This window comes from Zingiber officinale, chromosome 11A (genome assembly GCF_018446385.1).
Source record: "Zingiber officinale cultivar Zhangliang chromosome 11A, Zo_v1.1, whole genome shotgun sequence".
Classification (NCBI taxonomy): Eukaryota; Viridiplantae; Streptophyta; class Magnoliopsida; order Zingiberales; family Zingiberaceae; genus Zingiber; species Zingiber officinale.
Window position 1 is genome coordinate 35,753,648 of NC_056006.1, and position 72,089 is coordinate 35,825,736.

Genomic DNA, 72,089 nt, shown 5'->3' on the forward strand with positions numbered 1-72,089 from the left:
AGAAAACTAAGAATGTGCCTAATAGACTAGGATTTTCAAAATTTCAAAAATATTTTCAAAAATGAGTGTTCTCAAATTATAGGTTAAACATGTTTCATTTTCAAAACTTTCCCATTTTTAGATTTTTTAAAAAATACTTTTAGCCGTAGACTAGTTCAAAATCCTTAGAAAGCATGTACCCCTAGGATTAGTTTTTGAGCATCTCACCAAAACCCTAGGCTTACCTTGCTTGTGTTTGACAAACATAAAAAGGGGTGAGATGCATAGGCCACTTGCCTAAGACTTAAGATGCTTATTTCAGTGCATCGATATAAGTCTGGGTGTTAAATACAAAATATACATTAATCAAGTTAAGGTTGAACTTAACATGACTAACCAAGTGAAAGCTGCTATCTTCTGATAAGTCAGTCAGTAACTAACTGGTTAGACATTTAATTTAATGTTAGGTTCAGGGGGAGAAATAAAACTATTTCAGTTTTTCAAATTGAATTTTAAACTTAATTTTGAAAATCAAAGTTTAAAAATCAATCTTCAAAATCAACTTTTTTAAAATTATGAAAATTTTTTAAAATCAACTCAAAATTGTTTGTGTTAAATCATAAATTTTTTTATCCTTTTTACTTAGTCTTTGAAAACTGAACTTTTCAAGTATTTTAAACCAAGGTTTTGAAACTAGTACTTTTGAACTTTGAAAAGTTGATTTTGGAAAAAGAATTTGACAAAATTATTTTGAAAACTCCTTCATTTTAAAAATTATTTTACTTTACCAAAATTAGTTTTACCAAACTCCTTTGAAAACTAAAAGTAAAGTTCAAAATCATTTTTTAATGTTTAAATTTAATTTAACTTCACTTTGAAAATTATCCTGAATCCAGTTCTGAAAAATTAGGTTTAACTTAATTTTGATTTGCAAAAACTTAGTATTGAAAATTACCTTTTTGAAAGTAATGTTTGCAAACTTAAAATTTTTTTTACTAAGTTATAAGTCAGCTATTTTTCAAGACTTAGTTTTTTTTAAGGATTTAAGAAGTAAAGATAACCCTATCTTTTAATTTTAAACTCCCCTAGGTTAACTTGACATTATTTTGTCTGAAGTCTGTATTTATGCTTACTTGACATTAGTTCTTTTGATGAATGACAAAGGGCGAGGGTTAGGTGGTTAAATTAGCTAAACCAAACTGAAAATACAAACTAACTTAAAAACCATTTACTTGTTTTTTCTTGTTTTTTTCTTGCATCTGTTTCACTAACTTAACCAGGTTGTTATTCCATCAAAAAGGGGGAGATTGTTGGTGCGGGTAGTACTAACGGTCTAACTCAGGTTTTGATAAATGACAAATTAGGTTAAGTTAGTTTGTTGTTGTCTAACACTTTGATCGAGTGTGCAGGAGAAGTCCAGACAGGTCAACGGGCTGACCAGATGTCTGGCACGAAGCCCAGCTAAGTCGACGGGCTGACCGGATAGCTGGCACGAAGTCCAAGCAGGTGGACGGGTTGACCGGACGCTTAGGCATGAAGTCCAGCTAGGTCGACGGGCTGACCGGATAGCTGGCACGAAGTCCAGACGGGTCGACGGGCTGACCGAACGTCTGGCAGGTAAGTGAGGTAAGTCACTAGAGGGGAATGACTGCGAGGACGCGTTCCCGGGAAGGGAACATTAGGCGTCGATCCGGCTTAGATCCATTTCGGATATCTAAGTCGAGATCGTGACTAGATTCCGGTCTCGGAAAGATGAAATCTAAGTCATACTCTTTTTGCTAAATTCATACTCACTTTGCTTTTCTATAAAACTGTGCGAACAATCTGTGTTGCAGAGTATATTTACCTCGGACTAACCTTTTCTTGCAGGAGAAGGACTTTCTGGAGAAGAGGGGTCCGGGCGCCCGGAGGGGATCCGGGCACCCGGAGGTCCGGGCGCCCGGAAGGGATCCGGGAGCCCGGAGGTAAGTTTTATCTAAGCCGAGTCGTCGCCATGTGGAGTTCACTGATTAGACTTGTCATGTCGCACCAGGGCGCCCGGAAGGGATCCAGGCGCCTGGAGCAGCATATAAAAGAAGCCCCAGGGGTGGAGCTTCAAGATGAACTGAGAATCTACTGCTTGCTCTGCTGCCCTACGCTCCTGTGATGCCGCGAGGCTATTCTGACAAAGCGCTTTCTTAAGTCTAATTCTTCTTCTCTTGTCGGTATTTTATTTCTGTCAATTCTTGTACTTAATTATCTTGTAATCATCATTCGAATTGATAGTGATTGCCCAACGAAAGTACTCACAGAGTACGGGCCTTTGAGTAGGAGTCGTCACAGGCTCCGAACGAAGTAAAATCATGTGTTCTTTTATTTTCCGCTGCGTAACTTTTTCACGTTGTTTTTAAATCGATATTCACCCCCCCTCTCCAACAAAGATTTCCACCTAGGGTTACCACCCCTAGGGATTTTGCCCCAAGCTCCGACCTGCCAAGAATTTCTACCTAGGGTTACCACCCCCTAGGACCTAGGGTTACCACCCCCTAGGGTTTTTCATCTGCCTAACCGTAGCTAGAACTTTCCTGCAAAGCTCAATCAACATATCAAATAACACCACACCTTAACTTTGAATCCTTTTGTCATTATCAAAACTCGGGTTCGATCGTCGGATGCTTCCCACACCAACAATCTCCCCCTTTTTTATTATGACAAAAAAAATTCAAAGTTAAGTAAAATAATGCTATAAAGAATTTTCAAAGAACAATACAAGCATGATAGTATAAATTAAGTACAGTAAGTGAAGAACTCCCCTTAATAAAAGCTCCTCTTTAAATTTCTTTGAATTTTCTTAACTTCTTTTGAATTTTCTTATACTCTTCTCCTTTTCCATATATCAAAACTTACTTATACTCTTCCCCTAAGTTATTAGTATAACTTGGCTAAAAAGAAATTTAGACTTAGAGAATTTTTAGTTTGTCACAAAATCTTCTTAGCTAATACTTAAAGAGAACAGATATGTAAAATATTAAAACACTTAGCTAAGTGAACAAATGTTTATCAAAAATAAGAAAATAATCTTAAGAGCATTTGAATTTAGCTAACTTAATACACTTAGCTTTTTAGAATAAATTTCCTTGTAAACTAAAAATTTCAAGGCTTAATTATAGAAAAAAAAATTTGGCTAATGGAAGGTTGAAAAATAATTTAGCAGAAAAGATTTGAAAAAAAATGTAGAAACTTTAGGATAAAAGATGTTTAATAGGAAAGAGAAAAAAAATTGATTTTAAAACTCCTTGATTAAATAAGTGTAGTTAAGGCCACTTTCATAGCTAATATTCAAAGAATCCTACAGTTCAAGCATGAGTAACTTCAATTCCTTAGCCATATGTCTAACCATTAGCTATTCACTGTTTACCTAGAGGGCAACAGTTTTCACTTGGTTAGTCAAGTTAAGTCAGTGATATAGTTAGATTTGACTAAGACAGGATTACTTAACTTGATTAATGTCTTTTTAGTATTTAACGCCCAGACATATGTCGATGCACTGACATAAGCATTCTGAAGTCCAGGCAATACCCTATGCATCTCACACCATTCTAAGTATTTTCAAACACAAGCAAGTTAGTCCTAGTGTGCTTGTGAGATGCTCTGGCTGAAACTAGGGGTACATGATTTCTATGGGGTAAAGTCCTAGGCTAAACTGATTTTTTGAAAAACTAACAAAATTTGGAACTTTGAAAAATATTTTTCCTAGGATTTTAAAACCAAAGTGATTTAAAGGCAGAATTTTCAAGTAAAGATAAGTTTTATTCTACTAAGCACATCCCTATTTGTCTTCTAAGTGAACTGAACTCAAGTTCAGGTAAAGGTTTTGTAAAGATGTCAGCTAGGTTTGATTTTGACTCAACATAGTCAAGTACAATATCACCCTTAGCTACGTGATCCCTTACAAAATGGTGCTTTACTTCTATATGTGTAGTCCTTGAGTGGTGAATTGGGTTTTTTGTTAGATTTATTGAACTTATATTATCAATTGAAATTTTAGTTTTATGATATTCTAGTTAATAGTCTTTAAGGGTATGCATCATCCATAGCAATTGAGATGTACATTCACCTAGGGCTATATATTCAGCTTCAGTGGTAGATAAAGCAACACAGTGTTGCTTTCTACTTGACTAACTTACTAGAGATTGACCTAGAAATTAACAGCTATCACTTGTGCTTTTTCTATCTAGCTTGCACCCGGCATAGTCTGAGTCAGAGTAGCCGGTTAGGTCAAAGGTGCAAAATCTAGGGTACCATAGTCCGACATTTAGGGTTCCCTTAATATACCTTAGGATTCTTTTGACAAAGGTTAAGTGAGACTCTTTTGCACAAGATTGGTATCTTGCACACATACCTACTGCGAAAAGAATGTCTGGTCGGCTCGCAATTAGGTACAGTAGACTTCCTATCGCACTTCGATAGTATTTCAAGTCTACTGGTTTATCTTCTAAGTATGAGTCAATTTTAACATTGGTAGCCATTGGTGTATTAATATTTTTTGAGTTTTCCATTCCAAATTTTCTAATTAATTCCTTAGCATATTTAGTTTGGTAAATATAAATTCCATCTTTGGTTTGTTTAATTTGTAATCCTAAGAAGAAATTAAGTTCACCTACCAGACTCATTTTAAATTCATTTTCCATTAGTTTAGTGGATTTTTTTTTAAAATTTAGAGTTGGTTGATCCACAAATAATGTCATCTACGTAAATTTGGGCTATAAAAATGTCTTTTTCTAAGGTTTTTACAAAAAGTGTTGGATCTATTTGACCTTGGTTGAACCCTTTTGATATTAGATAATTGGACAGACGTTCATACCAAGCCCTAGGTGCTTGTTTTAGTCCATATAGGGCCTTTTTTAGTCTAAAGACATGGTTTAGTTGTTCTAAGTCCTCAAATCCGGGGGGTTGACCTACATATACCTCTTCTTTAATAAATCCATTTAAGAATGCAGATTTTACGTCCATTTGAAATAGCTTGAATCCCTTATGTGCTGCATAGGCCAACAGCATCCTAATCGATTCAAGTCTGGCTACAGGGGCATAGGTCTCGTCATAGTCTAACTCTTCTACTTGATTGAATACTTTAGCTACTAACCTAGCTTTGTTTCTAACTATTTCTCCTTAATCATTTAATTTATTTCTAAAGACCCATTTAGTATCAATTATGGTCTTGTTAACTTGTTTAGGCACTAATTCCCAAACCTGATTTCTTTCAAATTGGGCCAATTCTTCTTGCATTGCTAAGGTCCATTCTGGATCTGGTAGGGCTTTATCTATAGTTTTGGGTTCAATTTTGGAAATCAGGGCTATTTGGCTTAGGTTCCTGTAAGATGACCTAATTCTGACTCCTTGAGTTGGGTCACCTAAAATTTGGTCAGGTGGGTAATTAGTACTTGTTCTAGTTGGTCTTATATTTGGGTTGGTAATTGGTGTTTGTGATTCATTAACTTCAGGTTGAATTTCGTCATCATCTTCTATGTTTCTTGAATTAATATTTTCTGTATTATTATTTATTATATTGGGTGGTTTATTTTCTTCATCAAATATTACATTTATTGTTTCTTCAACTTTTAGGGTGTGTTTGTTGTAAACCCTATATGCCCTACTGGTTGTTGAGTACCCTAAAAATATTCCTGGGGTTGTTTTTGACAAAAATTTCCCTAAGTAGTCTTTAGTGTTTAAAATGAATATTTTACACCCAAATACTTTTAAATAGTTTAAGTTAGGAATTTTATTATAGTATATTTCATAGGATGTTTTATTCTAAAATTTCTTAATTAGAATCCTATTTTGTATATAACAGACTATATTAATTGCTTCAGCCCAGAATTGATTATATAGTTTGTATTCGTTTAACATGGTCCTAGCGGCTTCTTGTAAAGTTCTGTTTTTACGTTCTACTAGACCATTTTGTTGAGGGGTCCTAGGGTAAGAGTATTTATGCTTATACCCATTAAGTTCACAAAATTCAATAAAGTTATGATTTTCAAATTCCCCCCATGATCACTTCTGATCCTTTTTATTTGAGTGCCTTTTTCATTTTCTATTAATTTACAAAGGATTTTAAAGACTTCAAAAGTTTCATCTTTAGTTTTTAAAAATTTTACCCAAGTAAATCTTGAGTAGTCGTCGATTATTACTAAGCAATATTGATTTTTGCTTAGTGATTTGGCTCAATGTGAATCAAACAAGTCTAGATGAAGGAGCTCAAGTATTGAAGTTGTTCTATTTAGGTTGGTTAACTTGTGGTTTGACTTGGTTTGTTTGCCTTGTTGACAAGCATCACAAGTTACATTTTCAGTAAATTTTAATTTGGGCAAACCTCTAACTAGACCATTTTGACTCATTTTTGAAATGAGTCTAGTATGAGTGTGACCCAGTCTCCTGTGCCACAACTCAGTTTCCTCTTGTTGTGTTAATAAACACTCTAGCGAGGAAGTTGGTAGGTCTATAGTATAAATGTTCTTTTTTCTAATTCCCTTAAGTGTGATTTCAGGATTTTTAATATTCTTAATTATACATTCAGCTTTTAAAAATGTGACTAAATATCCTGAGTCACATAACTGGCTAATACTAAGTAAATTGAAACTAAATTGTTCAACCAATAACACTTTTTGAATATAGAAATCAGAATTTAACTGGATATTACCTATTCCAATTACCTTAAGGGTTTCGTCATTATCGAATGCGACATACCCTAGGTTCTTGAGTTTCAACTTAGTGAATTTCAGTCTGTCTCCAGTCATGTGTCTGGAGCATCACTATCTAACATCCATTGATCCAAATCTTTATGATCCTATATAAAGTAGTTGATTTGGGTCAATTTACTGGATTTTAGAGGATAGTTTGACTGAAATCAATTTAATTTTCCATCTCACCCAATCTAAATGATCAAAACATGGTATCCCTATGGGTGGTTGTGAGATGGTATATTAAATTAGTTAGATTGAATTGATTTGAAGATATTTAAATTGAATTTATTTTAAATTAATTTGAAGTTATTTAACTTAAATTTATTTTAAATTGTTACACTAAATTCAACCTAGATCCATCTCACCTGATTCTAAGTTATCAATCAGGTAATCTTAAGTAATTTTGTGAGATTGTTGAGTTTGTTTGAGTTCAGTGCCTTTTGAAGAATAATTAAGGTAATTAATTTTGAGAAATTTTAAGTTAATTAAATTTTTTTACTTTAAGTTAGTTAATTTGAAACTTTAATTTTAATTTAATTTTAATTTTATTTAACTTAATTTAATTTTAATTTTATTTAACTTAATTTAATTTTAATTTTTATTTTATTTTTATTTAATTTAATTTAATTTAATTTCATTTAATTTAATTTAATTTAATTTAATTTAATTTAATTTAATTTAATTTAATTTAATTTAATTTAATTTTATTAAATTTAATTTAATTTTAATTTAATTTTTATTTAATTAAATTTGATTTAATTTTATTTTTATTTTTATTTTTATTTAATTAAATTAAATTTAATTTAATTTTATTTAATTTTAATTTAATTTTAATTTTAATTTAATTTAATTTGATTTAATTTAATTTTAATTTAATTTAATTTGATTTGATTTAATATAATTTAATTTTAATTTTAATTTTAATTTTAATTTTAATTTTATTTAATTTAATTTTAATTTTATTTAATTTTATCCTTAGTCATCTCACCCAATCTAAATTTTTCAATCAGGGGATTCTATAATTTTGTGAGATGAATTAGGTTAAATTATAGAGATTGGTTTAACTTTGTGTTAGATTCAGGTTTAGTTTTAAGCTCAATAAATAGGCATTCTTCGGATAAACTTCTGGACTATGGTGAGTCACTTAGACATCATTAAAGTAACCATGTCTTCGAGGTTTTCCAAATAGTCCTATTCACTGAACTTAATACAAAACCTTAGTCTAACTGGTTATGATCCATTAAGGGTAGCTTCGGTTAGTTCCACTTAGCCAAATGTACCACGACGAAGCCATATCTTCCTAGACATGCATAGACTAAGCTTCCCTAACGTACTATCATCCAAAATTTCACCAGTACCATAGGTCAAGTTAAACTCGTTCCCTTTCTAATTAGTTCTAATTACTCTGTCGGGTAGGTTAGTTTTGGAGGTGTCAGCCATTCTGGGGCTTCCACCTAAATTATTGATAATTTTATATATCTTTATTTAATTTATAGATTAGATTTTTATTTATATTTTAATTATGTTCTTTTAATGATTTATCTGTTTATTAATACAGTTTTTCTTTTGGCTCCCTTGGATCATAACCTCGATATGGTTTATCAAGGTAATGTACTTGATCATTGGGAACCCAATATTAACCAAGTCCAACTTGATTAACTAAGTTGGACTTGGGTACCCAGGCTTGAACTATCTTACTATTTGGTCTATTAACTAAAGATAAATAGGATCGATATTTAGTTTTAAATCCTAATCCGAATCTGTTGTAAATGGCACTTTGTTTTCCAAGAATTAGGTCAAGGTTCTTAGAGCCCAAATAAAATCGTTCCAACATTTTCTTCAAATCCTTGACCTGAGTTTTTAGGCTGGAATTTTCTTCCTCAAGCTTTTGGACTTGAGTTGAGTTTCCAGTCTGAACTGGGTCAGGCAAGGATTCGAAGTTAGTCACTTCTTTAAGGGTTGTTACCTCCTTTAGAAGTGACTTGATCTTAATGTTTGATTTTGCTAATTTTCGCATTAAATTATTTACTAAATTGTGTAAACGCGGGATACTTACAGCGGGGTCAGGCCCTTCGAAAATGGATACGGATCCGTGGCTTCTCTCGGACTCAGCTTCTGATTCGTCCTCACTTCTGGATTCTTTGATGTAGTCCCGGGCTGTCATCACGAGAAAACTTGTCTGTTCGAGTTCTTCGTCGTCGGATTCTTACAAGGATGACTCGTCCCAGGTCGCCTTCAGAGCCTTCTTTTTCCATTGCTGCTTTTTTGCATCCTTTTGATTTGGGCAGTTGACTTTGATGTGCCCCTTCTGATTGCAGCCGTAGCATGTCACTTCGAATTTTACCTTTGACTTTGGTTGAGCCTCCTTGGATTGAATTGCCTTCTTGAGGTCCTTCTTGGTGAAGCCTTTCTTTTTCTTGTAGAGTTTCCTTACTAGGTTAACGAGTTCAGTCATAAGTTCATCTTCTTCATCATCTGAGTCAGGTTCTTCTTCTGACTCTGGTTCAGTTTCGTGCCTCGACCTCAGTTCGTGCGTTCTACTGCTACCTGCAACCAAAGTTATACCCTTCTCGACCGGGCGTGCATTAGTCTGCTCATGCAGTTCAAATTCAGAGAAGAGTTTGTCTAATTTAATTGAAGACAAGTCCTTAGATACCTTGCTGTCAAGTGGGAGTTTGAGGCCTGACTTGGTGATCATCTAGACTTTGAACTGGGTTTGCAGGTATGCCTCCATCTGGCCCTTCCAGTAACCAAAATCATCTCCGGTGAAGAGCGGTGTGTAACGCCCGCCCTCCCACTGCTTAAGGAGGGACGGGGTTACTTACTTACATACGTGCATATATATAAAAATCATGGCAGCGGAAATAGTTATTTAAATATTTTTCTACACTAATCATCAAGCATGTCATACTGAACATGTAGACTTACTAGTATTCATGCATACACTTAATTAATACCAACTACTTGAAGCATATTTCATGTTATCATAAGCATACTAGCATGAAACATAAAGAACATAAATGCATAACTATCCATACTAGTTAAAGTACTATCAAAACATAACAATAACACATGGTTCATAAGCAACTTAGAACTTAAAAACATATAGCAGTTTTCTTCCACCGTGCCACTGCCACACACACTCTTGCCCTTCCTATTGCTCCTCTTAGTTTAGCCATTCCTTTCCTTTTTCTGCAGTACAAGGAAACATAAAAACTATAAGCCCATAGGCTTAGTAAGTCCCTTTCCTACTCACAAAAACCATTAATCATGCATGAACGTAAAGTGGTAAATCATAACATAACATGTGAGCGCATAACATAAAGTCATATCATATCATGTGAGAGCATAAACATAAAGTCATATCATATCATATGAGAGCATAAAATCATATCATAACATGTGAGAGCATAACATGATCATACAAGCATCATAGACATATTTCAAGAGCATCTTAAAGAAACATAAAGAAAAACATATAACATGAACTTGTAGATGCAAGATGTTCTTTTGAAAACATGTATCATGAAATGAGTATATGCAAGATGTCCTTTTGAAAACATATATCATATACATACTTAAACATAATCTCAACATGAGGGCCCAGCTTGTACCACATACATGCATACATACATACATACATACATGCACGCATCCTAAATAGATCCAAAGTAGCAAATCTTGAACCTACTAGGAACTAGGCCCGTTTCATAGACTATCGACCTAGGGGCGCTTAGGAGCCCATCCCTTTTACTAGGACCGTTGCATAGACCATCGACCTAGGGGCGCTTATGGAGTCCACCCTTGGTACAAGCCATACAAAGTAAAATAGCATATCATGTTTCTTATCATAACATAGCATATCATATTCTTGTCATATCATGCATATCATATTCTTGTCATATCATGAGAGAACTCTTGATCTCAACTTAAGGGAAGCATCTCTTAGGCTTTTCATCTTACATAAGACTTTCATAAACATATCATGATAGCATATAGTGCATATAACATAAAGCATATCATAAGGGATTCCAACATGATGGCATAAATGCTCATACATAAGCATATCATAAGAACTCATAACATGATAGCATAAGTGCACATAACCTTTAGCATATAACATACAACATGGGGGCCTACAATCCATAGCACATCATAAGGAGTCATTATCATGCATGGTTGGGGTTTTGATCTTCCTACAAACCCTAGCTCATTCTTGGCCGAAACCTAAAGGTAAGGTTCCAACCTTTTAATACAACATGTAGCATGGAAACTTAAACTAACAACATGTAAGAGATCATACATCATGAAGAAGCATAAATAAGCATGATTAGACTTAAAAACTTTGCTCTAAATCTCATATTCAATCTTGGCCGAGACTTAAGGTGAGGTTCCCAACTTTCTAACATAACATGAAGCATGAAACTTAAACCAAACATATATTAGAGATCATATACCATGAGGAAGCATATACAAGCATAGTTAGGTTTCAAACTTTTCCCTAAGTCTTCCATTCTTACTTGGCCGAAACCTAAAGTTGAGGTTCCAAACTTTCTATCATAACATAAAGCATGAAACTTAAACCAAACATATATTAGAGATCATACATCAAGAGAAAGCATATACAAGCATAGTTAGGTTTCAAACTTTTCCCTAAGTCTTCCTTTCTTACTTGGCCGAAACCTAAAGTTGAGGTTCCAAACTTTCTAACATAACATGAAGCATGAAACTTAAACCAAACATATATTAGAGATCATACATCATGAGAAAGCATATACAAGCATAGTTAGGTTTCAAACTTTTCCCTAAGTCTTCCATTCTTACTTGGCCGAAACCTAAAGTTGAGGTTCCAAACTTTCTAACATAACATGAAGCATGAAACTTAAGCCAAACATATATTAGAGATCATACATCATGAGAAAGCATATACAAGCATAGTAAGGTTTCAAACTTTTCCCTAAGTCTTCCATTCTTACTTGGCCGAAACCTAAAGTTGAGGTTCCAAACTTTCTAACATAACATGAAGCATGAAACTTAAACCACACATATATTAGAGATCATATATCATGAGAAAGCATATACAAGCATAGTTAGGTTTCAAACTTTTGCTCTAAGCCTTGATTTCTTCTTTGGCCGAAACTATAAAATATCATTCTAAATTTCTATGCAACCTAAAGCATGAGAACCTATACTAACATCATACATAGTGAGTTACATATCATGAGAGGTCATAAACAAGCATTGTTGGGTTCCTAAATTTCCTCTAATCCTTTTTATTCTTACTTGGCCGAAACCCTAGGAGCATGGGTCTAACTTTGGATGAAATCTAAAACATGAACAACTTTCACTAACATCATGGAGTGATTTACATACCATAAGGAAATCATAAACAACATAGTTATCTTTTTAAGAAATCCAAAAACCCTACATCTTTTCTTGGCCGAAACTTTAAAGGTTTGAAATTCCAAGTTATGAAGCATAAAACTTTAATCACTATAAACAACCTTTTAAACCCATCTTGACCGAAACTTACAAGACAAAAACCCTAGTTTCTAAGAAAACTTTAAGCATAGAACGTATGGAACTATTGTACTGCAGGTGAGGGGAATACTTACTTCCTCTCGCTTGATTCTCTAAGGGAAATAATTTTGCTTGTGAAGCTTTCTTGGAGAAGAAATCTTCTAGCTTGGCTTCAGCAATGGTGAGGAGAGGTAAGAGTGATTTCGGTGAAGAGGAAGGAGGAAGTGAGAAGAAAAATAAATTTTCTCTTTTATTTTCTCCTTTTATTCCAAATGAATGGAAGAAGGAAAAATGAACTTTTCCTTCCCTTTCTCTTTTACTCATCCTAATGAAGGAAGAAAGCAAAACTTTCTTTTCATTAAAAGAAGAAGAAGAAAACTTGAACTTCTCCTTCTTAGTGAAGAGAGCCTTCACTTTCCTTACCTTTAACCATAAGTTCTCCCTTTTCATAACAGCACACCCCTGCTGGGGCCACTGGTTATGACATGGAACCACTTACCAAGAGGTTTAATGTTCAATCCTTGGTCATGCCTCTTTTTGGTTCTTTTTATTATATTTTCTTTTAAAGAAAAATCCACATGAAACCTATTTAATCATGCATAATTTTATGTAAAATTTCTAGGGTTCCTATGGGTGTTACACGGTGGTCGAGCGGTGCTATAACCTTCTTGAAGTGCCATTTTAATGCCTGCACACAGAGAAAGGGGAAAAATATCTGTTCCAAGACTTGGTCTTGGATTAGTAGTGCGGGATATATAATAATAAAAAAAATGAAATCGAGTGGTGTTGCACCAACTTCGAGCAAAAGTCGATTCGAACGGGAAAAAAACAGATTGGAATATAGCAATTATGCTAATTCCAATCGACTCTGAAAATTTTAAAAGACACCACGAAAAATTGCTTGATTGGTGGTTGCACCAAATCGAAACTACCCCGCTCTGATACCAATTGTTGGATCAAAAGCGCTAGAGGGGGTGAATAGCGCTCGTGGCTTTCACTTGTTTCGGATTCGAAAAAATGTTCGAGTTAGAAACAGTGGAAATGATAAACGGAATAAGCACAAACACAGAGAGACACCAAGAGTTTACTTGGTTAGGAGCCTAGGGTGACTCCTACTCCAAGGCCCGCGATCGTTGATCGCTTTTGGTGGCCAACAACTATAATATCGAGAAAGTGTACAAGTATAACAGTTTACAGCTCAAATTAAGATAATACCGACAATACTAGAGATGAATGGAAATTAGTCATCAGTTGTCGGAGCAGCAGAGCGTTGCTTGAGCATTCGGAGCAGCGTATGAGTGCACAGGATGTTCTGATCGAGTTGAGTTTTTGGCTGCTTCCCGAGGCTCCCTTTTATAAGCTCTGCAAGACTGATCTGGATCCCCAAGTCTTGGGATCAGGTTTGACCCGAGGTGGATCGATCAACCGATCCCCGCGTTCGGTCGACCGATCAGGCGGTCTCCTCCTATCTGATTCTGTCACGCCCCGGAGGAGTCTCTGTCCGAAGAAATTTCGGCAGCATCTCCCCTGTACGGCGGACAATCTGAAACTTTTCTACAAGCACTATCTACCTCAGCCACATGCGGCTGGAATAATAACAATAAAAGAAAACAAACACCACGCAGTTAATATCAAATTCAGCCTCTGGCTAACACAACCACGCAGTAAAAAAAATAAAGCAGCCCACTCGGCTGTACCAAAACCAAAACACAAAACTGCTAGCCGGCTAGACTTACACAACCAATAACATAAATACAAAATACCACATAACAACGTCAACACTCCAAAAATAAAACCAGAGTACAGAGCTAAACAAACCGATACATAAAACAAACAAAAACATACGTGAACCGATAAGTCCTCTGATGAGACGTGGGGACCAGCAGACAGGATGCTCCAAGCGACACCATAAATAACCTGGTACCTGAAAAATATAGAGTCCACGGGGGTGAGTTCAACAACTCAGCGAATACCAATAGACATGCCTAGTAAGATATATCTAACAGCAATAAACATGGAATACAGCTTCCTAATCATATATCTAGGAAAGATGCAAAACTGAAAGGTAACTAAGGAAGCTGTACTCACCAGGAACTCCTATCCAGACAAAAGGGTCGTCAAACCGAAAGTGCCCTAAATCCTGTATGCATGTCAAACATATGCATCCAACCAAATGCAGCAAATAAATGCAGCAAACACAATCACAAGAAATAAATGCATCAATGCATATGATGTCAATGATGCGTCCTGGTCACCCCTGACGCCAGTCAGTCATCTCACACACAAATGGCGAGACCGAGTGGGTAGGGCTGTGACAACCGTGCACTCTGTCGTCACTGCTCCTGATGAGTGACCGAGTGGACGGGATGCTGTCGGAGTACACCTATCCTCCTACCCCAAATCATAAATGGGGGAGCGCAATGCTCTCAACTCCCGGTACACGATGACGGGGAGGAATCCCTGCCGGCTAACACGTTGTGTCACACTACCCATGAGCGGACCAACGGAGCCAAACAAAATCCCTGCTGCAACACACACTGCCTGAATCGACCACTAACCCATGAGTGGTGGTGTGTGCAGATCCATGTAACTGGCGATGTGCTCAACAACAATGGAGTCGACTATCGCACAGCATGCAATCATGATGCATGACACTAAGCATGACAAAAACTGATCAACATAACCATATCCATACATACAAAATGGGTACTGTAAAAGCGATGGTCACATACCAAGATTTAGAGTACACAGGTCAGATAGAATATCAATAACCCTATGTCCTGAACATAATAAGTATGGAATATCCTGATCAGTATAGAAAAATCCATATATACACAATATGGGTACCACAGTATCAGTAAGTCAAATCCATGGATCTAGGGTATACAAGTCCTCTAAGGTATAACAACCTAGACCCAAATCATATCCCTCTTCCATAGCATATGTACCAACAATATACACAGATCAAAGAATTAGGGTCTAAACACCCGAATCATATATGATATACAAATAGAGGTACACAAATCTGATATGGCACAAAAACCTAAGTATCAGATAATCTAGATACACAGGCCAGAAACAACAATCCAAATCCTAGTCCTAACCTCAGTAAGCATGGTATGTCACTCTAGAAACTAAGATACTCATAGTATCAAGATAATCATGGCAACAAATCACGAGATATAAGCACGGATACATCACAGGTGACAAACCTAACATGCTAAGGATATCAAACAGTGACATACCAACGGCAAACATGTTCATTGCATGTAGTTATAAAATACTATGCATATCCAATGACAATATCATAAAAGATAAGTCAAGAGGTACCCGCCTCAAATGTAGATCGAGCTAATCAACCTCTATGTCGAAGTGCTCGTCCTGAATCCGAATCCTGTAATAAATCGTACGGTTTAGCCAAGTTTTATTTGTAAATAAAATAGCTAAACCCAAAATCCTTATTTACCAGAAACCCTAACTATTCCAAGTTTTCATTTTATGTGTAATTTTAGCAAGGGTAAATTCCTCCTATAAACAAACACAATTAATCATCCATTAAATATGACTTATCCCTCCATTAAATCTGTTTCTCAGTAAATCTAGCATCACAAATCAACACAACCAATCCAAACTATCATTTCATAAATGAAATGGAATCCTACACATTTCTTACCTCAATCCAAATATGCAGCCACTGTTGATGCTAGAACAAGGGAAATTGTTGGTTGGAGTAGCTGTCGGAACCAAGAACACCCAAGAGCACAGAACCTCACTGTTGGAGTCTACCTTAACAATCAGATCAAGTAAGGGAATCAAGAAATTCAACAAGATAATCTATCTCTAGTCAATTTCCAGCAATAATTCTGCACACTACCTCTTCTCCAATCTTATTACCTCATTCCACAAGCAAAGGCAAGAAAGTGCAACATCTGACAGGAGGAAAAAGGAACGAAAACTGATCCACCCCATTCCCTAAACAAGAACAAGAAGGATTAATGTAGAACAGAGCCCAATCAACCGAAATCTGGCAACACTATACCTTAAAGATCGATGTTAGGGCACGGAAGGTGAAGCCCACTGTGGCCCTGTGCCGGCAATGAAGAGTCTCGGTGCTAGGCGGTGGCTCAGCCGGCGTCGGCGTCAGCGTCGGCGCTGCACAGAGTAAAGAGAAGAGAAATGGCGCCGGTTGGTGGAGCAATTAGGGCAAGCTTGGCGTCGGGGATGGCTCGGAAAGGAATGGCTAGGGCGCGCGTGAGGGGAGGAGAGGAAATCGCCGGTGTCGCATGGGTTAGGGCACGGGGTCGGGGGAAATCGGGAGAGGGAAGCGGCGTGGGAGAGGAGAAGAAATTAAATAAAAAGAAAAAGGAAAAGAAAAGGAAAAGGAAAAGAAAATTTAACTTTTCCTCATTTAAATGGGTAGCCTAAATAGGCTTTTCCCATGACCCACTTTTATCTCCATAAACTCGTCCATACAAGCTCCGAAAAATTCCCAGAAAATTCCTAAAAATTCTGAAAAATTCCCCTATCGTTATCCGACATTTTTTTTTTCCGGTATTTTACAGATTCGCTCGATCCGCTCGCTCCGCTTCGATCTAATCAAGAGTTATCCCTGGTTCGATCGACCGAAACCCCAGTTCGATCGACCAATCCCCTGGTCAAGCCTGGTCCACTCACTGGAAGTCCGATCAGCTGCTTTGGGGGTTCGGTCGACCGATAACCTGGTTCGATCGACCGATCCCGGTCAATTCTGACCCTGCATAGAATTTGTTAGAAACGTTCTCCTGCAAAACAGAGTTAGAATATAGCAGATATATAAGTAAATAGATTGACAGTGTTCGGACTGTCCAATTCTGACTTCAGATTTTCAACCGAAAATCCTAGGTCGAACCGACGTCTACTGTTCCCTCTTGCGGGGAACGCGTCCTCGCCTACTCCACTCAGGAGAAGTTACCTTTTGCCAGTTCGGTCCTCCAAACACTGGACTTTTGCTTGGCGCTCGAATCTTCCGGTCTTCATGATGGACGCCCGCTCCATGACTCGTCCAGACTTTTACCTAGTTCATGACACCAGGATTTCCACCTAGGGTTACCGCCCCCTAGGGATTTTGCCCGAAGCTTCAACCTGCCAAGACTTTCTGCCTAGGGTTACCACCCCCTAGGACCTAGGGTTACCGCCCCCTAAGGTTTTCCATCTGCCTAACTACAGCTAGGACTTCCCTACAAAGCTCAATCAACATATCAAATAACACCACACCTTAACTTTGAATCCTTTTGCCATTATCAAAACTCGGGTTCGATCGTCGGATGCTTCCCGCACCAACATTTTTTTCTTATAGAATGCAACACTCATATTTTACTGCATTTCAATTTTTCTTCCATTCTTTTTGTATTATTTTCTTCCATTTTAATGGGCTAACACAACCCAAACATGATCTAGTAACTAAAATATTAGGAGAAGGTCATCTATGGTCACCATAGTACTAGTCTAATAAAATGAATCATGACTATTTTGTACTAAATATACCTTTCAAAATTAAATCATAAGTGAAGTATAATGATCACACTATCAATTAAGCTCATGGTGAAACCAAATTAATTCAACACTTCTGTAAAATTCTACTATAAGTTAGGAAGATATAAGTCACCAAAATCGAGAGAGTGTATTCACATGATATCACCAATCACAAAAATTATGCTTCAAAGGACAGGACAATGCATATTATACTTCATTTTAAATCTAAAATATCAACAAGACTAAACCCATAACATAAAATTAACAACTAGATCAGACTTAGCAAAGGGAAATGTCTAAGACAAGCATCATCAAATGATACTTACAAAATAAGAACTCACCCTAAACATCAAAGTGGAGGTTGAGGAGTAATATGGTGAAATGGAGGTTTTCTGGCATTGCTTGAGTCTTGGAGGTGAAACTGGCATTGCTATAGATACATATACCTAGTCTGAGAGGCTTTAAGCTCCTCCGCCCCATGGTGGTGTTCTTCCCTTTCCCATTGCTGCCTTTGTTTTGTTATGAATTGTCTCATCTCACCCACGAAATTGCCTCTTATCTTGCTATTCAATTGCCTTTTCTTACCTTCTTCTTTCCACAACCTACAAATACAACTTAGCCTCATCATAATGCTTCTTAGCCCTCTGGAAATGCCTTGTGAGACCATCCAATCCACCACTCCAAGTTTCCCCTTGTTGTTCCAATTATTGTCTCATAGAAACCTGCTCTGCCTGGATAGTGTCAAGGTTAGATCAGAAATCAAAAAAATCATATGCATAAGACCCTGCAAGATGCTCAGAATGAGAAAAAGAGGGTCTAGCAGGTTTAATGTATGACTCATCCCTAAATTTCGGATGCTACTCTCTACCTAGGTGAGGGATACAATACACCAGGATTTTATTGTAGCATTATATGAATTCTTCTCAAGTGGTAGGCTCTTGAAATGCTAGAACCACACCCTTATCTCCTTAGTGCCAAAAATAGCCCATGCAAGTAAAGTGGTAAAATATAGGCCCATATCTTGTTGCACAATGTATTACAAGGTCCTATCACACTTAATGGTGGAGATCGAGGGCCTTCTCAAACTCTTGGTCTAGCTTATGATAATCATGGGTATCGTGCCTGCATTCTATTTGGAAAGAGCAATAAGTGGGGGTGGAAACTAGGGGTCGCTAGGTCCTCACTCGACACAAGTAAGCCTCCTGAAGAGTTGATACTTATCATAAATCTGCATGACCCTCTCTTTTGAGACTCAAAGAGGAGGGGGGAAGTATGGATAATAACGAGACAGAATAATAGGCTATTAAGCTAGCCTCAATTCTGGACTACACTCTACACCCTCAACCAATCGAGTTCCTCACTGCTCTTGTCGAGCTCTTTGAGCTCCCTCCATATTGATATACTTCATGACTCAAGAGAGTAGTTCGCTATAATCCTTCAAGGGCTTCTCTACTAAGGAGTGAAAGAAATCTCCCTCGAGGAGTCCTTGGATAAAAGTGCCCATAACGATTTCTGAGGTAGACAAAGGTATTTCCAATGCGGCCTGAGTAAATTGTTGTATATACTCATATAGATATTTCTGTCTCTTTTGTTTAAAGTTAAATAAACTGAGCAGAGTAAGTGGGTACCTCTAAGAAATGGAATAGTGGAGTAAGAACAACATAGATAAATCATTAAAATATTGTATGGATCTAAATCGTAGTGTGTTGACCGGGCAAGTCCCTCCAGGGTAGTGAGGAAGATATGAAATTTATGTCCCTCAGAGTATTGGTGTAAAAAGGCCGCATTCTCAAAATGGCATAAATGATTTTTAGGGTTAATAGTGTCATTATATTCATTAATGTGGGATGGACAGAAATTCCTAGGAAATTCTTCCTTCAAAATGTCTTTTGAGAATGGCACTTGTCGAGTGACTACTCTTCTAGCATGTAACGACTTGGCGACACGGGACTCATTGGTCGTTTGTTCATGCGATAAGTCAAAGTGACCACTCCCGACCACTAGCACTTCCTCGTCCATGGCCACAACCTCTTCTTCAGTAACATGGGGGATTCAACCTTGCCACAAGGCCCTCTTCTAACATTGTAATGTTTGTGTAGGAGAGATGTCCTCGCAAAATCGGACCTCATGTTGTTTCCATGATTGTCAGCAAAGAAGACCAACGCTGATTGGCCACCACCTCGGACTTATGCTCTACCTTACCATCATAGTTGTTTGTATCAATTTCCTATAAACAATGGAAATTTGATGGGGGCATACCCCACCACTCTCCTTTCCTTCAGAGATGTGGCGATATCCACCCTCTTGTCGGTCAAGCGAGCGTCTGAGTCTTGCAAGTCAACAAATGTCAATAGGTACCAGCGTAGCCAACATGACCCCTTCGATGGCCAAGTCAATGTTGGGCTAGAAGTGAGGGCTCGCGAATGCACGAGAAAGAAAGAGAATGAGGAGAATGAATAGCTAAGGGAGGAGAGTGGCCTCCATACACAAGATGAAAATCATACCTTTGTCTACCATCATGACACCTTATATAGCAAATGGAAGGGAATTTATATGTGACCAAGGAATCAGGCCACATTAGCCATTGTGCATGCCCCATCCCCTAGCATACATGCAAATAGTAAAAGAGATAAAACAGAATTATCAAAATTGACCGGATCAAGTTACCAAATCAAATCATCTTAGTATATGAATTATTCTAATAATTCTGTTATAATTATTCTCAGAATTATTCTAAGAATAACTCTGTTATTTGTTAATTAGTTAATTGACCAAGTACTTTTTAAACATTATATATTGTATTGTCCTTAGGGCAAATATCAATGAACAATAGATTTTATTGCCTTCATATTATTTCTTGCTCTCTCACTATTCTTCTTCTTACATGGTATCAAAGCCATCGCTTTTTTTTTATCTTCCCTCAATTCCTTGAGGCGGAGATCCTATAAACGACGAATTTTAAATTTTTCCCTCAAGCCTCTTCTTTTCTCCTACGTGTTTTAATTTTCTTATTCTTCTCTATTTTTCAGAACAAACGAAAAATACTTATTTTCTTCCGCTACCAACCCCTTTGCTTCTCTTTCCTCTTCCTTAATCTCTATTTTTTTTTCATCTCTGTGGTTTTTTCTCCACTGTCACCAAACAAGTTATTTTTTACTTTAGATGTCAAATACTCGACGACATCAAAGAGGCCAAAAGCAAAGTTTAGACCGATGTCAAATTTGTCACATCGTTGGTCATACTGGAAATATATGCCCTAAAAGACTTGATTGATCTCGGATAAAATGTCAAATTTGTCTTGGAATTAGACATTTTGGTATTCAATGCCCTAGTCCATTTGACTCAAATTTCATTGGTGATTCTATAGCCTCAAGACAATCATCTATTTCACAAGTATATCCTAAAGTTCTTTCGTCTGTACCTACTTGTGGTAAAACCCCAGAGTTTTCATCTACTGATTGGTATATTAACACTAGAGCAACTCATCATGTCACATCAAATTATAATATCCTTATAGACGTAATGTCATATTATGGCTCAAATACGGTGCAAGTAGGCGATGGTTCAGGTTTGCAAATTGCTAATCTTGGAAACACATATGTTCATTTATCTAATCAAACTTTTCACATGCGCAATGTCTTTCATGTTCCATCTATCACTAAAAATTCACTTTCTACACATCAGTTTTATCTTGATAACAATGTCATTTTTTATTTTCATCATAATCATTATCTTATAAAGGATAGAGGAATGTTATTGTGTTTTATGGGAGAATCAAAAATGGTCTCTATTGTCTTCAGAGTTCTTCAATCAAAGCTTTTGTTGGTGAATGCACAAATAAACCAGCTTGGCATTTTTGACTTGGTCATCCTTCCTTTCCTATTGTTCAGTCAATCATCAATAGGTATGGTTTACCTACTTCTATTACCTCCTCTCCATCTCATTCATATAGGGCTTGCATGGAATCTAAAAGTCATAAGCTACCTTTCTCTTCATCTGACTATGTTTCTAATTTTCCACTTGAAATAATCCATTCTGATGTTTGGGGCCCTGCACCTATTTTATCTAATCAAGGTTTCCAATATTATGTTACATTCATTGATCATTTTAGTAAATATACTTGACTCTATCCTATGAGAAGCAAATCTGATTTATTTGATATATTCTGTAATTTTCAAATTCAAGTTGGATGATCTTTTAATCGTAAAATACTCTCTTTTCATTTTGATTGGGGAGGAGAATATCAAACTCTCCATCGTCATCTTGTCTCTTGTGGAATTGTTCATCGAGTTTCTTGTCCTCACACTCCAGAATAAAATGGTTCTGCTGAGAGAAAACATAGACATATAGTTGAAACTGCCTTAGCTCTTCTTCATCATGCATCAATTCCGTGCAAATTTTGGGATGAAGCTATTAGCACTGTAGTATATCTCATAAATCGACTTCCTACTCCATTGCTCAATCATAAATGTCCTTTTGAAAAACTTTATAATCAAACCTCTGATTACACTTTCCTTCGAATTTTTGGTTGCGCATGTTATCCGTGGTTACGGCCCTATTCTAAACACAAACTTGACTATCGTTCACTACAATGTGTTTTTCTTGGTTATAGCAATTTGCACCATGGTTATCGTTGCTTGCATATACCAACAGGACGAATTTATATTTCACGACATGTTACTTTTGATGAGTCTCTATTCTCTTTTTTGGTAGCTTCTTCAATCTCTCCTCCAGATACAAGTGGCACCTTCTTAATGCCACCTAATATTATCAGAAGTGATGACATCCTAGGTCCTACTCCGGAGCTCTCTAATAACTCTCCTATACCATCAGAATCACCTCAGGTTGCTGCTCCAATCTTAGAAGCCTCGCCGATCGAAGATAGTATACTCTCTGGTTTTGGATCCTCGGATAATGCAAGTCTGTCATCTACATCACCATGTCAGCCTACTTCCTCATCGTCATCAACAAGTGATTCAGATGATAATGCTCCTCGTCGCATGCTTCCCATTAGTGATATTTATGAGTGTTGCCCACCAAATACAATATAATATCCCCTTCCACGAGCTCTAGTGGTCTCTTCAAAATCTATTGAACCAACCTGTTTTACACAAGAAAACAAAGATCCAAACTGGCATAGTGCAATGGCTACAGAATTTGATGCACTTCTTCGCAATGGAACATGGACTCTAGTTCCGCGCACTCCCTCAATGAATGTTGTGGGCTCTAAATAGGTATTCCGTCTTAAGCATCGAGCTGATGGTTCTCTTGAAAGATACAAACCTCAACTTGTAGCTAAAGGATTTAGTCAACAACCAGGTATTGACTTTAATGATACTTTTAGCCCAATCATCAATATTACATCTGTCAGACTATTATTATCAATAGTTGTTAGTTCTAATTGGCTTGTATGACAATTGGACATTTCAAATGCATTTCTCCATGGTCATCTTGAGGAAACTGTATTTATGGAGCAACCACCTGGGTTCATTCATCCACAATTTACATCTTATGTTTGCCAACTCAATAAATCCTTATATGGTCTTCGACAAGCTCCTCGTGCATGGTTTCATCGACTATCTAATTGGTTACAAGCTCAAGAATTTTCTGGATCAAAGACTGACTCGTCTCTATTTCACAAATATATTGATGGAAATATGATATTTTTTTCTTATTTATGTGGATGGCATTCTGATAACCGGCAATGATCACAAGGGTATCACAACTTTATTAAGTCTTCTTAATCAAGAATTTCCTACTCGAGATTTGGGTATTGCTCATTTTTTTCTTGGTATTGAGCTTATTCCACATGAGGTGGTTATCTTCTCTCTCACAGCAAATACATTACTGGACTTCTTCAAAGAGCCAAAATGGATAGAGCACGTCCGGTCTCTACACCAATTGCTATAAACAACTCTCCAACTTCATCCTCTCCTGTTCTATCTGATCCACAGATTTATCGAAGTATTGTTGGGGTCTTACAATATGTCACTATCATACGCCCTAATATTACTTTTGCAGTAAATCATGCTTGTCAATTCATGCATACTCCAACTGACCAAAATTGGGATAATGTAAAAAGAATACTTCGCTATCTCAAAGGTATTATTCTACATGGTCTTCTTTTATATCGTCAATCGTCTCGAGATTTACATGCATATAGTGATGCGGATTGGGCAAGTTCTCCTAAAGATAGACACTCTACCAGTGGATATGCAATATTTCTTGGACGAAATCTTATCTCATGGAATTTGAAAAAGCAACCTACGGTATCTCGTTCAAGCACTGAGGTAGAATATAAAGCTATAGCAAATATAATGTCAGAAATTATTTGACTTCAATCACTTCTCTCTGAACTTCATCTTGCATCAAATATTGCACCAAAAAATTGGTGCGACAATATTGGAGCAATATATCTTACAGCAAATCCAATCTTTCATGCTCGTACAAAACATGTGGAAATTGATTTTCATTTTGTTCGTGAACGTGTGGCAACTCAGCAGTTATCCGTCTCTTATATTTCTGCTAAAGATCAGATCGCTGACATCTTTACTAAGCCACTATCCAGACAACGTTTCAACAAGTTAGCAAGTAAACTCAACGTCAGAGATCTCCTGTTGAGTTTGTCGGGGGGTAAAAGAGATAAAATAGAATTATCAAAATTGACCAGATCAAATTACCAAATCAAATCATCTTAGTATTTGGATTATTCTAATAATTCTGTTATAATTATTCTAAGAATAACTCTGTTATTTATTAATTAGTTAATTGACCAAGTACTTTTTAAACATTATATATTGTATTGTCCTTAGGGCAAATATCAATGAACAATAGATTTTATTGCTTTCATATTATTTCTTGCTCTCTCCATATTCTTCTTCTTACAGATAGCAGAGGATCGACTTGTAGGCGGAGCAAATTTGGGTTCAAGAGGAGACAATGGTTGAGTCGTACACCTAACTTGGTTGAGTCATTAGAGGTGTCGCCCTAACCTTTGTCATTGCTGCCAAGGGTGGTTGCAGGTCGCAGGGTACAATGGCTACGAATGTTTGAATTTGTCAGAGCTTGAGGTTGGAGAGACTCAGCTCGGCTAGGAGTGTTCATGCACGGGGAAAGAGAAGGTGGCTAACTCAGACGAGTAATCTCCGGATACATCAATCCTCTTTTGAGGGTTTCACATATTAATTAATTTGTTATTGATCAATTATCACAAGAATAAGCTCAAACTTAGTCTGGATAGGTAAGAGTATTTTCAAAAACAACAATAGATTAACACATGAGAAATTAACAACCAAAAGTCATTAAAATATTTTCTTATTTGTCAATTATTGTCATTTGGACCGCTCTTTAATACATTTTTGAATAAATATAACCTGTCATTAGTCAAAATCCAGATTGGCATAAAAAATAAATGGATAACTTTTAACTTTAAATGCATATTACTAGTCTCATATTTTTAATAATAAAAGAACAATATATAAAATGCAACAGATATTTTCATCCACGGTCAAAAATGCTTAGCTTTTATTTGATGACAAACGTATGTACTGAAACATCACTATGAAACACCAAATTTTGAATCTGTTTAAAATGACTATAGGTACAAATATAGTGGAACTAGCATAACCCACAAATTTGCTTTAAAATCGCAAATAGTGAGAGGAACAAGCAATAACTATATACAATAACGAAGCAAGAACAGAAAAAAAATCAGAATGAAATTGAATTTTCTGCCGAGAAGGACTTTGAATTTTTCTATCACTGATCTGACAGCTCTGCATTATGAACTTTGGCCGAATTCTTTTTTCCATCGACACAAAATACGCATGTCAGTGAACAGTGTTCATAGTTCCAACTATGAGGAACTGCTAAAAAGTATCTGCTCATGAATTTTCTGAACCTTTTCTTGTACTCTTTAGGTGAAATAACCGTTGGTAGTTCATTCTTGGGAACGACCATCGAAGCTTTCACCCAAGTCTCCAGCTGCTTGTCCCATGTATACTGCCTCAAATAGTCTATAATGCCAAACACAAGCTCTTTTCGTTCATCATCCACTCCAACAAGTAGAGAGTAATCCATGACATTGATAGACTGTAAATTAAACATAAGGAAACTATGAAGATTTAAAAAAGAAAATTTTAGCTACTAATAGTTGGCAGCAAACTCACAGTGAGAAATGAAGTATCATTCCAAATGGCCCGTTGAAGAAGATGTTTAGTTTTCCCACCCAGATATATGGGGGATTTACACATGTCCTCCACAAAGTTTTGATCCAAGAGAACTGTTTTGCCATACTTTGCATCAGTGACATATCGAGCAAAGCTAGCACCCTTCAGATCATATGTTCGTGAAACTTCATGTCCAAAAAGAAGATTTTCCATCACCATGAGATCAGTTTTTATTTCTTTCCCATTCTTAATTTGCCGAACCTTAAAATCACAAAAAAAAACATTAATTAGACAGACAAGCCATTTGAAGTCTGCAATCTGGAGAACAAAATATAAGGTGTTACTATACCTGATACATTCCTAAGATTTTAGCAAGACAAGTTTGGCTCCCTGAATCGAAAGAATGAAAAACGTGCTTAAAATAATCAGGTCCAAACTTTAGGAAGGAATCCAGTTCTGTCTTCTTGATTTGTTTAATTATGAGCCTGTTATCCAGTGTCTTTGCAAAAAAAGCTTTGCTTTTCCCTCCTTGAGCATCCCACTTCTTGCAACGGCTTAAGGAAGTTATGTAAACAAGTTCTGAAGGACAACATTTCTTTCTGAGAGTATAAAATTGCTTCGCATATATGCAAACGACAAAGAAAATACTTTTCCCAGAAACCTTATCCATCCCCACAGCCACTTCAGGATGCAGAGTATCTGATGCTAGCAAATGATCAACAGATACTGAATCTTCAGAAATTGAGGTGAAAGACTCATCGGACAAGAGTGAAAAGTTCCTGTGTGGCATATTTATTCCTTCAGTCTCTGATGATCCTGTAGAAACCCAATTTGTAGAGATCCCAGAACTATCAGATGTCAAGCTATAAGATTTACGTAGCTCCTTTGGTTCATTGTCTGACAAGGTAGAATGATCTTCAGATATGGAAAGTGCACAGGCAATTATACTTGATATCTCATCCTGGGTAACAGATAGGATATTCTCACCAGGGCCGATTGGAAAGTGTAATGAGTCCATTTCACCAGAAGAAAGCTGATGCAATGGAGAAAGATAAGATGGCGTGTAGGCATTAATAAATTTGAACTTTCGATATGAGCCACCATTGAGATCCTTTCTGTATTCCCTCTTTAAATCAGAAAATGGAGCCCAAATCAATTCTTCTGGACCTTCTGATTTTGCATAAACACTTGTAGAAGAATCATTCACAGAGGGTTTAGTAGTCATTTCGGAATCAGCAACTGCCTCGTCATCTTTCAGATCATCAATTGCTTTATTGACAAAAGGATCTTCAACAGCTTCTATAGAATGATCAAATTGTATGTCACTGGAAATATATGCAGACACTTTCTCATTACTGTTACTATCTCTGGGAGATGAAGGTAAATCACCTGGTTTCCGTGGGAGTTCAAGAGAAGATGATACCAACACATCATTCAGTGATTTATCAGAAAACTTTCTGTCTGATTGTACCAACTCAGCCAAACCAATATCAAGAAGCTTATTGGAGTTATCATTTGTCTCAACAAAAATTTTAGTTGATTGAACATCAGCATCAATTTGTATGTCATCAGCAGAAGAGGTTGTTTCATCTTCATGACTAGGCACTGTGGAAACTTCATCAACTACAAGCACACTTTCCCTTGGGCATTTCATATCTCGGAAAAGGCAATCTAAACGGCGGTCCCAAATATATAACTCAAGAAGGAGCTCCTGGTTAAGCCACTTTAAACCAAGAACCTCATAAGTTGCCTTCAGCAAAGAAGCCTGGATAGTTTTTAATAAATGAAAATTTCATTCTATGTTAAATCAGCATTAAAAATATCATGCTGTGAAAGTAACAAAGTGAAACAACACAATGGAAGGATAAAAATATTGATTCTCACCCACAGGAATGTTGTCGATTCTCACCTAGAGGAAAGGAAATTGCAAATTGTATTAACTCAAAACTTATTTATTACATGAGATCCTAACCCCTTTTTATAATTTGATGGCATGACCTATTCTTTATAAAATAATACTTTTCTAAAAGAATCCTATATTTTTTAATAAAACCTAACATACTTTTCTAGGAAAACTAAACAACTTTTTTTAAAAGTTTGAACTAATTATAAAAAATTAATGACTTAAACAACTTCTAATAAAATTAAACTCTAGACTGCGTTATTTTCCTCAACAGAAGAGAACTTAACTTCGTCAAGTGGGAAGGTGGAGCAATTATGAAGTGGAGGTGTCTTTTTGGCCAACTTAGTTTATTTTTTCAAACATTGCATTTTTTATGTCAATGAGTTTACTTTTGTCGAAGGGGAAGGTAGATTAGTTGTGAAGTGGAGGTGTCATTTTAGCCGAATCTGGCAATTGTTGGTTTATTTCTTTAATCATTATTGTCTTTTTATGCCAATATGGTTCCCTTACATTATTCCTCCACTAAGGAGACTGCGAGTTGTTGACTTATCTTCTTGGATCATCTTTTTTGAGTGTATGGAATAATTTCTTTGATAACTCGAGCTCAGAGGATAAAAAAGTTGTCATTGATGGGAGTGTAGGAGTCAACACCAACAATATGTGACCAGTCAATTCAACAAAGAAAGGTTTGAATGTTCCCTGATATGGTAGTAAGTCCTCAATATTGAAAATTGTATTAACAACATATGCATTAACACTGTTTTTTCTCATAATTTGAAAAGGACCAAAAGAGGGTTTATAAAGCTTTTTGAGCAGTTTTAAGGACGTACTTGAGGTGAATGCGGACAAGCACATAGTCCCCTACATTATATTCCTTAAATTTACAATGTGCATTAGCTTGAATTTTATAAGCCTCATTACTCAACGATATTGGAAGAAAGAGAAATGGTAGGTAAGGGAATCAAGTCAATAGGTTGACATTCTTTCGACCCATACACAATTTTAAATAACTATAAAATGTAGATTGGTTTATCAAATTTTTTGTGAGCGAACTCGACAAGTGGTAGGTTAGACAGAGATCCTGGGATCCAATCTTTGGTGTAGTTGGCCATACAGAAGGGTTTATAAGTTAACTTTATGTAAATTATGTCCTTAAGTTTCATGGGACTGATTAATCTCCTAGGTCACTAATGGTACCCTTTTCTTTTCAAATGTGCATTATGTGAGAAGAATGTGGGATTGTCTCAACTATTGGATAACCTTGGTGAGCAAGTTAGGCTTGGATTTTAGTTTGTTGGGTTTTGCTAGGTACATTTTGATTTTTTTCCATTGTGTTTGAAAGAGTAGGTATTTTCTCATCTGTCATGAGTAACAAAGCAATCATAAAGCCAAGGTCGGCCAAGGCTGACACATTCATAGAAGAATATATGATGGGTCTTTGGAACCAAACACTGTTGTGTAATTAATTGGAAGGGAGGTTCGATTTACCCATGTCACTTGATAGAGCCTCGGGTGTGGTTCAGGGTGGTCGACTTGAATCCTAGAAAGGGCTTGTGTGCAAACTATGTTCACGCAACTTCCATTGTCAATTATGATTTTACAAGATTTACTCTCACATTTTGTATATATGTGGAAGATACTAGTGTGTGTTTATGTGTTATCTAACACGGGCATTGAAGGATTCAACGGATTGCATTGGTTCCTTTGATCGATTCTTTAGTTCTCAATTTTCATGGTTCTCATCAAGAGGGTTAACTTCTTCGTTGTTTTTTTGTTTCAAGGCTAAAACTCTGTGAGGACATTTGGATGTTATATGACCTTTGTGATGACAATTAAAACATTGAATATTAGAGTTTTCTATTTTCCTAATGCTTGCATATTTGTCTCTATTCACTTGATGGCAGATTCATGATGAGTTGGGCTAGGGGGCTTGCTAGATTGTGGTGACACTTTATAAGTAGGATTGTTACTTGTTGAGGGGCCTAATGGATGCTCTTCAGCCTTTTGGCAAGCCTCTTCAATCGAGATTAAGGTAAATAATTTTACTAATCTTTGAATTTCAGATCTCAATCCATCAATGAAGTAGATCAAAATTTGACTAGGATCTAATTTGGGGTTACAACGCATTTGTCAATTTTCAAACTTACTTAAATATTCATTTACGCTCATGTTTGATTATTCTAGATTGATCCACAGTGTATTATTATTTTCTAAAGTATGGTGTGGAATATATTTTCTACTTTGAATTTGTTTTATCTCTACCCAATGTGTAATTGGTTCTTCCCAATTTGCGATGTATTAATCTTGAATACTCTGTACATATTTAAATGCCAAACCTACAAATTTGAATTTTGTAAATCGTACTTGTTTAATTTAGGTCATAATATATTAGTCAAAGTGATTCTCAATCTCAACAATCAATCGACAAATGCATTTGGGTCAAGACAACAATCAAAATTAGGGACATCTAATTTGACTTGGTGGGCAGTATCATTTTCTGATCTAGTTTAAAATTTAGGTCCAGATCTAAACATAAGTCAGATTTGGGTGTCCTAAAAATGATTTACTTTGTACCGATTGATGGTTCCAACGTGGATGATATACATGGGTGATTGTTGAGCTATGTGTGATATATGAATCATGTCCTTTATATTTTGTTGGTAGAATGAGCTGTAAACCGTTCTAGGCCTTCCACTCTAAATCAGTGGGTTTTAAGCTCGTCTTCCAAAAGTTCAAATCTAGTATCTAATTCTATGATAGTGGGGTTTTTTCATCATGATGATGTGGTGGTCTAACAAAACCCCAATTTCTCTAATAAAACCACCTTTCTAGAAAAACTAAACAATTTTTTTAAAAATCTAATAGTGGGGTTTTTTCATCATGATGATGTGGTGGTCTAACAAAACCCCAATTTCTCTAATAAAACCACCTTTCCAGAAAAACTAAAGAATTTTTTTAAAAAAACTAATTATCAAAATTAAAGACTTAAATAACTTTTTAAAAAATTAAATTCTTGACTGTGTTACAAAGCATTAATGAAACCTCAAATTCAGCCGTTTCCAGTATCAACATCTCTTCAACTTCAGCAAATCCTTTGAGTGAACCTGAGATCTTAGCACATTGTTTGACTTGAGTGCCAATATATCTAGACTTTAAGTTCTGCAACAGGTCTGAAACTTCAGAGAAAAGTTTGCACCCTCGAGAAAGAACCTTGAGTAAAATCATTATGTAGGTCAATAATGAAGAATAAGATTTTAAAAAATGGTGTTAGATGTTGAATTTCATTAGTTCTAACAGAAAATCAATAGCAGAAATATTATAACAAAATATTTTACCAAAAGTTAAAAAGTACATACATCTTTCATTTCTCTCTTAAACCACTCTTGTCCTTTTGGATCATGGAACTCCAAAACAGGTGGTGGTTTACAAGCAACATATATCTTGATTGATGAATAAACAAACATAGCAACCTTCGAGCCTAATCTGCATTTCCTCAAAGTACGCAGAGGTTATGCATCCAACAAAAAGAAACTACAAAAACTACTTAAAACAAATAACAAAGAAGATGAACCTACCCAAAAAAACGTAGGAAATCCCTGTGCAATGAATGGCCACAGTCAGATAGCCTACTAGCTGCAGAATGACCAGAGAAACTGAGTTCTAAGAACTTCCCAAATGAAAGACTACATGCCGAACTAGATAAGGGGACTCTCCTTGTGGGTATCTCACTTCCATTCTTACATCTCAAACAACGAGTCCACATCCAAATTTTCCCTTCAGACTCACCGGGCAGATGGAAATCAGGAGAAATTTTCTTGATGTATACACTTAAATTCCCATTCTGATGAGTGTAAGAGTAAACATGTGCGTCTGGTGGTTCACCACAAGAAGTGCAACCACTCTGCAAAAAAAATACCCATTAATACCAACTCCATTTGATATAAAATATCATACTAGTGAGCAAAGAAATTTAAAAAAAAAACAACCTGATCAAGCAACATATCTTTCAGAAATCGTCCTAGTGAAATGTCAAAGTACCCATAATATTTAATACGGGAAAGATGACTCTGATCGCATATGGTTGCTTTTGTTATACACTGTTTTGAAAGTAAAACCAAAATACTCTGTGAATCCAATACACTCTCAACTTCATCCTTCTGTTGTTTCTTAGAAATGTAAGCATCATCGTCGACATTAATAGAGCCCTTGATCCGATTGCCCTTATAATCAAAAGCTCCATTACCTAGCTTTACTTCTTTAGTTTCAGAGTTTTCTGAGATTCTGTGATCAGTTTTTTTTCCATCGTATATTGTATTTTGAATGACAAACTCTACTGAAGAAGATTCAGCATTGGAAGTAGATTTGTCTCCATGATGGGAAGAGAGAAGAGATGGCAAATTTCTAGATTGAAAGGAGCCTAACATATTTGTGTCAACAAAACCAGATTTTTCAGAAATCATATATGCTAAGTGAGAATCTGATGATGTCATCCCATCTTTAAAACTACCAAATGAACCACTGCATATTGGAACATCTACTCCTTGCTCTGAAGCTACAAAAGACAAACAACCTTCATGGTTAATCAAGCAAAATGGTTCACTATTCAAATTTCCACTTTCTCTTCTTGCAACATTATTATCAGTGAAAAACACTCTTTGATCTGCCAAGAATGAAGTCTCAAGTATCAAATGGTATCCGGCAAAAACTGTGTATTGAACAACCCGCTTAATCTGTTTCAGTTCATTACTCTCAGCACCCTTCAGCAATATCTGCAAAAATTCAACACAAAAAGTACTTAAATAAACAAAGTTTCTGAATCCAAACATGGTCTTGCAAGAATCCCGAAGGCATATGTTATTTACATTTTTAAACAAATTTATTTAATTAGAAATGAGGCAAGAATAGGTTTCACACATTAATACAAGGCTACATGTAGAAAGATAGGCTTTGGTGATAGCAGCGGAATACAAATCTCAGTTGTATTCGTTGACATCATCATTGCCTCTAGAGGAAACTTGCAACAAAAGATAATCCTCCCATAGCACTTTGCTAATAATTTGATGCGACAATATTAATTGAGAAAGTATTGGTCATTTGGATAGCACAATAAAAAATTCTATCAATCCCCCACTTACCGTTGATGGTGCAATCGACCTCTGATCAAGATTGACCAAGCTCGAGTTGGGTTTCAATGTTTGATCAATATATTTGATGGTTGAGCGAAACATCAAGTAGGTCACAAGATTGATTGAATAATTAACAATAAAGAAATTCAAGTGGGTTATGACCAAATAAGGATTAAAATCTCATGTCGAACCGGCGAAATAGGCAAAATAGGCGAAACATTTCATTTCGCATACCCACCGGCACCGGCACGATCCCCTCGGCTGCGGCGAAGGAGTCGTGCGACTCCAGCGGTCACGCCGAAGGGGTGGCGCAACACCAACAGGTCCCACCGGAGGTTGGCCGTGGGGTTTTAATTACAACAAAGACATTTTTTTTAATTAAAATTGAACTTAGTTTGATTATCTCAATCAATTCCTAGCCATGATAGAGATAATCCAAAGAGGCTTAACTAAACCCTAATAAAATTATATAATTAATTATATATTTTATTTATTTTAATTCAAAATATATAATAAATTATTTATTTATTTATCTCATAGTGATATTATTTTTTAGTGGATCTAATCAATCCCAAATTTAAATAAATAGCCAAACATATTCTTAAAATACTAATCGAATTATTCCATTAAATTATATAAAAATTATTTAAAATTCTAAAAAAATAATAAAATTTTATATATTCCTAAAACCCTTTGTAGGGTCCATGATGCCATGATGGCCTCCGCAGGTCATCGCAACCACAATTGAAATATGATTTTTTTTATAAATAAACTATTATTAATAATAGTTATAAAATATTAAAAATTATTTCAAAATTTAAAATAATTTTAGATTTTAATAAATATTTATAAAATAATTTAAAATTTTTCAAATAATTTTAAAATTAAATATAAAACAAGCTAAAATTTAAAAAATATATAATTCTTAAACTCTTCAAATAGATTTTGTAAAATTAAAAATTTACAAATATATTCAAAAATTAATTAATATTTTCAAAGAATTTTATAATTATTTTTATCCTTTCAAATGTTTTTATAATTTTAAATTTAGTTTTGAATTTTAAGGATTACTAATTTTTAAAATAATTTGTATGAAATTTTAATAGCCATTATCTTATGAGAAAATATTGAAATATAAATTTCACATATCAAAATATAAAACATATTTAATAATCAAATACTAATAAAATTAATATGCATTTATATTTTAAAATTTTTTAAAAAAATATTGAAACTACATCGACACGATACAATACCGAAGGATCGAAATCTCGACACGAGTCGAGATTTTAATCCTTGTGATGAGACAAAGTTGGTAAGAGAGAAGTTTAAGTTGGTCGTGGTTGACCATACACTTGGTATTTGAGAATCTAACAGAGAATTGACAAGGGTAAAGTTCAAGTGAGTAACAGTTGATCAGACACTTAGTAATGATGAAAGTCAAGTCATGGAAGACCAGATGTTAGACATGAGAAGAGAAGTTTAAATAGGTCATAGAGGACCGAATGTTAGATGTGTTGGTGAAGTCCTTATAGATCATAGAAGACCGAATGTTAGCCATGAAAGGGAAGTCCAAACAGGTCAAGGTTGACCGAATGTTAAAAAGGGAAGTCTAAACAAGTCAAAGAGAACCAAATGTTTGGCAATAGTGAAGTCCTGATAGGTCAAGGTTAATCAGATGTTAGGTACGAGCCATGTTCTAAAAACCATCATTAAGCGCCGATTAAGCGCGCTAATGCGCGAAGCGAGGAAGAAAAGCTTCGCTTTTGGCGAAAGCGGGGAAAAGGCGGTCAAAGCATGTTTGACCGAATTAAGCATGATTAAGCGCGCTTAAAAGTGCTTAAGCGGGATTTTTTATTTATAATTTTAATTAATTTGTAAATTTTTAAAGAACATAAAGAAAAAAATTTGGAGAAAACGAAGAGACACAACGTCTCTCAACTCTCGAGAGAAAACCCATAATCTGTCGTAAACCTCCTATCTGCTTGCCATCAAGAAAACCTAAAGAAAGCGATCGGAAAGTATTACAACTTGTCACCGACTTCAAATTTTGTATACGAATCGGCGATGGGGGTGGCGGGGACGGCGGCAGGGGCGATGGCGACAAGGGCGACGGTTTCTATCCGATCTTGTCTTCTTGTTTCCTATCCATGCTTTGCTTCTCTGCACGGTCAGTCTCCCCGGCATTTTATTGAAATTTCATCGATCGACCTCTCGCTCGAAAGCAGGTTTTGATTCGATCGCCACTCTCTGATATGTGATTCAATGTGTATTTTCACAGAGAACTTGTTTTTAAATTTGGAAATTCCAAAAAAAGGGTAAGAGGTGAGCTTGAGATGGATGTTCTAGAATCCAATAAATCTAATTTGAGTTCCGGTTAGGGCTCTGCCTTGAAGAACTAGTTCCTCATTTGGATATGGAAAGGAAGTAAGATTGTCTGTCTAATTGAGACCTTTATGTAGTCATAAACTTTGTAAGCTAAGGTATTCCCTCATGGTACAAAGAAGTCATAATGTTTTGTTGTTCTTGCTGATTATAGGTTCTCTGAGGCTGTGAATTTTAGGCATATTGTTGCAAGCATGAGGTGGAATTTTGTCAGACGAAATAAACGGCAATCACCTAACAAAGTTTTAGAATTCATGGTCATCTCTGGTTTTACCAATTATTAGGACAAATCTAGATCATGCGATCTTTTTTTGTTGAAGCAACCAACAGAGGGCTTGTAGTAGATAGTTGTTCTGTTTCTTTTTGTCATATTAAATACATGTCTTTTGTTAAGAATTAAGATTTTGTTTTCTGGTGCATGATCCTGTAAATGATTGCAGAATTTTGTTCGGAATTTTTTTTTTTGAGTCTCTCATTCATCAATTATTTACCTTTAATCTACTCCTAGTTCAATGAGCAGAGTATTGTTTTTGCCTTACAAGTTTTATCAGTTCAAAAATTTCTTTTTTATTTATTATTGTGATGTTAATGAAGTATTTTTTTATGTACTTTAATTTTAATTCGTGTTAATTATCTTTTATTTGGAGAAATTTGGATTGTGAGCATATGGTCAATTGGACTTGTATTTCGTAGGGATCAATGGAACAATCTTTGATGGCATCTAACTCTAATTCTAAAGACAGCGAATTGAAAAAAGAGTCCAGTAATGTTGGATGGGAGACGACTGTGTTTATAGATCCAAAAAATCCTAACTCTGTTAAATGTATTTTGTGTGGTAAAGTTACAAAAGGTGGAATATGTTGAAACCCCAAGGTTGATTTGATGTGATCAACAAGTTAAGTTAGGTCCTATGGTATTTTAACCCTGTGTCTAAGTGCAGGAACTTAGGAGCACAGGGAATCGAGCGGAATACGCAGCTAGCGAGAAGGATGGCACAGGAGAGTGCGTCTGAGGGACGAGGCGCTGCGGAAGAGTACACCGGCGGACGAGAAGGAAGCGTGTGGTGTTTCCGAGGGACAAGAAGCCGGAGTGGAAGATTGCTCGAGGAGCAAGGCAGCTAACGAGAAAGTCGGCACGGGGTGCGATCAAGGGACGAAGAGCTGCGGATGAGTACGCTAGCGGACGAGAAGGAAGAACGCAACGATTCCGAGGGACGAGAAGCCGGAGCGGAAGCCTGCTCGAAAAATTGGTTCGGGTTAGCCTTATTTCGATTAGCTGAAATCACCCAAGCGAGCGGAGCCAGAGCGGAAGATCCGGACCGAGGCGAGCAGCACAGGAGCAGAGGGCCCGGACCAAAAGTCAATAAAGTTGACTTTAGTGATCCGAGCGTCCAGAGTTGAATTTTGACTAGGATCGCGTCAAACGCGATCCGTTACGAAGGGGATAAAAGTTTATCCTCATCCAGGCACCCCGACTAAGGCTATAAATACAACCTTGGTCCAGAAGTTATAAAATAGACAAGCAATTAGCATTTCCAACACTTATGCGCTTCATTTGTAGTTTAGCTTCTTTATTCTCTGTGCTTAAATGCTGTAAGAGGCTTCTCCACCTGAAGGAGATATTCTAGTGCGCAATTCATTCCTTGGATTAACAACTTCCCTGGTTGTAACCAAGTAAAAATACTTTTGCCTCTTCTTTCCTGTTTTATTTGTTTACTTTATTTATGCAAGTGTTATTTTGAAAGTTCGAGAAGGGTTGTGCTTTTAATTTTTGCAGGGTTATTCAACCCTCCCTTCTAGCTGGCCAACGCGGTCCAACAGAATATATAGGCACAAAATTCATATTTCGGGAATCAAAGGAAAAGGTGTGAAATCATGTGGGAGGGCAACCGAAGAACAAAAAGAAAAATGTCGTTCGGCACTTGAGGACAACAAGTCTAAGAAGCTAGAGAAGGTATTGAATCAATCTAAGATAATGAATGACGTGGTTATGACTTTGAATTCTCGTGAGGAGGAAGATGATGAAATAGCTATCATTGAGAAAGAAAGCAAAAAAAGGTCCATCAATGTAGGACCCATAGACCAATTTGCAAAGTCAATTAAAGTAGATGATGCTTCTACGAGTGCAAGTAAGAAAATGAGGCAGCAAAATATTAATGATGCAATTGCTAAGAAAAGATTACTTGAAGTCCATCAATATTTGGCAAGATGGGTGTATAAAGCTGGATTTCATTTCCATGCAATTGAGCATGATAGTTTTAAAAGATTTGTTGAGGCTTTAGGACAATATGGTCCAGGTTATATCCCTCCTTCTCAATACCAACTACGAGGGCCACTTTTAAAAGGAGAGGTAGAGAGAACAAAAGAAACTCTAAAAAAGCAAGAAGAATGGAAAAATAATGGTTGTTATATTATGACAGATGCTTGGAGTGATAAAAAAAGAAGAAGTATCATGAATTTGTGTGTGGACTGTAAGTTGGGTACCACTTTTATTTCATCGAAGGAAGTTTCAAATGATGCTCACACTGCCCAATACATATTTGATTATATTAATGCATGTATTATTGAGGTTAGGCCTCAAAACGTGGTTCAAATTGTGACTGACAATGCTTCAAATAATATGGCAGTTGCAAAACTGTAAGCGTTAGAAAGACCCAATATATTTTGGACATCATGCGCCACTAACACAATAAATCTTATGCTTGAAGGAATTTCTAAACTTCCTATGTTTAATGGAGTGATCAAAAAGGCAAAGTCTTTCACTATTTTCATTTATGCACACCACAAGACTTTGGCATTGATGAGAAAGTTTACAAAAAGGGAGATAGTTAGGCCAGAAGTCACTAGATTTGCAAGCTCTTTCCTAACATTACAAAGTTTGCTAGACAAGAAGCAAGAGTTGAGAAATATGATGACTAGCAAAGAATAGGATAACACTAAATGGCCTAGGAGTAAAAATGGGAAAGAGGCTTTTGATGTTGTTGTTCCAAATGATTTTTGGAACTCGATGGATTTGTGCTTGTGGATATTCACTCCATTGGTAAAAGTTCTTAGACTTGTTGATGGAGAGGAGAAACCATCCATGGGTTTTGTGTATGGAGAGATATTGAATGCAAAAGAGGAAATTCGAAAAACATTCAAGGAAGAGAATGATTATTTGCTGATTTTAAACATTATTGATTCCAAAAGCAAGGGTCGTCTTGATGGTCCGCTTCATACCACAGCTTATTTTTTGAATCCATATTACTTCTTCAAGAATCAAAGTATAAAAGATGAACCTTTGATAACGGACAATATGATTGTTTGTGTTGAAAAGTTCTTTCCCGATGCTCAAATGCAACATCATGTGATAAATATTGAATTGCCAAAGTACACTCAAAAAGAAGGTGCTTTTGGGAAGAAACTAGTAATAAGTGGATGTCATATTAATGATCAAAATTACAATCCAGGTATATTGACATTATTCTTGATTTCCTTTCATATTAATATATTATTGTTATCATATTTTGTCTCTTTTTATGTTTTTCAATATTTTCTGGTAAGTTGGTGGGATTTCTATGGCAATGAGACACCAAATTTAAAAGTGATGGCAAAGAGGATCCTTGGCTTAACTACTAGTTCATCCGGCTGTGAAAGGAATTAGAGTGTCTTTGAAGGGGTAAAATATTGTTAATTGTCTTGTTATATTTTAATTTGATAGTTGTATAATAATTTATAAATTACTCTTAACTTTTTTTTATTTTTTTCTTATCTAGATACACACCAAAAAAGGAATAGACTAAATGCTACAAGGATGAATAATCTAGTTTATGTCCAATTTAATGCAAGATTGATGAACAAGAAGAAGGGCAAGGATAAATTAGAGACTTTACTTGCACGTGATGGTAGCAAGGCACAATCTTGGATAGTTGAGGGTTGTGATGATGAAGTTGATATGGAGATTGACACTTTACAGCCAACAAAAGACACTGATGCTAATATTATAGGGGAGTCCAATGAAAACGAGTTTGTATCGGATAATACGGAAGATGAGATGAATGAAGATGAGATTGAATTAGAATCAGACAAGGAATTAGATAATATCTAGTTTTTTATGTTCTTTTATTGTGAAAATTGAAAACTAATGGATATTATAAACTTTGTGACTTTTGTCTTTCTAAAAATGTGAGAAATTTATGCATGAACCTTAAATTTATCATGTTTAAGTATTATTTGATCTATTTATTTGTTTAAGATAATTAAATTTTATTTAAAAATATAAAATGCTTTTTTACGCTTAAAATTGTCCTAAACTCGCTTAAACTTATAAAGCTTGAAGCTTGGACTTGGTGCTTCGTCGCGCTTCACGCTTTTTAAAACATTGGGTATGAGAAGGGAAGGGGTCAAGAAGGACTAGATGTTTAGCAATGGAAAAGTCCTGACAGATCAAGGTCAACCATATGCTAGGCAAGAAAAGTCCTGATAGGTTAGACTCAATCGGATAATAAGCAAGGGTAGAGTACAGCCTTGGTATGGCTCACATTAAGGTATCGATCGACTGATATTGAGTAGCAGTCGGTCGATTGAAGAATCATAAATCATAAATTCAAGGTTTAAGGGGGTTTGTGGTATAAGCAATAAACTATTGGATGATAGCAGTCGAGTAGTGCACTTGACTAATGACACTGTGAGACACACAGTAGGTTTCGCAATCAATTCGAGAAATAAACTAATGTTGGTAGACTAATAAGTGAAAATCAATCAACTAATGTTGAACTAGATGGAGCCGTAGCAATCGACTGATAGGCAAATTCTAGTCAGGACAACAATCCTACAAAAAAAAAAGAGGGTTTTCTTAATGATTTTGATAGGCCAATTCTTGGAGGGTTTGTCAAAGTGTTGTTGCATTCCAGATCTTTAAGAATCAATCTAAAGAAACCACCACATGAGCAAAGCAAAGATTTCTTATGTAAATTGTTTATTTGCATTGTATTCATCTTTATCTTTTATATTTGGTTTGTGTTGCTTGTAAGAAAAGGTACTATAAGAGGTTTCTCCATCTTAGGAAGGCGTCTGAAAGAGAAAGAATAGTGGTGCAACAACTACGACTTTAGGCCACATAGAGTAGGAACCGACAGTTCTTCTGAACCACATAAAATCGAGGTGTTCTTGTGTTTGTGTTTTATATTTTTGTTTCTGCTATGTACTAATATGTACTAATCTATTAGAGACGAGCACACGATCATAGAACAAGAAATGAATATCGCTATGTGTGCAACCTCAAACAGTTATCTATGTGTGCACTCTCAACCAACATTAACAATTTCCAGAATAAAGAAATGCAATAGTTAAAGAACGTCAAAGAAAAATGAAGTAAAAAAAAAAAAAAATCATACTCACAGTAAAACCCAATGGTTTTTGAAATCCTTCTAGATACATTAAGGTTTTGCTTGGCTTTTTTCCACCTTCACTAACATTACTATATTCTTCCACAAACCTTTCAATGTGGAAAAAGTCGCAATGTGGCAGGATCAATTTCGTTGGAAAATTAGAAGAAGAAATTATAGGAGAACCAGTACATAAAGAAATCCTTGCCAACCGATGATGCTTCATATCGGACACCATAGTTATTCCTTTCTCGATCAGAGATTCTTGTATGTCACGAGAAATATTTTTCTCCACTAAAACCACATTTGGATGACAAGCCTCTATCATTTCAGTCATGCTCTTCAAATATTCCTTTTCCTGATTAAAGGAATAAAAATTAAGAGCAGCAAATTCAAATAATTATATTAATTTTATTAATAATCTAACCTGCTCCATGGAGTTAAATGATGATAAACCTACAGAAGAATGGCCAAGGATCCCCTGAAGAAGTAGGAGTTTAGGATTTTTGAACTTGGTCTGCATGTGCTTATGAGCAGCATTCTTCTTAAACACTAATCCATTGATCAGTTCGCTGAAACAAAGAGTTCTCATTGATCAGTTCACTGAAACAAAGAATTCACAATAAAGAACTGGTTTTATGAAAATCATGTAACATAGAACAGACAAGATGGCAAAGGAGACATAAAACCAAATGCCCATCTCCACCATACCTCTGTTGAGGACTACCAGATGCTATACATTTCACCTTCACATATTCCCCAGGATCCATTGCTCGTCCTTCAGTAGCATCTGGCTTCACAAGCAATGCAGCTTTCCAAGATAGGGAAGCAACAATGTCTACCCACCCATTATCATCATCTATCCTAGAAAAAGTAACACCTTCTGATGCTAAAAAACGACTAACGAGAATCTTGAATTGTCCATTCATTGCTTCTAACATTGCCTTTTGTCTTTTCTCTCTGGAAGTTTGAATGCTTCCATGATGCTCATCCAAACTGCTTAAAGAACTTGCCTGTTTCCACTCTGTACTGCTGTACTCATCATCATCATGATTGTCAGCAATGCTGGGTTTGTCATCTTCCATGTTTTCTGGTTCAGGAGGTAGCCAGATGTAAGGATCTGATTCGAAATCAGGAAACCATGGAAGAATATCGCCATCCATGTGATTTTGAATATGATACGAAACAAGCCTAGAATTTTTGGATTGAGCATCATCCAAGATGCCATTGCTTAATTTGTTTTCGTCTTCGTTATTTTCAAATGAACTAGATGATATTTTTTTTCCAGATGAAATGTGACATCTGGAGCCACCTTCATTGCTCCCATCAAGAGAAGACTTTTCCTTGAAATCTCTCAGTTTTTCATCAGTATTTAAGGTAGCATAACCATCCTCCCTGTAAAATGAAAGCTCATGAGCATTGATCCAACCAAGTGGAAAGAACATTTTCTTGAAAAGAATGTCCTCCCTCTCCTAGTTATCCATGCAAGTAAAACAAGCATCAAGCCATAGTGTATGGACAAATTTCTCATAGTTAGGCAACTGATATGTAGCCAACATCAGATGTTGTAAATTAGGTTAAAATACATGAAAGATTGAAGATAAGGACTTTTTAATTCTATGTACCCTTGTAATTTCAGTCTTACATTAAATACCTCTTAGTCTATATGCATATGTGAGTGAAAACAACATATATAAAAACAAATATTTTTATTCGATGAATATGAATTTAGATTTTCTTTTATTTTGTTTATCATTTTCTTTAAATTAACATATACCTATCTTGTTGTATAATCTTTTTATAAACATCATGTTCCTGAAGAAGACAGTATAACATCAAAACAGGTGAATCATATATACCTGCCCTGCACATTCAGAGTAGCCTGTATATCACCTGGATAAAAGACAGATAAATCAAGCAACTCAGCATCAATCTCTGGTTTTTTTGGGGGAAAGAAAAACAGCAAAATAAAATCTTACTAAAGCTTGAAGAACAGATTTCACAGCCTGATATACAACTAAGAGAATCGTCCATTATAAAAGATTCTTCACCATAATTGCCCTGACTGGACTTGTAGTGCCGTGACTGATCTTCACTGTTTGAAAGCAGAAATTCCATCAATTCATACCATAAAGAAACAAAGGCAAATGGCAGAGTTACTGATTGCACTACCTAGAAGTGTCTGTTTTAGGAGACATGATTGGCACATGTATTCATCTGAATCCAACCATACAAATCCAAATGCTCCACCAATCAGTATGCTACAAGAAGAAAATGAAAAAGAAAGGAACAAAAAATGCAAAGCTCGCATATAACAGAAGTAATTCAATCAAACTAATAAAAATTATATGTTATAACACTTTTGTTGTAAATGTAGTGCAAAATTCCAAATTTAGTTGAAACTAAGGTTGAGTTGAAAATTTAGAGTTAGAATTTGCCCCAGAGAAAGACACAACAGTCATCCTTCTACCGTCCAGTTAGCACTAAATCAATCAGGATCTGAAGAGATGAATGGTAATAGACCCAGATCCATGATAAAATCTCGAAGGAATTGGGGCAAGTAGAGAAATTTGGAAACATAATCACCAGAAATGACAGAAACATTATCAAAAGAAAATAACCCAATTTAAAGTAAACAAGTATAAAATCCCTAAGCCAGGAGAACGAATCCCTGAAACAGACACTAATAAAATCAATTATCTGATGATTGGAGGTTAAACAAGACGAATCAAAGAACGCTAGTAAAACCAACGCAGATAATAGAAAAGCTAGTTAAAGACAAAATCCACTATCATCATGATGACGCAATAAACGAGATCCCCAAGTTCAAGTGCCAACCATACGGTACAATCCAAAAACCAATAGAAAATTATTTTAAAAAAATCAAAAACTAAAATATCTATTCTCCCTACCGGTCCTTACCCCATTTAAAGAACAAGGGAAATAACAAAGAAAACAAAAAACTTGAGAAGGACATAGCATACGGGATGGAAGAAATCCAAGGACACTGCTTCACTAGGACTGGCCTCTCTCTCTCTCTCTCTCTCTCTCTCTCTCTCTCTCTCGATCCGATGCTCTACGTGCTAAACCGCAAAGAATAAGATTAGGGGACGGAACATGAAATTCTCCGAACGAGGAAGAAAAAATAGAGGAGATGAAAAAGAAGAAAGAGGCAGAAAAAAGGAAAAAAATAATAAACAGAAGAAGGTAAAAACAGCTTCCTTGGATGGAGCCCGCTGGAGAGTGTTCAAAACCATTTTTTATAGGTACCAACAACTTGTACCTTATGATGGCCTCCGAAACATACGCGGTCGACAAAGGAAAACCCACTGGGTGGGTGGTGATTCATGCGCTGTTTACAGCGTTACTTATTTACTTGAAATACAAGCAGCAAGAAATATTGATCTTCAAAATATTTATTCTATTTAAATCTTTAATTTTTTTTTTATTTTTTTATTACTTCTAAGATAAATTATTTGTGTAATATTATTTGAGAGACGGGTTACTTAAATCGTTGGATAAGTAAAGAACCGACAAAAATGATGGCATTTTTTTACTTTCTTCTTTTGTAATTTATTGTACTTCCACTTACTTATTTCACTCCGAAATCATTACCCTAGGATGGAATGGTAAAGCACTTCCCTAATTAATAGGATATTCATAATTTGATGGAATGGTAAAACATTTTCATAATTAATGAGATATTCACGATTCAATTTTTAACATTAATTTTTTAAGTTAGATCCCGTAATTATCATCCGAAGGGATAAATAACCATCCAACTATAAATTAAACTTATATTACTCTTGTTAATATTTTATGAATGTCATATAAATACAATTAATATTGAAAAATTAACACAAACTATTAACATGTATCAATGGCTAGCTCAAGCCTATAATGTGACTCGGAACTCTGTTTATTACTACGCAACATTATTACCCCATAATATTATCTCTCCAACACCAACAATCTACAATCCATATCTATTAATCCATTAGGATTTGGGAGCAAAATAATGCTATATAAAAGTACAAGTACTGGTAAAAAGGGAGGGATGAATAACTTCGTTTCTTTGATTTAAGTATGCATAGAAAATTTGAGCCGAGGTTGCAGAAGGGATTCCGAATGCATTTTTTAAATTTTTATTTCAATAAATAAACAGCCGAAGCAAAATAATAATCTAAATTATTACAACATACTAATCACACACATATAGAATACACACATGCGTTAGACATAACCATATATCAAAGTGTTCATTTATGAGTTATATCTGTAAGTTCGTAATTGAACCTTGTAGAGAGTTTTAACTAACCTCGCAAGACTAGTCTCTATCAGAATTAACGAGCAAGCTTAACGAAGCTTGCTCTATCAATATCAATGCCGAGATATCTTCAAGACGGCTTTCCTAAGCCACAAGTTTTTTTGTCTCCAATCGATACTAGTCAACCATGGAGACGAAGCGATCTGAGTAAGATCTTTGTCTCAACTTTGTGTCCAGTGGTGAGGGCAACCTGGTGGCACTATTAGTTAGAGCCCTAGAGTCAATCATATGATGATTGTTGTATGAACTCATTGTATCATATTCCTATGTATATAAAGGCATTTTATATAAAGACATTTCTTTTTTGTTATTATACTTACTTGTATTGGTGTCAAATAACTAAGTATAATAATGTCCTTGAGTAGAAGGTTCTTATCTATATCATCGATTGGATGAATCGATAGTGAGATGATATAGACAACACTACTCTTAATCATTCCTAGTTAAGTATTAACATTCAGGGACAATGTTAATGCGATGAGACTAGCATGTAGGTCAACTCGATGACTTGATCTCACAAGTCATGGATATAGAGATATCAAGTTGACACATGGGTATGCATTGGAGAATGTATACTGAATGACCCGCCATGAGAAAGTATCATGAATCGTTATATGAGTGTCATATACTTTCTCATGTGGCTATTAGTATGACTATTAGTCCTTAGACTTGAAGACATCATGGTTCCCTACATAAGGAGTTGCATACTTTGGCTTCGTCAAACGTCACCCGTAACTGGGTGGACTATAAAGGCGATTACTGGGTATGTAACAAATTATACAGAGGGATGTGAGTGATGTAGATGGAATCTATCCCTCCTATATAACGGGAGTGACATCGTTATTCTTGATAGAGTGAGACCACTAAGTGCATGACCATGCCCAAGTGAGTCAATATGAGATATTGAGCTCATTTGATTAGAGTGAGTCTACTTGGAGTTCAAGATTTAGATTGATTAGAGGATGACACGGTCTATGCCTCAAATTGATCAATCTAGATGTCAAGGATAGAAGGGCACTTGTCATATATTGTGAAGAGTCACAATTAGTAGTCACAAGGTGATGTTGGATCTCAACATTCTTGTAACTTGGGTAGTAATGATGTGTTGCTAGATACTACTCATTACTTATACTTCTAAATGGGTTTAGGAGCATTGCCAACGTTACAAGAACCTATAGGGTCACACACAAAGGGCAATTAGATGGAGATTAGGTTCATTTGATGAACCAAGAGGATTAGGTTCATATGATGAACCCAATTGGATTAAGAGTAATCCAAATTAAACTAATTGAGTTAGACTCGATTTGATTCATGTGTTCAATGGATCTAATTTAGATTATGTTTCATTGAATCAATTTAATCAATGAATAGAGATTCATTATATTAAATTGATTTGAATCAAATGGTTAGATTTGATCAACCATGGGAGAGAAGTGGTCAAGTTTGACTTGACTTGAGAGGGAAGATGAAAGGTCAAGTTTGACTTGACCATTGTCACCTCATTTTTGAGTTGGCATTAAATGGGCCAATGATGATGTTCCACATCATCAAGGTTGGCTTATGTGTGTGCGACATCATGAGGGAGATCAAGAGTTGTGACTCTTGATATCCCATGGAGGTTTAAAACCTCTCCTTGAAGTGGCCGACCACTTAACTCATTGTGAGAGTTTCATTTTGTTTTGTAACTCCATCTTCTTCCTCCTTGCTTTCTTCTTCTCTCCCTCTCCTCCACCTTAGCCGAAACCTCCTTGAGTGCTAGCACACTTAAGAGGTTTTTTCTCCACCTAATCGTTCGTGTGGATACACATAGAGGGGTGTTCACTTGATACCCTTGAGATCCGGCATCTTCTTGGACGAGCGGGATAAGCGAAGGGCTTCGCTACAAAGGTATATCTTTCTTCCATGTAGATCTAAGGTAGATCTAGGATTAGAGAAACTTGTACACGAAATTACGAAAAATTTTATCTTCGCACGGATCCGGTGGCATGGGATTTCGGGGTTTCCGCAACGCAAAAGCGGTTTTTGCGGCTCAAAAATCCCAACAGTGGTATCAGAGCCACGTGCGAAGCGTGTACGAGTTTCATTTTTGTTTTTATGAAAAACATTCAGATCTGTAAGTTTCTGTATATTTACAATTTTTATAAATTTTATGGGTATTTTTCTCGTATAGGCGAAGCAACATGTGTTTGAACACTTGTAGGCTTCGACTACCGAGAAAACTCTTCCGAAACGGCAAGGTTTCGCCCAAATCATTTTGGGACAGCGGCTTAAGGCGCTGTAAGATCGTCGTAGGATACTCGTGATATTCATTTCACGAGAAGGGGCGCTGCCCCTAACCCTGCAAGGGATATTGTCCCGCGATTGCGCCCGAAAATCGCTAAACGGGACCATCAGAAAATTTTGACTCATAAAATTGTAAAAATAGTAGTAAAAATTACAGAAATTTATGGAAAATACATAATTTAGTATTATGTATAATTTTGTGATGGACATGGCTCAAAAACCCCCAATTAGATTGGAAAAATTATGTTGTAATTCATAATATGGCCTACGTGTCATTTTGTGTGTGTGTGCGTGTTGTATATGATCGCGACCTGCGCGTCATGCCTTCCTTTATTTTATATTTCTGTTGTAAATAGTTTAGACTCGAATATAACTCGAGTTTCAAATTTGTAATGTACAAAAATTGAAGCGGTGGAAGGTCCACTCGAGGAGGAGTTACGAAGAGGGCGCAAGCAACACATGGCGGTCAAAGGGAGGAGCTTGGAGAAGCTGTTGACCCTAGGTTGACCATCCGATCTTCTCATTGGCTTGAGAAGATCGTAGTAGGGCCATGACCTAACAAAATTTAATTAATTGCTTGTGTGTATATGTGATGCATGCTAGTGTAGAGTAATTAATTAGTACTTTAACGATTAGATTAGATCTAAATTGAGTATATGATGCACCATGATTAGATTAGATCTAAATTGAGTATATGATACACATCAACAATTAGATTAGATCTAAATCGCGTCAACTCGAAATGCCTACCATGCCGTGATACCCATCACTACCTCGATCACATGTTGTTGTTGAATCTGCCAAAGCAGAGCAACGCATATTATCTTGGTAGGGTGTGTTGGGACAATCTTGGCCCCGCCTATCAATGCATGGGTGAGTACAAACTCAATTAGATTGAGTAAAACTAGTTAAACTCAATTGGATCGGGTTTAACTATAGGTATTTTCCAATGGTTGGTAGATAGGTCAAAATCACATTTATATTAACTCTTGGACGATTTAGCCAAAGCTAACTCAAGTTTTAATATACATGCGGATCTTGATCCTATAAACAAGAGTTGCATAGAGATGTAATTGGTAATTAGTTACCTACCGATCATACTAAGTCTTGGGCAATTTAGTCAAAGCTAACTCAAGGCGTAGTATGATGTGGATCTTGTCCCGCAAGAATTATAGCTAGTTGGTTAGAATCTAGTAGGTGTGGTTTGACCACATCCATGACTTGATTCTACAAAAGTTCTATAATTCAGTGGGAGCATCATTTAGTTAAAGGCCTAATTAAATGATTAGTGGAATATGATTATTTATTTTTTGCATTTTCTGTTGTAGATTGCCATGTTATCAAACGCGAACACCTTCTCCCTGCGTTCTGTCCTTGATAAGGACAAGCTCAATGGAGCTAACTTCCTGGACTGGTACAGGAACCTGAGAATTGTTCTCACACAGGAACGAAAATTGTACGTCACTACAAGAAAAACGTCATTCAACAACACTCAAACGACAACGGTTTTATACTAAACCATTGTCTTTTTGCCTTTTAACAACGGTTTTAACAAAAACTGTTGTCTTTTAGTAATTTTTTTGGCCTATGACAACGGTTTTTAAAAACTGTTGTCTATTTATGTTTTTTTGGGGATACGACAACGGTTTTTAAAGGGTACGACAACAATTTTTTTAAACTATTGTCTATGTGCCCTTTTTTGGGATTACGACAACGGTTTTTAAAAACTGTTGTCTATTAAGTGTTGTTGAATGCGATTGTTTTTCCTTTCGCCACTTTTTCTCCTTCGTCATTTGTCTGTTTTACGCCTTATTTTTTTGTCTCTTTCCCAAAACCCTACTCTTCGCCGCCTCCTCCTCACCACCCTCTTCGCCGCCTCCCTCCTCACCACCCTCTTCACCACCTTCTTCGCCGCCTCCCTCCTCACCGCCCTCTTCGCCGCCTCCCTCTTCGCCGCCTCCCTCCTCACCACCCTCTTCGCTGCCTCCTTCCTCGCCGCCCTCTTCGTCGGCTCAACTTTCGGCCTCGCCACCTCCTCCTCGCGGCCTCTACTTTCAGCCATCTTCACCGCCTCCTCCTCGTCGCCTCGACTTTCAGCCATCTTTATTGCCTCCTTCTCACCAGCGCCTCCTCCTCGCCACCATAGGGATCATCATCATGGTCATGTGCATGATTCAGCTGTAACTAGCGTCAGTATAGTTTCTGAGGGGACTTTGGATCTCGATGAGGTATCTTCATGTCTCTTGCTGTTCGATATGAAGCTCTAGTTTTTGTGCTAAGCCATTTCTGTTCTTTTGTTTTTGTGGCTTGAAGTTGATTGTAATGATTTCCTGATGACTTAGCAATGTACTCTTGCAATCCAACACCTACTTGTCAAAAATTGATTAGAATTTTGGTGCTGGCATCAGATATCGAGCCCATTTCTCCATGATGAAATTACTTCTGGAGTCCCTAACATTTTGTTGCATTATATTCTCGCTAGATTAAAGACCGGCATGAACTTCTCTACTAGATTTAGAATTATTTTACTTGGAGAAAATAAATTTGCCTACGGCATGCTATTTCACATCTTCACTTTTAAGTTAAATGCTTCCAAAAATGGGCAGAAGATGGAAAATGATTGTAGAACCATTCGGCCTTACTATGGATTTAGTTGTAAACACATTAGCGTTTTCCTTAAATTTACCAAGCTTAGGTGGTTTAAATTATGGACACATCTTGTCCTATTAAGGCCAAGTGTGCTTTTTCTCTTTGGAAACCAAGATAAATGTTATAAGATCTTGGGTGCTTTTACATTTCAAGTTCAATTTATCTGATATTTCTTTCGCAGTTCAATTTTCAGAAATCAATTAAACCGAATCATTCTTGAAACACCAAGATATAGAACCTTCATTTTTGTGATTGACACCTTTGTAGTACTGAAATAACTCGCTCCTCTACCGAATGGACCTCATAATTGATCGCTATCCATCTTTTCACCTTGTTCCAAAGAGCACAAGTGTTGGGGCACTCAAAGAACAAGTGGTTGTTTAACTCATCATGTCGCCGACAACATACACAACCCTTGTTCGGTTCATATGACATTATGTCTGTTGTTCGTAGTTTCCCATGTGCAAATAGTCATACAATGAAACGATGTTTTGGCATGATCTCTGGCCTCCAGACCACCGGTGCCCAAGTCACCTCCGACCCTCTTAGTTTGAAGAACTCATAGGCATTTGCAATCCCCTTCTTCTCTACTGAGAACCACTTAATTATCATCATGTTCGCTACACCAATTTCATTTAAACCCCTTTGGATCTTGTTCCAAATGTCCACAAGCCTCTTAATAAGAGGTGAGTCCGAAATTGACTTCCTAATGCTAAAAATTAACACTCTTGATGTAGTGTTGGTGCACCCATTTCACCCATAGCGAGTCAATTTTGGATTAAATTTCCCATAGTGTTTTGTTTAGTAGAGCATCATTCCATGTATGAAGGTCCCGAAGTCCATATCCCCCATCAATTTTAGAAAGACAAATGGTGATCCACAATATTGGAGGATGCGCTAACAAGATTTCACATCTCACATGTTAATAACTTAATTTCTATTCTGATCTTTTTTTCTTTGGTTTTGACCCTTTTTGCAGGGTTTTAGTGATGTTAAAATTTCCACACTGAAGTAAAATGAAGCATTGACAAGAGAGAGGGAAAGGGAGATTATACAGGTAACATATTTTGAAACATTTGGATTGCCTGGGTCAGTAAATCCATCTTATTCATTTGTGGGTTGGTGTTATGAGGTTCAATGGCTATGCGTATTAGTATCATCTAAATGTTTCAGGACTTTATGGATAATTTTTGTTAAAGGTTGTAGAATCAGTGAAGGAACTTGTTCAAATCATGATAGATCTCTCAGTCCTTGTCATAGATCAAGTAAGTTTTTCTTTTGATACTTAGTGACCAGGAGTTTATGTGGATACCATGCATCATGTTATGATACATGTGATATTAACAGGGAACCATGTTTGATGGATTGATTACAATGTACATAATGTTGCAAGTTTAGTGGAAGATGGCTTTAAATAGTTAGAGAAGGTTCTTTCTCTTATTGTTTTTTTTTTGTCTTATGCTTTGTCCTTTGTCATTCTTTAATTGACTAGATATCTAAAAGATGTGAGTTGGTTATGTTAGTCATAGAAAATATTTAAAAATGACCTCTTTTTTGCTAGTTATTTGCGATTATGAAGTAAATTTTGGTTGATGTCATAAAAGGAATTTGTTTGATGCCCATGAGCCAAATGGAGATGAATAGATAGTGACCCTTTCACTTAAAAAGGTTATGGAACATATACCTTGGTTGGTTCATGCTCTATGCTTTTTATCATGAGCAAATATTTGCTCGTGCATCTCTTTTTATTGTTCTACTCATTTTCACATTCTTGAATCTTGACTTTATATTACACGTTTATAAGTTTTATCAGTTGCCTAACTTTTATGAATTGCCATTTTATTAGTGTTCTTTTTCTCCAAACAATGATGTCTTTTTGGAAGTAATGGCATTATTGTGCATCAGTATTATCTTAGACTATAGAAAACAATTTTTGATGTCACCAGTCAGAACAAAAACAAAGATTTCAATGTATTGTTTTCTTTACTCACCAGCCTATTAGAAAATCGAGTGCTCTATTAACTACTGCTATATCATCTGGTAATCTTGTAGCTGGCTCAAACCAGATCCCTAGTAAGGTAATTCCAATATATCCCCCTTGATTTGGCTTTTGCACAAGAACAACACTCTATTTTAGATAACGCCTTGAATAACATTTAGATCATTCAATTAAAAGAGAAACTAATGCTGAAACCTGATATTTCTTTCTATATAGGGAGACTGCTGATGCATGGGAAAGCAAAAGGTTATGACCAGCTACATATGGTTCAACAGATGAATTCCCTTTGCTACAATTGAGGCCAAGGTAAGAGGCCAAGGAGGAAGAGTAGTGATTTGGTGGAAATATTCCCAGATCATGGCCAAGGATGGGTTCAATGTTTGGCTCAATGACAGTGATCCAGTATTTCACTCTATCCCCCAACTCTCTAAAGCACACATCAGCATAAGCAGTGAAGTCCTCTCTGCATCACAATGGACACTATCTTAGACATTATTCGAGGAGATGCAAATGAAAGGGTTGTAGTAGAAATGTACACAATCTTTGGGCTCAAGAGTCCAGAATATTCATCTTCCAAAGATTGGGGGAGGTCAAAGTGAAGAAGAGTGACATGAGGTTCAATTCCTGCCGGCCAAACACAGTTTGGTAAAATTATGACTGAAAATTGTTAAGGTATGACCACTATTCTAATTATACCATATTTCTTGAGTTCATTGATCAAGTTATTATAATATTGCACCCCTTCTAGAGTAACTGGCCCTCTACCATCTGCAACATGGCACCAATTAGAATCATGTAATGCTTAAACTATTTGGTCAGGAAAATAAATTATTGCAAGGTGAATGCCGACTAGGAATGACTCTGCTCTAGGAGATAGAGAATCTGTAGGCATCCAGGCCCATGTCATGCATCAACTTCATATCTTCCTGCTAACAAGAAAATCCAAAATTTTATATGCCTACAGTTCACAGGATTGCATAATTGCGTAAAAAAAAGAGCAGAATTAGATACTTGTTTTCCACCAATGTGCATAGTCATTCATAAAAAAGAGCAGAATGAAATTGTTATCACTTGTCTTTAATAATCAACTAATGCTCTTCACTCTTCAGTCCTTACTAAAATGATTAAGATATTCTAAAGTTAGATTTCAGCTTGATGAAGAATGTTCTTTGTGACTGTACAATAGTGCAAGCAGAGCAATTAAATGTGCTAGTTGTTGTAAGATTTTTACTGAAAATGTGTGATAATACATATAGTTTGTCAGGAGTAGGTTTATTTGCTGAAATCACTCATTTTACAATTTAACAACATTTAGGAAGTGCATTTCTCGGTGCTCTAGCATTATGTTTAGGCAAACTTATGGAATTAATTTCTATTTTTTTATCTAACAGAAGTGTTAAGTAATTATCTTTACAACCTTTTATTCTTGGACTTTCGTTTACAAAAGTATTTATCCTCTGTTGATGGTAATTTTCTTAGCAGATGAACTATCCAATCTGGCTAACCGGTCATTGTGCATACCTAGTCTTAGCGTTCATCTTTATTTTTAAATTAATAATAAAAGATTTAGTTTAAGTCTAGTCAATCAGTGTCAGTTCCAAGATTGTGGATACTATTTTTATGCCATCATCAGACAATCTAATTCAAGTTTATGATTGCTTCCAGGGTCATTTTGATGACGTTGAAAGAGCACCTATCTTGCCATCTAAACCCCCTAAGGAGACCAAAGAGATGGTAATTTTCTTGTTCTGTCTAAATTTGGCAACATTAAGATATATAAATTGAACACTTCTAAGTGGGAACAATGTCATAATGGACTTTTTAACAAGATGAAAATAAGAGTAAGAAGGGTCTTGCTGAGATATATGAGGTTCGCTGCTTCATTCATGCAAATCATTTTTATTAATCAGCTAATGCGTGATACATAGACTATGCTCACTTGATTTTTCATGTCTAATTTAGCTAGATTCTATAATGCTTTTTTGATGCTCGATGATAGAACCAGAATCTGGTTGTTGCTCTAAGCCATTTCTGCAAGTAGATTTTCCTGAATTTGCTATTAATTAAGCAAATGCTATATGTAGATCTGCAAGTCTTCGATTTTTAGATTAATTTAAATAATTATGCTGATTTACTAAAGAAATTTTAGATAGAAAATGTGGACCTGTCTATTAAACTTTCACAAATCTCTCATAATTTGTGCATTACATAAGTGAGTAGATGAAGAATGTGTGGTCTTGATAACCATTGTTAGCTTCAGCTCTCTAATTCCATAAATCAGAGACATCTGAGTGCGGTGTTTAGTGGGTTGTGTTTGATTCTCAAGATAGAATAACTTGTGGGTTGTGTTTAACAAGACAGGAAAAAGGAAAAGGGGGAAAGAAATTAATATTCTACATTAGAATTCTTATCTTATCTTGATTTTTGAACACTAAGTTGCTGGCGGATTATCTCGCTAACAAAGCAATTGAACCCATAGTAGACGGAGTTTCGCTAGACTTCAAATTGGATAGAATTTTTTTTGGTATATGTAAAGTTGATAGGTTTGGTTTACCATACTTAAGAGTTACTTGTAAAGCCATATAGCTGGTCTTTTAAGACATACTACTCTTTGAGTTTTTGTAAAACTGTAATCAGGACAGGTGTGAAATTTCCAAGAGATTCATTTTTTATGCCATTTACTCCTAGGAAATGAATTAACTTGCAATCATATGCTATTTACCTCAGGGAAAAGATAATGACCCGTTTCTGTGAAAGGAGAAGAAAAGAGAAGCTAGGAGGGAGGAGAAACCAGAAAAGGCTGCAGTTTAGAAGATGCACAGGTAGAGAAGACGTGCTCCAACAAAACATGATATTTTGGACTTTATATATATGTGTGATATATATAAACTTTTGGCTGTGTAAACTTTTGTGATGTTTGAATGTTGATGTTTGGTACTTTAATGATGTTTGGATGATATGTTTGGTACTTTAATGAAATTTGCATTGTAAATATTGATTATGTAGGTTTTTTATCAATGAAATTTGCACTGGATGTTTTTTATAAACCGTTGAGTAGGAAAAGATTAATAAGTTTTTTATTTATTGTCAAAATGTTGTATATTGTACCCAAAGACATCAGTTTAAATATGTCAAACTGTTGTCAATGGCGTTAAAAGACAATAGTGACAAACTGATGTTATTTAACATTGTTCGCTAAAAAGACAACGGTTTTTAACCGTTGTCAAACCGATGTCATTGGCAAAAAAGACAACGCTTTTTAGCCGTTGTCTTAGACAGTTCAAAACTGTTGTTGAAGAGCCTAGGCATACGCTCAAAGACAACGGTGAAAAACTGTTGTCTTTGAAGGAAAAGACAACAGTTTTTCACCGTTGTAAGAATGTTGTCTTTGCCTTCAAAGACAACGGTTAAAAACTGTTGTCTTTGACCACCCCTTTTAACAACACGGCCTTTAACAACAGTTCAAAATGGGCTACGACAACGGTGAAAAACCGTTGTTGTTTGCCTTTTTTCTTGTAGTGCGTCCTGGAGCAGCCCATTCCCGAGGCACCTCTTGCCACTGCCACGCGAGCTGACCATGATGCTTTTAAGAAGCATCAAGATGACGCATTAGATGTGTCCTGTCTCATGCTCGCGACCACGAACTTTGAGCTTCAGAAGCAACATAAGTTGATGGGTGCTTATGATATGGTTGAACATCTTCGTCAACTATATCAAGGACAAGCTAGGCACGAGAGATTCTATATCTCTAAGGCACTGTTTCAGTGCAAGATGCAAGACGAGACTCCCGTAGGTCCATATGTACTCAAGATGATTGGGTACATAGAAAACCTATAGAGGTTGGGATTCCCCCTTGGCAAAAAGTTGGTCACTAATTTGGTCTTGCAATCCTTGCCAAAGAGCTACAGTCAATTCGTCATGAACTACAACATGAATGAAATTGACAAGCCACTGCCTGAGCTTCTGAGTATGTTGAGAACTGCTAAGATCAACCTTAAGAAGGTTAAGCCCAACTCCATTTTGATGGTGCAAAGGCACAAAGGCAAGGCAAGCCTAAAGGTAAGGGAAAGTCCCAAGCCAAGGGCAAAGGCAAGGCACTGAAACCCAAAGGAGGGGTTGCCAAGGATGCTACCTGCTTCCACTGCGGTCAGACCGGGCACTGGAAGAGGAACTGCAAAGTCTACCTGGAAGATCTTAAGAAGAAGAGAAGTGAGACTTCTACTTCAGGTATATATGTTATAGAAGTTAATCTCTCTATTTCTTCATCATCGGTATTAGATACCGGATGTGCTTCTCACATTTGTACTAATGTGCAGGCGTTGAGAAATAGCAAGGCATTGACGAAGGGCGAGGTGAACCTACGAGTAGCCAATGGAGCACGGATTACTGCTGTTGCTGTAGGGACTTACTATCTATCTCTGCTCTCTGGGCTTGTACTAGAACTAGATGATTGTTGTTATGTGTCTTCTCTTACTAAGAACATAATTTCAGTTTCTTATTTGGACAAGAAAGGTTTTTCATTTATAATAAAGAAAAAATGTTGTCAGTTTATTTAAATGATATGTTCTATTGTAGTACACCTCTAATAAATGGACTCTATATTCTAGACTTAGAGAACCCCATCTATAACATAAATACCAAAAGGTTCAAATCAAATGAAATGAACCAAACCTATCTCTAGCACTATCGCTTAGGTCATATAAATGACAAACGCTTATCCCATCTCCATAAAAATGGTTTGCTGGACTCATTTAATTTTGAATCATATGAGACATGCGAGTCATGCCTACTAGGAAAGATGACCAAGACTCCCTTTAGTGGACACAACGAAAGAGCGACTGACTTGTTAGGACTTATACATAGTGATCAGTATGTGGCCCTTTCAATGTCGCTGCCAGAGGTGGTTATAGGTACTTCATTACCTTTACTGATGACTTCAGTAGATATGGTTATGCCTATTTGATGACACATAAGTTAGAATCCTTAGAAAAATTCAAAGAATCCAAGAATGAAGTACAAAACCAGCTTGGCAAGAGTATTAAGATACTTCGATCAAATCGAGGTGGAGAATACCTTAGCCATGAGTTTCGTGACTATCTAGCTGAGTGTGGGATTCTATCCCAGCTCACTCCTCCTGGAATACCACAGTGGAATGGTGTATTAGAAAGGAGGAATCGTACCCTATTAGATATGGTACGGTCTATGATGAGTCACACAGATCTTCCTATATCTCTTTGGGGCTATGCTCTGGACACAGCAGCCTTCATACTCAATCGTGTTCCATCCAAGACTGTGATAAAGACACCATATAGGATATGAACCAGGAGAGAAGCTCAGGTGTCTTTTATGAGGATTTGGGGTTGTGAGGCTTATGTTCGACGTCAAGTCTCGGACAAACTGGGACCCAAATCCGATAAGTGCTATTTTATAGGATATCCCAAGGAAACGAAGGGATATTACTTCTACATTCCCAGTCAACACAAAGTAGTTGTGGCTAAGACTGGGGTTTTTCTAGAAAGAGACTTTGTTTCTAGAAAAACTAGTGGGAGTACGTTCAATCTTGAAGAAGTTTAGGATATGAACCATAGCACTGAAGCCTTGATGGAAGTTGAATTGGAACCACAAAGTGTTGTGGATGATGAGATTGTTCCACAAGGAGTTGAGGAATAACAACCAGTTCAAGTAGACATACCTCTTTGCAGGTCTGATAGGGTACGTCGTCAGTCTAAGAGATACTCATTTATCTTGTCTGACCATGATGACGCTATGCTCATTGAGAATGAGCCTATCTCCTATCAAGAAGCTGTGATGAGACCAGATTCTAAGAAATGGCTAGAGGCCATGAGATCCGAAATGGAATCCATGTACACCAACCAAGTATGGACTTTGGTTGATCCACCTGAAGGGTTAAAACCCATTGGGTGTAAGTGGGTCTTTAAGAGAAAGACTGACATGGATGGACTTATATATAAGGGTCATCTGGTAGCTAAAGGTTTCAAGCAAATTCATGGTATTGACTATGATGAAACCTTTTTCTCCAGTAGCGATGTTTAAGTCCATTCGGATCATGCTTGCTATTGCAGCATACCACGATTATGAGATCTGGCAGATGGATGTCAAAATCATGTTTTTGAATGGAAACCTGCTCGAGAATGTGTACATGACACAACTTGAGGGTTTTGTAGATCCATAGCATACTAGCAGAGTATGCAAGCTGCATAAGTCCATTTATGGACTAAAGCAAGCTTCTCAGAGCTGGAATCTTCGATTTGATGATGCAATCAAAACAGTTTGGTTTCATCAAGAATGAAGATGAACCTTGTGTCTACAAGAAGGTTGTAGGGAATATAGTTATCTTCCTTGTATTGTATGTGGATGACATACTACTCATTGAGAACGCCATCCCTTTGCTACAGTCTGTAAAGACTTGGCTAGGGAATTATTTCTCAATGAAGGACTTAGGTGAAGCAACCCGTATTCTAGGCATACAGATCTATAGAGATAGATCTAAGAGATTGCTTGGCCTAAGTCAGAGTACATATATTGACAAGGTATTACTATGGTTTGCCATGCAGAACTCCAAGAAGGGATTTCTGTCAATGCCACATGGTGTGAGTCTTTCGAAGACTCAAAGTCCCTCTTCTAGAGAGGAGAGAGATCACATGGATCAGATCCCTTATGCTTCAACCATAAGATCTATCATGTACGTCATACTATGTACTCGTCCTGATGTCTCGTATGCTTTGAGCATGACGAGCAGATACCAGTCAAATCCAGGTGAAAGCCACTGGATAATAGTCAAGAATATTCTTAAGTACTTGAGAATGACTAAAGAATATTTCTTGATATAAGAGGTGATGATGAGCTAGCTGTAAAGGGTTACAGTGATGCCAGCTTCCAAACTGAACAGGATGATTATAGATCACAGTCTGGGTTCGTGTTTTGCATAAATGGTGGTGCTGTGAGCTGGAAGAGTTCGAAGCAGGACACAGTCACTGATTCTACAATAGAGGCCGAGTATATTGCTGCATCAGAAGTAGCAAAGGAGGCAGTTTGGATCCGCAAGTTCATTACTGAGCTTGGGGTGGTTCCTAGCATAACCGATCTGATAGAGCTCTATTGTGACAACAATGGAGCAATTGCACAGGCTAAGGAACCTCGCTCACACCAGCGGACCAAACACATACTACAACGCTTCCATCTCATTCGAGAGATCATCGAAAGAGGAGATGTGAAGATTTGCAGAGTACCTATAGAGGCTAAAATCGCTGATCCCTTGACCAAGGCTTTGGCACAGAGAAAACATGATGGTCACACTAGGTCATTGGACCTTAGAGTCTACACTGATTGGCACTAGTGCTAGTGGGAGATTGTTAGTTAGAGCCCTAGAGTCAATCATATGATGATTGTTATATGGACTCATTGTATCATATTCCTATGTATATAAAGGCATTTTATATAAAGACAATTCTTTTTTGTTATTATACTTACGTGTATTGGTGCCAAATAACTAAGTATAATAATGTCCTTGAGTAGAAGGTTCTTATCTATATCATCGATTGGATGAATCGATAGTGAGATGATATAGAAAACACTACTCTTAATCATTTCTAGTCAAGTATTAACATTCAGGGAGAATGTTAATGCGTGAGACTAGCATATAGGTCAACTCGATGACTTGATCTCACAAGTCATGGATATAAAGATATCAAGTTGACACATGGATATGCATTGGAGAATATATACTGAATGACCCGCCATGAGAAAGTATTATGGATCGTTATATGAGTGTCATATACTTTCTCATGTGGCTATTAGTATGACTATTAGTCCTTAGACTTTAAGTCTGTTAGGATGTATACTTAAAGCCTAGCTTTTGGTATAAACATTTATCTAGAAATAAAAATCACATTGGTCAAATGTCTACATTTACGATAAATGTAGTTGCTCAATTAATTTATATTGTAGATAACATGGTGTGTGGTGTCACACACATAAGATCATGTTATAGGTTCCTTATAAATTATAAACAGTAGCTCACGACCAAGATGGAAAGGAACAAACCATTGGAAGGTCGTAGTGTAATTAGGTATTAGTTTATCTTAACTATATAATTACACTAGTACACTTAGAGTGTATTGAGTAGGACCATTTAAGGTCGTTCCTTTTATACTGACTTTATGAAGAAACAAAGACCTCAGTTATTAAGGAAGTGTATGCTCTTAATCCTAATATAATAACAAGCACATATATTTGATATTTATTTCTTTAATTTATCAATGGGTGAGATTTAGTTCGATAAATCAATAAGCCCGATAAGTTGGGAAATGATATCAATTATAGTGTGTGTTGTTGATTATAGAAGGAAACTGTGTCCTAGTAATCTAGGTTGAGAATGTCCCCAAGAGGAGCTCATAAGAATTGTCATGTTAAACCCTGCAGGTGGACTTAGTACGACATGACGATGAGGTTGAGTGGTACTACTCTTGGACTAAGATATTAATTAAATGAGTTGTCAGTAACTCACTTAATTAGTGGACATTCGACATCTTAAACACAGGGAGACTAACACACTCATAATAAGAAGGAGCCCAAAAAATGTAATTTGGGATTGGTGCGGTAGTTCAATAATAATTCTTTAGTGGAATGAATTATTATTGATGAAGTTAAGTTGTGTGTTCGGGATGCTTAATTTCATCGGGAGACCAAAACCAATTCCTCCTCTCGGTCCCTATCGTAGCCTCTTGTATATAGAGATTTATACCCACCACATACCCACCTTCTTACCCATCCTATAGGGGTCGGCCAAGCTAGCTTGGAGACCAAGCTAGGGCCGGCCATGGTTTGGTTCATGGGTGAATTCATGTGGCCGGCCCTAGCTTGAACTCAAGCTTAGGTGGCCGACCCTATTAAAATAAAAAGGAATTTTAATTTAAAATTTTTTTCTTATGTGGATAACATGATTTAAAAGAGAGTTTAAAAATTTTAATCTTTCCTTTTATAAGATTCTACAAAAGATTAAGAGAAGAGCTAAATCTCTTTCCTTTTTTGTAGATTAAAATGTTGATTTTAATTTTGGTAAAAACTTTCCTATTAATCATGTTTATTATTTAAAAGAAAGTTTAAAAATTAAAAAATTCTCTTTTATTAGTTTCTACAAAAGATTAAAAAAAGATTTAATATCTTTCCTTATTTGTAGATTAAAAGAGATTTTAATTTTTAGAGATAACTTTCTTTTTATCCACATGTTAAAAGAAAGATTTTAATTTATAAAATTTCCTTTTTATTAACCAATCATGAAGGGAAAAATTATTGGAGAAATTTTTTATAAATTTCTGGAAGCAAATAAGGAAGTTTTAATTTGTGTTTAAAATTTTATTTGCTTGGAAATTTTATGTTGTGGCCGGCCATTGTAATTTGAAAAGAAATATTGTTTTTAATTAAATAAATTTTCCTTTTCAATGGCAAAAGAATTAAGGAAGTTTTTATTAAATTTTCCTTATTTGCCAAGATCAAGGATTATAAAAGAGGGGGTAGAGAAGGCTTCATTGTGAACAACTCTATTCTATTTTCTCCCTCTTTTTCTTCCTTGGTGTGGCCGGCCATCCTCTCCTCCTCTCTTCTCTTTGATGGCCGAACCTCATCCTTCTTGTGGAGATTCATATGGTGGCCGGATCAAGTTTAGAGAAGAAGAAGAAGAAGGAGAGAAAGAAAGTTTTGTTTCTAGCATCCCTTGGAGCATGGTGGTGGTAGCCGAACCTCTTCATCCTAGGAGAAGTTTTGATGGCTGAAACTTGTAAGGAAGAAGAAGGTGCTTGGTGGTTCTCATCTCGGAAGATCGTTGCCCACACAACGTCCGAGGTTAAAAGAGGAATACGGTAGAAGATCAAGAGGTCTTTCTAAAAGGTATAACTAGTATTTTTCCTTTCCGCATCATACTAGTTATTTTTAGAAATAATACCAAATACAAGAGGCATGCGATTCTAGTATTTCGAATTTGTTTTCGAGGTTGTGTTCTTTTGTTTTTTTTCTTTTCCTTGTGATTTGATTGTTCTTTTCGGTTGACCTAAAGTTATTTAAGGAAATTAAATATTAACTTTCTTTAAAAGGCTTTGTCTAGTCGGTGGTGGTTGTTCCCATATCCAAGAAGGTCATGTGCCTCGCCACGTCAGTACTGGAAGCCAATTTTGGAAATTAATATTTAATGAAATTAATAACTTAGGTAATTTGGATCGAACGTGTTAAGTTCCGCAGGAGATCCGAGTCTAAACCTAAAAGAACAAATAGATTAAACTTTGGATCAAACGTGTTAAGTTCCGCAGGCGATCCAAGTTTAATTTAAAAGAACACATGGTAGCTAGGAAAAGGTTCAGACCTTTGTACAAAATTTTTGTACAGTGGAACCTCTAGCAACCAACAATTGGTATCAGAGCTAGGGTTTTACCTCTGTGTATTTGGTATTAGTTTAATTATGCACATGTCATACATAATTTAGGCAGGTTAATAGTAGGATGTGCTAACTTTGGGGATGCAGGATCCAACTATTATGGCTTATAGTTATTATGTGTGTGATTGGACTTTTGGACATGTCAAGGGCATTTTATTGTGTGTGCATGATTGTATTATAAAATACAGCAGGAGATGTATTTAGTTTTATTAGGATTTTATTTTTTGATCTAGTTACATGTACATTCCTTTTATGGAATATAGGATCGATGGATGTAAATTTTATTTTATGTTCGATCTAGTTTACATGTACATTCCTTCGAGGAATATAGGATCGAAAAATATAAAATTCTATTTATGTCGCAGATCGAATCTTGCAAGGCGTGGAACCTTTTGAGGATCAGAGGCGCAGCGAAACAAGGAGCAAGATGGATGCGACAACTAGACCCGGTGGCGGTGGCCAAAGATGGCAGCAGCTAGGGTTGGCGACACACGAAATACAGCAATAGATAAAAGTCATAATAGTTGAAAATTAGTTTTTCTATTTATTGCTTTTTATGCTGTGTTGTGTGTGCTTGTTAGTATGCATGCTAAGTAGGCTAGCATAGTCAAAATTCCTCACTTTAAATAACTAAGTGGGAGAGGGATTTATTTTAAATAAATTCCATGGTCTCCATTACTGGTTTATAAGTGATGCAACAAGCTTGCGCGTTAGCTCTGAGTGTCTTCCTCCATATCGGATGAGCTTGTTTGCGGATCACTAGCTTAAACTTCCATTTTGGATGACTATAGGAAGTTAATTAAGAGCGTGTGATCTTCCCCATCGGAAGGGACACAATCTTATTAACGGACTTAGTGTCAAGTAATGGTATACACTTAGGCACGTCTAATAGTATCCTCCCTATCGGAGTCACTGCTATTATTTGTGTGATTGAAGAAAACCAACTATTGATTTGTCAAATAAATAAGTTGACAAGATAATAAAATAAAAAACTCCTCTTACAAATGTTTGATTTTGTATACGTCCACACTATCGTGGCATACAAAATTCACGGTGTTTGAGATAATTTTATTTGTCATAAAAATTTATTGACAAGATAATTAATGGGTAAACCCCTCCTCTTACAAATGTTTAAATTTTGTATACGTCCACACTATCGTGGCATGCAAAATTCATGGTGTTTGAGATGTTGGTGAATTTAAATAATATTGTTTGAGGAATCAATGTTATTTTAAATTCAAAAGTTTTGACCAAATATTTGATCAAAGAAAGATCAACTATTAATTTTATTCGTCATAAAGTAAAGTTGACGAGATAATAAAATTAATGGATAAAATCTCTTCTTTGATTTTGTATATGTCCACACTATCGTGGCATACAAAATTCATGGGGATTTTAAGGAATTGATCTTGACCAAATATTTTTGTGATTCTTAGGATTTAAAATGTTTGTCAATTCCCTAGTTGTTATACTATAGAAAAGACTTAGTAGTCCCGATTGTAATAATTGGAAATAGGACTTGGACATTAAGGTAGTCTGTCCTTTTAGAACTAAAGAACAATATAGGTGTATTTAATTCATTAGTTAAAACATGTTTAGTGGTGTTATCTACCAGAACCTGGAGTGTAGATACAGATGTCATTAATCATGACCGCAATTCATTGCAGGGACTAAATGAAAATAAAAACACCGTCCACATGGACACTGCTGTAAAAGTGGCAGCTGTTGCAGTGGGAGATGTTTATCCTTTAATAGGAATAAAATATGGATTATTAGAAATTGTCTTTACGTACTAAGTTTAGAAAGAACCTGATTTCAGTTTCTAAACTATTATAGAATAGATATTGTGTCTATTTTGATAACAAAGCTGTTATCAAGAAAAATAGAGAAGTTATCTATTCTGGTATGTTGGTTGACAATTTATAATCCAATAACTCCCACGATGCAATAAATGGAAATTATAACACATCTTCTAACTTTAAGAGGAAGCAACCTTCGGAAATGAACCAATTATATCTTTGGCATCTAAGGTTAGGTTATATTAATTTGAGTAGGATTCATTGGTAGCTGATGAACTTTTGGGTTCATTGGTAGTGGAAATCTTTCCAACCTGCGAGTCTTACTTGGAAGGAAAAATAACCAAGAAGCTTTTAAGTCTAAGGGGTATGGAGCCAAAGATATGTTGGAATTGTTTCATTCTGATTTGTGTGATCCTATGACTATCCAGACAAGAGGTAGTATCGAATATTTCATAGACAACTATTCAAGATACAAGTACATTTACTTAATGTGCCGCAAGACTAAGTGCTTTGATTAGTTCAAAGAGTATAAGGCTGATGCGGAGAAACGTCAAAGTAAAAGTATTAAGACACTACGGTGAGATCGTAGTGGCAAGTACCTCTTGGGAGAATTTAGGAGTCACTTATCAAAAGTAGGGATTCAATTCCAACTAACTGCACCTGGTACACTCCTACAGAATGGTGTAGAAAAAGGAAGGTATAGGACTCTTATGGAAATAAGTAGATTGATGATGAGTTATTTGGAAAATTACCAAATTCATTTTAAGGATATACTCTGGAAACGGAAGTGAACATAGTACCTTCCAAAGTCAGAACTCTCTACTCATATAGAATTGCTAAATAGGCATAAGCCTATTTTGAAGCATATTCGGATTCGGGTAGTTCAGCACATATGCTGAAGAGAGACAATGATAAGTTGGACAGGAATTCACTTGTTTGTAAGTTATCCTAGAGAAATGAAAGTAGGTTTATAGTCTTAAAAATCAGAAGGTCATTGTTAGCATCAATGATCAATTTTTAGAAAAGGACTATGTAATAAACCACAAGCCCATAAGTAAATTTGTTCTTAAAGAAATTATAAAGGACATGTCTAATCTAGTACCAACTGTACAAGATGAAATATCACAAGAAACTGCAACACGTATCACAATTGATACACAATTATAGACAGTACATCATCGTAGTGGGAGGGTTGTCAAACAACCAAAAGGATTCATGTTTTGGGAGAGTTTTTGGACTTGATCCCAAATGAACATGAGTCTGATCCCGGAAATATGATGAAACACTATAAAATAAAGATGCAGCATCTTGGCAAAGAGCAATGAATACAGAATTAGAATATATGTATTCTAATCAAATCTGGAAGCTTGTAGAACCACCAGATGGTGTAAAAGCCATTGGGTGAAAATATATCTACAATAGGAAAAGATGGATAGACAGGAAGGTGGAAACTTTCAAAGCAAGGCTTGATGAAAAAGGAAAGTTTTTCACTGGTAGTCATGCATAAGTCTATCCAGATTCTTTTATCTATTTAGCAAGTGGATGTCAAGACAGCATTCCTTAATGGAAGTCTTGAAAAAAGCATCCATACAAAGCAACCAGAAGGGTTCATTGCAAAGGGCAAAGAGCATTTTGTGTGCAAGCTCAATCAGTCTATGGACTGAGGCAAAGCTTCAAGGTCTTGGAACATCCGGTTTATCAAAGGAATCCAGACCTATGGATTTATTTAGTAACCGGATAAGTCTTGTGTATACAAAAGGTGTGATGGAAACGTGGTGATATTTCTTGTATTATACGTAGATAACATTTTTGGTAGTTGGAAATAATATCAAAATGTTGTCAGAAGTAAGGGTATGGTTGTCCAAACAATTCGATATGAAGGACTTGGGAGAATGAATATATTCTTGGGATCAAAGTAATAAGGGATTGCAAGAAAAGAATATTATCCCAAGCTTCATATATTGAAAAAAAAAAATCCTTGCTCGTTTTAAGCATGCAAAACTCCAAGAAAGGTTTCTTACCTTTTTAGCATGGAGTAACTTTATCTAAAGAAATGTCTCCATAGACATCAAAGGAGATAAAGGACATGAAGGCAGTTCCTTATGCTTCGGCTATGGGAAGCCTAATGTATGCAATGCTGTGTACGAGACTAGATATCTATTTTGCTGTGGGCATAGTTAGTAGATATCAAAGCAACTCTGGACAAGGACATTGATCTGCGGTAAAGCATATATTGAAGTACCTTAGAGGCACTAGAGATTATATGCTAGCTTATAAGGCAGATAATTTGTTCCCTGTGGGTTGCATGGATTTTAACATCCAATCGGAAAGGGACAATAGTAAGTCAACCTTGGGGTTTTGTGTTTACTTTAGGAGGTAAAGTCATAACTATGGAAGAGTGATAAGCATAGGTGTTTTTCTGGACTCTACCATAGAAGTTTAGTATATGGCAAGCCTCTGAGGTAGCCATAAAAGCTGAATGACTCAATAACCTCAAGATAGACTTAGATATGATTTCTGGTTTGTCCAAATATTATTATAATTTATTGTAATGATATTGGTGCAGTAGCAAACTCGAAGAAACCATAAGTCTATAAGGCAAGTAAACACAATAGAGCGCAAGTACCACCCAATACGAGAAATCGTATAAACGAGGAGAAGTTGTTGCCGCCTAGATTGCATCAGGTGATGACCTATAGATCCTTTCACTAAGGTCCTTAAGGCAAGAGCTTTTGATGGACATATTGAAGGATTGGGAATTAGATATATGGTAGCAGATAAGGCAACTTAGTCTTTTAGTATAAGTGGGAGATTGTTAGGATGTATACTAAAAGCCTAGCTTTTGGTATAAACATTTATCTAGAAATAAAAATCACATTGGTCAAATGTCTACATTTACGATAAATGTAGTTGCTCAATTAATTTATATTGTAGATAACATGGTGTGTGGTGTCACACACAGAAGATCATGTTATAGGTTCCTTATAAATTATAAACAGTAGCTCACGACCAAGATAGAAAGGAACAAACCATTGGAAGGTCGTAGTGTAATTAGGTATTAGTTTATCTTAACTATATAATTACACTAGTACACTTAGAGTGTATTGAGTAGGACCATTTGAGGTCGTTCCTTTTATACTGACTTTATGAAGGAACAAAGACCTCAGTTATTATGGAAGTGTGTGCTCTTAATCATAATATAATAACAAGCACATATATTTGATATTTATTTCTTTAATTTATCAATGGGTGAGATTTAGTTCGATAAATCAATAAGCCCGATAAGTTGGGAAATGATATCAATTATAGTGTGTGTTGTTGATTATAGAAGGAAACTGTGTCCTAGTAATCTAGGTTGAGAATGTCCCCAAGAGGAGCTCATAAGGATTGTCATGTTAAACCCTGCAGGTGGACTTAGTCCGACATGACGATGAGGTTGAGTGGTACTACTCTTGGACTAAGATATTAATTAAATGAGTTGTCAGTAACTCACTTAATTAGTGGACATTCGACATCTTAAACACAGGGAGACTAACACACTCATAATAAGAAGGAGCCCAAAAAATATAATTTGGGATTGGTGCGGTAGTTCAATAATAATTCTTTAGTAGAATGAATTATTATTGATGAAGTTAAGTTGTGTGTTCGGGGCGAACACGGGATGCTTAATTTCATCGGGAGACCAAAACCAATTCCTCCTCTCGGTCCCTATCGTAGCCTCTTGTATATAGAGATTTATACCCACCACATACCCACCTTCTTACCCATCCTATAGGGGCCGGCCAAGCTAGCTTGGAGACCAAGCTAGGGCCGGCCATAGTTTGGTTCATGGGTGAATTCATGTGGCCGGCCCTAGCTTGAACTCAAGCTTAGGTGGCCGGCCCTATTAAAATAAAAAGGAATTTTAATTTTAAAAATTTTTCTTATGTGGATAACATGATTTAAAAGAGAGTTTAAAAATTTAAATCTTTCCTTTTATAAGATTCTACAAAAGATTAAGAGAAGAGCTAAATCTCTTTCCTTTTTTGTAGATTAAAAGGTTGATTTTAATTTTGGTAAAAACTTTCCTATTAATCATGTTTATTATTTAAAAGAAAGTTTAAAAATTAAAAAATTCTCTTTTATTAGTTTCTACAAAAGATTAAGAAAAGATTTAATATCTTTCCTTATTTGTAGATTAAAAGAGATTTTAATTTTTAGAGATAACTTTCTTTTTATCCACATGTTAAAAGAAAGATTTTAATTTATAAAATTTCCTTTTTATTAACCAATCATGAAGGGAAAAATTATTGGAGAAATTTTTTATAAATTTCTGGAAGCAAATAAGGAAGTTTTAATTTATGTTTAAAATTTTATTTGCTTGGAAATTTTATGTTGTGGCCGGCCATTGTAAATTGAAAATAAAAATTGTTTTTAATTAAATAAATTTTCCTTTTAAATATCAAAAGAATTAAGGAAGTTTTTATTAAATTTTCCTTATTTGCCAAGACCAAGAATTATAAAAGAGGGGGTAGAGAAGGCTTCATTGTGAACAACTCTATTCTATTTTCTCCCTCTTTTTCTTCCTTGGTGTGGTCGGCCATCCTCTCCTCCTCTCTTCTCTTTGATGGCCGAACCTCATCCTTCTTGTGGAGATTCATATGGTGGCCGGATCAAGTTTAGAGCAGAAGAAGAAGAAGGAGAGAAAGAAAGTTTTGTTTCTAGCATCCCTTGGAGCATGGTGGTGGTGGCCGAACCTCTTCATCCTAGGAGAAGTTTTGATGGCCGAAACTTGTAAGGAAGAAGAAGGTGCTTGGTGGTTCTCATCTCGGAAGATCGTTGCCCACACAACGTCCGAGGTTAGAAGAGGAATACGGTAGAAGATCAAGAGGTCTTTCTAAAAGGTATAACTAGTATTTTTCCTTTCCGCATCATACTAGTTATTTTTAGAAATAATACCAAATACAAGAGGCATGCGATTCTAGTATTTCGAATTTGTTTTCGAGGTTGTGTTCTTTTGTTTTTTTCTTTTCCTTGTGATTTGATTGTTCTTTTCGGTTGACCTAAAGTTATTTAAGGAAATTAAATATTAACTTTCTTTAAAAGGCTTTGTCTAGTCGGTGGTGGTTGTTCCCATATCCAAGAAGGCCATGTGCCTCGCCACGTCAGTACTGGAAGCCAATTTGGAAATTAATATTTAATGAAATTAATAACCTAGGTGATTTGGATCGAACGTGTTAAGTTCCGCAGGAGATCCGAGTCTAAACCTAAAAGAACAAATAGATTAAACTTTGGATCAAACGTGTTAAGTTCCGCAGGCGATCCAAGTTTAATTTAAAAGAACACATGGTAGCTAGGAAAAGGTTCAGACCTTTGTACAAAATTTTTGTATAGTGGAACCATTAGGTTTTCCGACTAGCAACCAACAAAGTCACCATGGTTCCCTACATAAGGAGTTGCATACTTTGGCTTCGTCAAACGTCACCCATAACTGGATGGACTATAAAGGCGATTACTGGGTATGTAACAAATTATGCGGAGAGATGTGAGTGATGTAGATGGAATCTATCCCTCCTATATAACGGGAGTGACATCGTTATTCTTGATAGAGTGAGACCACTAAGTGCATGGTCATGCCCAAGTGAGTCAATATGAGATATTGAGCTCATTTGATTAGAGTGAGTCTACTTGGAGTTCAAGATTTAGATTGATTAGAGGATGACACGATCTATGGCTCAAATTGATCAATCTAGATGTCAATGATAGAAGGACACTTGTCATATATTGTGAAGAGTCACAATTAGTAGTCACAAGATGATGTTGGATCTCAACATTCTTGTAACTTGGGTAGTAATGATGTATTGCTAGATACTACTCATTACTTATACTTCTAAATGGGTTTAGGAGCATTGCCAACGTTACAAGAACCTATAGGGTCACACACAAAGGGCAATTAGATGGAGATTAGGTTCATTTGATGAACCAAGAGGATTAGGTTCATGTGATGAACCAAATTGGATTAAGAGTAATCCAAATTAAACTAATTGAGTTGGACTCGATTTGATTTATGTGTTCAATGGATCTAATTTAGATTATGTTTCATTGAATCAATTTAATCAATGAATAAAGATTCATTATATTAAATTGATTTGAATCAAATGGTTTGATTTGAGCAACCATGGGAGAGAAGTGGTCAAGTTTGACTTGACTTGAGAGGGAAGATGAAAGGTCAAGTTTGACTTGTCTATTGCCACCTCATTTTTGAGTTGGCATTAAGTGGGCCAATGATGATGTTCCACATCATCAAGGTTGGCTTATGTGTGTGCGACATCATGAGGGAGATCAAGAGTTGTGACTCTTGATATCCCATGGAGGTTTAAAACCTCTCCTTGAAGTGGCCGACCACTTAACTCATTGTGAGAGTTTCATTTTGTTTTGTAACTCCATCTTCTTCCTCCTTGCTTTCTTCTTCTCTCCCTCTCCTCCACCTTGGCCGAAAGCTCCTTGAGTGCTAGCACACTTAAGAGGTTTTTTCTCCACCTAATCGTTCGTGTGGATACAAATAGAGGGGTGCTCACTTGACACCCTTGAGATCCGGCATCTTCTTGGATGAGCGGGATAAGCAAAGGGCTTCGCTATAAAGGTATATCTTTCTTCCATGTAGATCTAAGGTAGATCTAGGATTAGAGAAACTTGTACACGAAATTATGAAAAATTTTATCTTCACACAGATCCGGTGGCATGGGATTTCGGGGTTTCTGCAATGCAAAAGCGGTTTTTGTGGCTCGAAAATCCCAACAGGCACAAAGTAAGGTCCAACCAACAATTTGGCGAGCACAAAAGGAAGAGGACAGCAACTACTTTCTGCTATCCAATCCAGAAAAAGCTATTATCATAATCATTTTGTCACTGTCAGTGTCCACGAAGTTACTCCCGATGAGGGACAACATACCCTAAGGCGTCGAGGTTTTGGTAGCAACGATTGCTCATCAAAATGATGCTAAAAGGTGGTCGAAAGGAGGTTGTCCGTTGGTTTCTCTTGGTGTGGACAACTTCTCTTGGCCGGAGACGGGTCCTCTGACATCCTGCTGGCCAGCGGGGTGTTATTGGCCTATGGGAGAATGTGGTCGGCGATGGTTGTTGGCCAGCATTACAAGGAGAACCACTTCTCCTTGTGGTTGGCAGCAAGAAGAGGAAGAGGAAGAGAGAGAGAGAGAGAGAATAGAGGAGAGGAAATACTAATCAAATTAGGTTATTCAATTCGAATAATAAATTCTCTGCATAAAAGGGTATATTTATATACCTCTTCAATGACTTGGGGAGCAAGTCATCTCTCAAACCCAATAACCAATTGCAACCCGATCCATTACCATTAAGTTTGGTTCAAAATCAAACCAACTTAATTCATAATTAAACCAAACCCTTTTAGTTTATTACTAAACCATCTTGGTTCATTATTAAACCACAATGAATTTAACCTTGCCTACAAGAGATATGACCCACCATCGCTTCCATTATACCAAACACTTTTCATATTTGCTCCTTGTTTGTCCTACCATAATCTAATAATCCAATTCTCAAACTTGTTTTAAATCTTTCAGATATACTTGTAGCGCGTGTGACCCAATAGATTTTCATTTTATGTTGGTCATTCATAATTAATCATTAATTATGAATCTATCATAAGTGATGCCTAGTAGTATATCATGATCCCCAATTAACTAAAAAAAATCATAGTTGATTACAGAATTGATTCTGAACCCTTCAACTGCTACAATTATTCGTGCGTCTGTTTCTTTCACTCATCTTATACTCATTTGATTTAGGACATGGTCTATGCGTCAGTCCCCACTAGGCTGACTATGTCACACCTAGCCTATGTAGTAGTTTCTTGTCCTGTGGATTCAAATTACTTAAATATGTATCCAAG

The 72,089-nt window shown here is 36.2% G+C and overlaps 1 protein-coding gene and 1 long non-coding RNA gene across 4 annotated transcripts; both read right to left on the reverse strand.

Annotated features, from left to right (window-relative positions):
• Positions 1-25,229: 25,229 nt before the first annotated feature.
• LOC122032354 (putative 1-phosphatidylinositol-3-phosphate 5-kinase FAB1D) lies at positions 25,230-43,909 on the reverse strand. Of its 3 annotated transcripts, none has more exons than XM_042591635.1 (14): positions 43,661-43,909; positions 42,849-42,893; positions 42,656-42,771; positions 42,536-42,569; positions 41,388-42,071; positions 41,104-41,248; positions 40,690-41,034; positions 31,787-32,569; positions 31,376-31,701; positions 31,157-31,283; positions 30,843-31,010; positions 26,247-27,662; positions 25,898-26,158; positions 25,230-25,820 (listed from the first exon to the last, which is right to left on the reverse strand). In XM_042591635.1, the coding sequence occupies exons 2-14, from the start codon at positions 42,872-42,874 to the stop codon at positions 25,488-25,490; spliced, it is 4,764 nt and encodes a 1,587-aa protein (XP_042447569.1). In that variant the 5' UTR covers positions 42,875-42,893; positions 43,661-43,909; the 3' UTR covers positions 25,230-25,487. The 3 variants fall into 3 exon arrangements, with proteins under 3 accessions (XP_042447569.1, XP_042447570.1, XP_042447568.1); XM_042591636.1 differs by having other exon boundaries at positions 42,849-42,937; XM_042591634.1 differs by having other exon boundaries at positions 42,849-43,909.
• Positions 43,910-52,352: 8,443 nt separating this feature from the next.
• Positions 52,353-52,667, reverse strand: LOC122031056. The gene is made up of 3 exons (XR_006125716.1): positions 52,631-52,667; positions 52,471-52,558; positions 52,353-52,397 (listed from the first exon to the last, which is right to left on the reverse strand). It is a non-coding gene; the product is annotated as an uncharacterized LOC122031056 (long non-coding RNA).
• Positions 52,668-72,089: the final 19,422 nt, after the last annotated feature.

Excerpts from the sequence above, each read along its gene's own strand:
- LOC122032354 (XM_042591635.1), bottom strand. The coding sequence starts at position 42,874 with ATGTCTCCTAAAACAGACACTTCTAG. Across the intron at positions 42,072-42,535 it reads ACTCTGAATGTGCAGGGCAG|GGAGGATGGTTATGCTACCT; the intron begins GTATATATGATT and ends TTCATTTTACAG. Across the intron at positions 27,663-30,842 it reads TGGAAACGGCTGAATTTGAG|GCTTCTTTGCTGAAGGCAAC; the intron begins GTTTCATTAATG and ends AAAACTATCCAG.